Raw genomic sequence first — 70,457 nt, forward strand, 5'->3', positions numbered from 1 at the left:
GCAGCAATATGAAACTTTCATCGCATTTGGTAGAAAAAGTTATTTTTGGCACAGCAAATGGACTACTAGAAACAAGTCCATTCACCACCTTTCTCCTCTGAGGAGATGTCTAGAGGTACTAGAGGGAACTGTGCCCCAGTCAAAATTTGATACAGCAGTTTATGATGTTATAACCCAGTCCTCCCCCTCTGTGATCTCTGAATATAACACAAAGCATAAAATCTTATTTCCTCGCATTGCCTCCAATCATGAGAAACCAGTTTTTGATATCTTGTGCAGGCCTGTGGGAGTAGCAGCATCCATTTCACAGAAAGAAAAAGAAGTGACACTTTTCTGTTGAAAGAATAGAGAAGAGCAGAAAGATTCCCACACAGTATCTGCCTGTGCAAATCTTACCGTTGCTTGCATGTCATGCCATCAGCTCAGACATGTGGCTCATTGGGATTTCATACAGTAGCAAGATACTGATTTCCATAGCCCATGGATTAATTTCTTTCTGCTCTGCTGCCTCTGAAAGGTTTGCCATCGCTGCAGGGAGATCCCTACCTACCTTAGTCCACTCATTTTTATGGCACAGGCATGAAAGTAGTGAAAAATGAATCAAGTTACTCATGCTAACTGCAGCACCCAGCCTAGTCTCTCAGCAGCCTCTATTTCCTCCTGCCCTTCCCCATTGTGACTTGCTAGTGGGCTTGATTGAATTGATGCAAATTGCAGTACTTTACTAGCATTGTTATAACTTGATTTCCACACATTCCTCACATACAGACCTGTCACCACACCGATGTTCTGGATGCACAGAATAGAGATGTCCAGAATTGCACTGAGATTAAGAGGAGGTGCAACCCAGATGCCAGCAGTCAAACTGTCCACTGCTGTCTCTAGCTTCAGGGATCTTTCAACAAGCTGGATCTATGACTTTTCAGCTCACATGCCCATGGTAATAAATCTTTGATAACACAGATCATAGAAAGAGAAGCTGAGACAGAGATAGTAGAAGTCATCTAGTCCCTAAGACTGCTTTTCATTTTCCTGTAACACTTTAGTCTAACAGCTCCTAGCCTGCTCTCTGCTAGCAACACCAGCACCCCTCTCCTAACCATAGCTCATAGTTGCTCAACAAGCACCTCCTCCCTCCAGAATGCCAAAGGAGCACAAAACTCCCTCTGATCCCTTTTATACACCCCCATCTCTGCAGGTAAGCCCTGGCCACAGCTGAGCCCAGCCAGGACCAGTCTCCACAGCACACCTGCAAAACTGGTTTAACCCTATGCCTGCCAGCACACAGCATTGGGCTGGCACCTCTTACACTACTTCCCTGACATTGGAGTTTGTGAAATTCCACAAGAAGAATGAGAATGCTGCCGTTTGTTTAACAGCACACAGTTAAACCTCCACTGTTTCTTGTATTTCAGGTTTGTCTTTATCAGTATATTACAGCTTTCCTAATCACATGGATTCCATTTTTCAAAAATACTAATACTAAAATGCTAAGCAGCATCTCTCCATGCTGTGTGGTCACCATCGACTGCTGCCCCATGTTGCATGAAAATCCCAGCCACAAAAAAGTCACACCTGCACAAGCAGTCCCCAGAAACCAAGTGTGTAAGATACATAACACCTGGTTCCCTAGGCTCCTATGGCATTATCAGCCCTAGGGCAAACTGGATATCAGAAGTAAAAAAGATACCTGTGTTTCTAAACAATGAGGTAGTGAAAATATTAACAATGAGAAAAATACAGGTAACATGAAGAGAGTTCAGAAATTGAGACAGATGCTTGAAAGAGGCTCTTGTCCTAAATCCCATCTCAGCTAACAGAAAACTGTAAAGATCGGTAAAACATAATCTTTTATATTTATTTGTGCCTATTTTATACATGGGTGAGAGGATGCGTGTATGTGTTTTCAAGCATCTGTAAATATTACACGTGTCTAGACATACTCAGCCTACATGTGGAGAACTTGCACAGTTTACGGAGACAAGCGTTTGAAAACAAGGCATAGCTTAACTGCTGTTGCGCTTGCTTCCTGAACTCAGGTCCCTTGTGCATGCTTGCTATGACATGTCTTTAATGACCTCCTGATCTGCACTCTTTTCCCTCATGTGGTTCTTGTGCCACTGGGAAGGATGACCATCCCTCAGCAAGGACCTCCTCAGCCACCTCAATGGACCCCCCTCACAAAGCATATAGTCAGTTCAGCCAACTGCAGTGATTAAAATTACTTGTGTTGTAGCCACGCAAAACAACACAAAGACTGTGACCTGATAGTGAGCTGCTTTGCTGCCTTGAAAGGACTAGCAACTCTGCTCCAAAAATGCCACTGGTGGTGGGTGTCAATGGGTGCTGTCACCCCAAACTCACCTGTGTCCATAACAGCCACCTGTGAGGAGTCCCCAGCCCTCCCTGCCCTGCACCACTACATCAGTGTCCCACCTGCAGCCGCTACCTGCTTCAAGGGTCCCAAAAATGAAAATTTATGTTTTTCATTAAGAAGAAAAAGAAATTATAAGGGCTCCAACTGTCCACACTCTGTGTAAGAAATATTTAGGAAAATGAGACCCTCTCCAGATTCTGGCATATTCATTTCAGTGTGACACTTCAGGCATGATTTAACTTCCCTCTCCCACAACTTCTCTAGAAAATCTCTGCTCCAGTTGTATGAGTCATTTCTAAAGACCTGCTTCTGCTATGATGCCCACATAGAATATTTATGGTGGTTATTCCCCTTCTTACATTTGTCCTTAATTTGCAAGCATATGCGAGCATAAACCAATGCTCCTGAACTGTGTGAAGGGATTCCCTTGCTCAGTCAGATCCACCACAAGCAAATAATGAATGCAAAAAGCTGACAGAATGCACAATCCATTAGCTGTGTGCACAGCACCTCACAGACCAATATCTTAAATTTGTCATTAATTCTTTGATTAAGCACATAACTGAATGAGGCAGAAGTAAAGCAGAAACAGCAAAGCCATGCTACTTGGCTGCACAGCCTCTGCCAATTGCACTGGAGGAAGTAAACTGGGCATTGCACTTTGTATAACAGTTTGTGGATGAGCATGATTCGAAAACCTACTCTGGTCATAAAGATTTCACATAAGCATAATTACTGACATATTAACCTGTAATTGATAAATCATCTCTCATTTATTTCCTCCTTCCTTTACCTAAGAAGGCATCTGCCTTGACGTGGAAAGGACAGGTCTTAGGAAGTGACTGAGATGAATAGTTCCCTTCTTTCAAATGTTTGCAGTATTTTTGGTGTGATTCATGAGACATTCAGAGGTCTACATCTGAGCTTGTTACTGAGACGTCCTTTGCAGTCAACAAGAGAAAACCAGGCACTTCCAGGACACAGTCTGCCTCATCCTGAAGTAAACGTCTAAAATGGGTCAGAAGAATCACATCCCAGGGCCCTTGCTGGGTCTGAAAGACCTGACGTGAGGTAGTTACAGCACTCCAGCCATCTCCTCTGTAGGCATCTGCAGCTCTGGGAGCTTAATCTCACTGGGGTCTACTGATTTGCAAATGCTGATGAGTTTCTTTCCCCATTTTTCCCTAGATCACAGCATGTGCACTGCAGCAGAATCAAACACAGGGAAAAGCGTTTTAGGAGCCAGCCACATCCTCTGATTCAGACAGGGTAGCCTGATTTTTATCTTTCTTTCCCCACAGATGTGAACACTTACACAGCAGGTACCACCATGGCACTGCTTGCACTCAGTCGCAGGTCAGAGTCTCCAGTGCCACTTGCTGGAGTAATCCAGCCAGCAATTACTGTCTTCGCAGGACCCAGGCACTATCGTGATCCACCCAAACCGCACTGAGGCTTGGTCTCAGGGTAACTCTGAGAAGGGGTAAGCATATCTTCAGTCCAACCAACCACTGAAGAATTCACCACAGACCTTCGGCTGCCTCTCTCACACTGATGGGTACAAGTGCAACTTCCCAGCAGCCATTTTGAACATCTTTCCAATAAGTATCTCTGTGGGCTTGCCAAGCCTTCGCAATCATCAGTCACAGAATCACAGAATCACTATGGTTAGAAAAGACCTGTAAGATCATCAAGTCCAACCATCAACCAACAAGCACCACCATGCCCACTAAACCATGTCCCACAATGCCTCGTCCACACGTTCCTTGAACACCTCCAGGGATGGTGACTCCACCACCTCCCTGGGCAGCCTCTTCCAGTGTGTCACCACTCTCTCAGTAAAAAAACTTTTCCTAATATCCAGTCTGAACTTCCCCTGGCACAACTTGAAGCCATTTCCTCTTGTCCTGTCACTCATCACTTGGGAGAAAAGGCCAACACCCACCTCTCTGCAACCCCCTTTCAGGTAGTTGTAGAGAGCGATGAGGTCTCCCCTCAGCCTCCTCTTCTCCAGGCTAAACAACCCCAGCTCCCTCAGCCGCTCCTCATCAGACTTGTGCTCCAGACCCCTCACCAGCTTTGTCGCCCTTCTCTGGACACGCTCCAGCACCTCAATGTCTTTCTTGTAGTGAGGGGCCCAAAACTGAACACAGTACTCGAGGTGCGGCCTCACCAGCGCCGAGTACAGGGGCACGATCACCTCCCTACTTCTGCTGGCCACACTATTTCTGATACAGGCCAGGATGCTATTGGCCTTCTTGGCCACCTGGGCACACTGCTGGCTCATCTTCAGCCAGCTGTCGACCAACACCCCCAGGTCCTTTTCTGCGGGGGAGCTTTCCAGCCACTCGTCCCCAAGCCTGTAGCATTGCATGGGGTTGTTGTGGCCAAAGTGCAGGACCCGGCACTTGGCCTTGTTGAACTACATACAATTGGCCTCGGCCCATCGATCCAGCCTGTCCAGATCCCTCTGCAGAGCCTTCCGACCCTCCAGCAGATCAACACTCCCACCCAATTTGGTGTCATCTGCAAACTTGCTGAGGGTGCACTCGATCCCCTCATCCAGATCATCAATAAAGATATTAAACAAGACCAGTCCCAAAACTGAGCCCTGGGGGACTCCGCTTGTGACTGGCCGCCAACTGGATTTCGCTCCATTCACCACAACTCTCTGGGCTCAGCTGCCCAGCCAGTTTTTTACCCAGCGAAGAGTGCACCTGTCTAAGCCATGAGTCGCCAGCTTCTCCAGGAGAATACTGTGGGAGACAGTGTTGAAGGCTTTACTAAAGTCCAGGTAGACAACGTCAACAGCCTTTCCCTCATCCACTAGGCGGGTCACCTGGTCATAGAAGGAGATCAGGTTGGTCAAGCAGGACCTGCCCTTCATGAACCCACACTGGCTGGGCCTGATCCCTTGGTTGTCCTGCCCATGCCCTATGAGTGCCCTCAGGATGAACCTCTCCATAATCTTCCCCGGCACAGAGGTCAGGCTGACAGGCCTGTAGTTCCCCAGATCCTCCTTCCGGCCCTTCTTGTAGATGGGCCTCATATTGGCAAGCCTCCAGTCGTCCAGGACCTCCCCCATTAACCAGGACTGCTGATAAATGATGGAGAGCGGCTTGACAAGCTCCTCCGCCAGCTCCCTCAGCACCCTCGGGCAGATGCCATCAGGCCCCATAGACTTGTGAGAATCCAGATGGCATAGCAGGTCATTAACTGCTTCCTCCTGGATCACAGGGAGTTTATTTTGCTCTCCATCCTTGTCTTCCAGCTCAGGGAGTTGACTACCCTGAGGATACCTGGTGTGGCTGTTAAAGATGGAGGCAAAGAAGGCATTAAGTACCTCAGCCTTTTCCTCATCCTTCGTGACAATGTTCCCCGCTGCATCCAGTAAAGGATGGAGATTTTCCTTGGCTCTCTTTTTGTTGTTAATGTATTTATAGAAGCACTTTTGTTATCCCTTACAACTGTGGCCAGATTGAGCTCTAGCTAGGCTTTCGCCTTTCTAATTTCCTCTCTGCATGTCCTAACGAGGTCCTTGTACTCTTCTTCCGTTGCCTGCCCCTTCTTCCAAAGGTGATAAATTCTCCTTTTTTCCCTAAGTCTCAGCAAAAGCTTCTTGTTCAGCCAGGCCGGTCATCTTCCCCACCAGCTCTTCTTACGGCACATGGGGACTGCCTGCTCCTGCACCTTCAAGATTTCCTTCTTGAAGAAGGCCCAGCCTTCCTGGACCTCTTTTCCCTTCAGGACCGTCTCCCAAGGGACCCTCTCAACCAGTGTCCTGAACAGGCCAAAGTCTGCCCTCTGGAAGTCCATTGTAGTAGTATTGCTGACCCCCCTCCTTACTTGGCCAAGAATTGAGAATTCTATCATTTCATGGTTGCCAAGCCCAAGATGGCCTCCGACCTCCACTTCTCCTACCAGACCCTCTCTGTTTGTAAACAGCAGGTCAAGCAGGGCACCTCCCCTGGTAGGCTCGCTTACCAGCTGTGTCAGGAAGTTATCTTCCACACACTCCAGGAACCACCGGGACTGTTTCCTCTCTGCTGTGTTATACGTCCAGCAGACATCTGGTAAGTTGAAGTCCCCCACAAGAACAAGGGCTTGCGACTGTGAGACTTCTGCCAGTTGTTTGAGGAATGCTTCATCGGCTTCTTCATCCTGGTTGGGTGGTCTATAACAGACCCCCAGCAGGATATCCACCTTGTTAGCCTTCCCCCTCATCCTTACCCATAAGCATTCAACCTTGTCATCACAATTGTTGAGGTCTATACAATCAAAACACTCCTTAACGTACAGAGCCACCCCACCGCCTCTCCTTCCTTGTCTATGCCTCCTGAAGAGTTTATAGCCCTCCATCGCAGCACTCCAGTCATGCGAGTCGTCCCACCATGTTTCTGTGATGGCGACTATGTCATAGCTGTCCTGCTGCACAACAGCCTCCAGCTCCTCCTGTTTGCTGCCCATGCTGCGTGCATTGGAGTAGACACATTTGAGCTGGGCTATCGATTTTGCCCCCAACACTGGCACGCCAGCCCTAGGCTCATTTCTAGGGAGCCTGGTTTCATCCCCTTCCCCCTTCAAATCTAGTTTAAAGCCCTCTCAATGAGGCTCACCAACTCATGAGCGAGGATCCTTTTCCCCCTTGACGATAATTGAACACCGTCTGCAGCAAGCAGGCCCGGTGCTGTGTAGACTGCCCCATGGTCAAAAAATGCAAAATTCCTCTGATGGCACCAGCCTCTGAGCCATGCGTTGACCAGGTTCACTTTCCTGTTCCTTTCAGCATTCCTCCCTGCCACTGAAGGGATTGAGGAAAACACCACCTGTGCTCCCGATCCCTCAACCAGTCTCCCCAGCGCTCTGAAGTCCCTCTTGATCCCTTTCAGGCTTCTTTGCTCAACCTCGTCGCTGCCAACCTGCAAAATCAACAGCGGATAGTAATCAGCAGGCTGTACCAGACCAGGGAGTTTCCTAGTAACCTCTCTCACCCGGGCCCCAGGGAGGCAGCAGACTTCCCTGCGGGTTGGGTCTGGTCAGCATATTGGGCCCTCTGTTCCCCTCAGGAGGGAATCACCTACGACAATTACCCTCGTCTTAGTAGAGGTGGTTGTGATGCATGGAGCAGTCTCGCCCTAGGCAACCCTGTGGATGGACTTTCATCCATATCCTTGTTATCCTGGCCCTCAGGTTCCAGACCCCCATATCTGTTGTGTAGGGGCAGCTGGGAAGGTGAGGGAGACCAGGAGGGGATTCATCTGCTGCCCCGAGCAGGGACCAGTTTCCATTCCCGTTCGCCTCTTAGGTCCCCTCCTTCTGCCTGGCAGCAGGAGGGTAAGGGATCCTCTGCTTCTCGTGAAGCCTCAATCCTCTGCCTTTCCCTCAGGGACGGTAGGGAATGGCTCCACCAGTCTATCTCCCTCTCGCACTCCCTGATACTCCTCAGCCTCTCCACTTCCTCTTTCAGCTCTGCCACCAGGCTGAGCAGATCGTTCACCTGGTCGCACCGCACACAGGCGTTGTCTCTCCCTGCCTCCGGCACGAGCAACAGGCTCAGGCACTCCTGGCAGCCAGAGACCCGGGCAGATGCATGCCTGGGCGGGAGCTCCGTCTGGGTCGCCACATTCCTTCTGGTGATGGCGTTCAGCTGAGTGGACACCATAGGTGGGCCTCTTCTAGGAGAGTGATGACCACTGGTCAAGAGAGCCTCTAGAGCCAGGCGGGGAGGACTGCGCCCTGCCCACACGCCTTCCTTGCATGCCCTGCCTGCGCGAACTGACACGCGAACTGACGCGCCACGCCCTTCTGACGCGCCACACCCTGTTTGCCCGCCCTATTCGCCACGCTCTGGTCGCTCGCGCTCCCCGGGGGCTGCTCTTGTACGCGAGGGTGTTGGGCCTCCGCCGCTCTAGTCCCTGCCCACGCTGAGTCAGAGCTGCCCCTCGTCAGGAGCTCGCGCTGCCGCCTCGGGGGGCGGGGGGGTGAGTCATAACGGTTATCATTTCACTTCATGGTATAGAAATGAAATACCACCTTTTTACAAAGCCAAGAAAATGTTATTGAATTTTTCTTTTAAAGCCAAGCTGTTGGCCTGATTGACTGGCATGTTTATCAACTTGCTCCCTACCCGCACCTTGTAAGGGGCCTGCAATAAACAGTTTGCGTTAAATCCAAGGAGGAATCTGCCAGCAACACTTCAAGAATAAAATGGCGTGACACATAAGGATACGCAGCTATATATAAGGCTGCTATTCTTTTAACATGTTCTTCTGTTTTTCAGGGAAAAAGATTGTTCTTGATGGCTGTTAATAAGAACTGATCGAAGTAGCTGCACCACCCCTGCACACATCCAGGCAAAGACAGCATCTAGGTCTGCGGAGTGTGGGAAACGTGCCTTTCTGAAATCAAAGAAATACACAGCTCTGAAATTACTGTCAGTCACCCAATTCATTTACTTCTAACTCTCAATCTCCCCCACTGTTTACTTGCATTTTTGCTGCACTTCTTTCTAAATTGCTGGGAAAAATGTTCATATACCATAGGAGATGACCAGTCACGGTCATCTATCTAATAATTTGTTTAGTTTTTGTGGGTGTTTTCTAAATAATCAAAAAAGTATTTGGGCTCAAGTTTCTGCCAAGTTTTATCCCAATGTGACTCAATTCAAGCAACCCAGAAAGCCCTTCATCAGCAAATGAAGAGCTGTCAATCATGAGGTACTATGCATAGTTGAGTACAGTTTGTAAAAAATATGCTGCTTATTTTTTTTTTAAACATGCTGAAGTGGTATGGGGGCCTTGTGTTGGCTCTTAACAGATGACGTTTACCCTCTGGATTATTGAAAATCCATATCCCATAGAAGACAGCAAGTCTAAGATCCCACTATGTCCTTTGCAACAGAACCACTGAGAAGCAGCAGTGGGCAAATCCAAAAATAGGTCATTCAGCTTCTCCCCATCAGGTCACTGCAGAGTATGATGTCAGTTTAATTTCTTCATTTAGTTCCTTCTGCTTCCCATAACACTGCTTTCAAATCACAACAGTATATGGGAGTAGGATATGCCAGCTGGCTTTGTAATTTTTGTACACACAAAACTCCTGCCTTCAAATGAGGTTAACCTTCAAGGAAAATTAAGATACACACAGCACACAGTGTAGTGGAGGAGAAGCCACCAGCATACAGCAGCTAGGAAATGGATAAATACAAGGTGTGCTTCACTCTGGTATGTCATAGATTTGTATTAAAGTTTTCACTATGACAAAAGATTGTTTAAGAAAAAAATGTATGGAGAGGCATGTAGGTAAGCTTTTACCAGGGAAGGAGGGTCATACAGAAATGGATTGCCTCCTGCCACTGCTAATGAATAAAAATGTGTCTTAAAACACTGAAATCCCAGTGTATTTGAAACATCAGCAGTGTTTCAGGAGCATGATGCCATATTCTCTGTGTACCTGTCCTGATGAGGCTGACCTTCCTTTTCTTACTCAGAATTATACTTTTAATCTGATAATAATTTTCTGCTTAGTAAATACATCCTATCTAATTTTTGTTAAGAAACAGACAATAGCAAAACAGATCCTCATTACCAAGCAGAATGATTGCACACTTACTTACATGGTTTCTCTACTACCTTCCAGTTATTTCTCCCAGGGCAAATCTAGGCCAAGCTCGTACAAACTTACCCTGTTGAACAGGGAAGAACACATTGATTCTTTATTGCCATCTAGTGACCAAAGCTATTTCCACTGTCACACCAAACTGGATTACAAATCTGGGGAATTTTGAAACCAACCAGAGAAAGGAAGCTTGCTTCTCACCCTTAACTTTGTGCTACCCTTTCCATATCCCTCAAACCTGAGATTTGCAGCAAGGGTAGGCCACTGATGTTTATATACAGTTCTTTGTCTGTGCAAATGGACAGGTCCTTTACCCTCCCTCTAGAGCTCGGCGATTTAGAAGGAGGCCTTTCTGCAAAAATGAATAGCCTTGTTTTGTCCCCAGGGAGCTCACAGAGCTTGGGGACAGGGGTCGCCTTGCTGAATAGGGTCAGCACAGCACCTCCAGGACCAGGGTAACATCCGATGTAGCTGTAACAGCCATTTTCTCACCCTGGGAGAAGGAAGGAGTCAGATTGTTTTCGGGTGTTTTCAAGATCCTTCAGAGAGGTATTTTCATTCGGCTCCTATGTTCCGGGGGCTCACAAGTGGCTCTCTTCTTGCTGAGACAAACTCCCAGCAGCTAGCTCTCATATCGGCAGACAGGGCACCAAAGCATGCCACAGGAAGACTGCAGGAGTGCTCCAGTCCTTGGACACTTGGCTTGCTGGTCTCCTTATCCAGGTGCTGTTGTCTTTAACCCAGCTGGGAGCCTGAAGTTACTGATTACTGAATGGTAACAGTGCCAAAGCCTGAGTAGCCACGGAGCGACAGCGTAACCACGGAGTGCTGCTGTGCGGCCTGGCAGCAGGAGGTCCTCGCTGGCGAGGCAGCCCCCGGTTCTCCTCTCGCCTGCGGGGCCCAGGTCTCCGGCCACGACGCCGTTTGGCTCTCGCCAGTACCACCAACAGCCACACGAGGACACTGCAGCACAGATTGCCGAAATAAGCACCGCTGTGGTTTTTAGCGGCGAGGAAATGCCACTTCTTCAATAAGCTAGGCCTTCCCACCACCCCCCCTTCCCAAAAGAAGGGTCGTAAGGATAAAGCTGGCCTCGTGCTCTAATGCAAGTTTCGTGACACTTTTCAGACACAGCCACTTTGGTTCCTGTCTCGCAGTACAAGATGTGACCCCATGGCTGTCCTGTGCTGTCAGGCTAACCCATGACGGAGGGATGCGTTAGTCTGCAGCTGACTTGTCATAACAGGGCTGGTGCAAGCACCAGCCCCTTCCCTGCCCGCCTCTGCCCATTTGTTGTCCTGTCTGGCAAATTGGGCTGTTTCTAGGTGCAAAGCATCTTCCTTTGCGTTTGGGCAGCAAAGCTTTCAAAGTTCCTTTTTAAAAGGGATGAAAAGGGTTTCCTGTCTTTCTCTGTATAAACATTTAGATTGTGGAGCATAAGCTGCCTGCCCAGTTTGTCTCCAAACTTGTTTTACTCATTTACTGTGACTCTTTTCAGACCATGTTATGTTTACCAGCCCTCTTCAAACAGATTTCAAAGAACAATAGAGTTCCTGGGAGGCCTGATAAGTCCGGCTTTGCTGGAACCTGTACAGACCCCAAAATACACAACAGAGTGAGATCGCTTATGCTTGTGTGGAGATCCATCCAGTCCATTGCTCTGATGTGTATCAAAGAATAATAAGAATACTAAACTATGTGAAAGTCTAATCAGTGCAGACTGAAAGAGGATAAATTTATTCATAGAGTGATACAGCTTTAAGGGACATGCTTTCACAGCCCTTTCCTCTGCCCCCAAATACAGAAAATTCTGTTTCATAGCACCATGTTCAATGTTAGACCTGCTTACCAGAAATTCAGAACAATTTTTTAAAAGCTTAAAATAAACCACAGTGAGAGCGCTGTCTTAGATTGTATTTGAAAATCCCTTCTTAAACGTGGTCAGAGTACTCCTGCAGGCTTTCAAATGCAATTCACTAGACACTGATCGGCAAAACATCTGGGACAGACAGGGAGTGAAGTTATGCACTCTTGGCCTTCCAGTAGCACAGTTTCAGATTCAGGTTAATGAGGTCTGAATACATGTAGGAAAAGCTGTTGATTGTTACAAACAGTCTCTATGCTGCAAAGGTTAAGGGAGCCTCAGAAGTCACTAACGCTCATCAGGCCTTATGACCAGCCACGGTCCCACTCACAACACTGGCACTAGCCCAGTGGTTACAAGGCTGGAAGTATCTACTCTTGGAACGTCCATTGGTGCATTCCAGCTCAGTCCTGCCCATATAGATATGCCTAAGATATGCATAAATGAGCCTGGGCCCTTGCTGAATCGCTGAGAGAGTTTATGAACTCAGCCTGCCTTCGCATCCCATGTGTGTTTGTGCATAAATGATGCAGGTATCAACAGGTTTGGAGCTGAGAAGTAAGATGTTACTCAAATTATAAGTCAGCATATGCACATTAGTTCCAGCCATCAGCTTGTAAGATTGAGCACTGCTAAAGGTGGATGAGAGGAAAATGGCACCTTGTAGTAAAACTGTTCTGTTAACGTTTTAGTGTTTACTGATGTAAGATGCCAAGCAGCAAAGGCTGTTTCACAAATGTTCACAGACATTAGCATAAAGCATCCACTCACTCTTCATGTTTAACTTTTCCACCATTGGGCTCCAACAGTTTCCATTTGTATATCAGAAGATGAACACCCTCAGTTATCCTTTGGATGTGTCTGCAATCTCCCCAAGACAAAGATGTTTTTGCTAGCCCTAGGTTCCGTGAAGTGAAGGAGAGCAGGATTTAATGTTTTTTAATTTCACTGGGCCATACCCTGAAAAACACTAAGGTCTCAGCTCTCAGTGAGGGCAAGGGGGATTGGTGACACTCAACATGACAAGGAATTCTGAATTCCTTATTTCCTTCTCTCCCCCAGAACAAACATTTTTAAATAAGCTGCTCTCCCTGCTGAAGCAAGTGGGAAAAGTACATTCCTAAGGCACACTTACATAGAAATATTTGCAATGACAACAGCTGCTGAGCCCCCATCACTTCTACAGTTTTCTGGTGAAACCTTTTAAATGCCTCTCTTCATAAGGAATAAAAATCTGAGTCACTCTTTGTTCTTGATCCAGAGTAGCAAGTCACTTTTTTTTGTCGACAAAGCTATTGCATTTTCAGTGCCTTTTGCTAAAGCTGAGCTGAAGCTTCAATCTGAAGATGTGCTTCTATTTCCAGATTTAATCATGAGTGCTGTAGAGAGAGTCTTCTGTAAAACAAACAAAGTCCAGTTATGAGTGTTTTTAAAGTTTCAGTTTTACAGCCTTCCTATGTCATCACTCAGTTGAATAATATAAAAAAACCACAATGCAAGTCAAATAATCCATGTAATTACCATGTACTTACTTTTATTTCAAGACTAGAGTCCTGTAATTCAAAACTAGACAAACGCCCTATTTCTCACTTTGGTGCTTTCTCTCTTTAATTTACCAGGAAAGGAAAATTTTGCAGGGAGAAGCAATACCTCATTTACTGAACCAAGCAGAAAAAGGACAGATCGAGAACAACTGCTTTCGGTTTCACTTAATTAATTGGACTGAGAGGAAACGATACTGCTTAGGAACTGAAAGGCAGAGGGGGATACTAGCAAAGAGAGAAGTGTTAAGATTCACAGCTTGTCTGGGGCAGGGTGAGCAAAGAGACTTACTGCCTATGGATCAGTGCAAGCGCAACTGGAGGTATTGTCTGGCATAATTATATCAATGCTTCTACTGAATATGCAATTTTTACTGTAGAGAAAAAATAGTTTTACTTCTTGTCTTCTGAAACTATTCTTTATGTCTCCATTCAGTGTTGGAGCAAACAGACCTGGGACAGAACATCTGTTCTGTGAAATCTTCTGTGCTTATCTCTGCTTACAGTAGGGAAGGTACTGCACTGTTTATAGTAGCATAATTTGAGAGGCACAATACGTGTTAGTCTGAGTTGGGAGACTGAAAACATACTGGCTCTGAAGCAATGCTTGCTTAATGCAACCTCATGGGAACCCACTCTGTGTTGGAATCTAAAGAGCTTTGTGATATTCTGAGTATTAGCTTTTCTAGATGCACTTCCTCTGCAAAATACTCCATTGTTCCTATTAACCCCATGTAGAATAATCCTGAATGATGAATTCTATTCTAAATTTCTGAAATCCTGCAGTACCTTTTTCTCCATAACTTGATTTTTGTTTCATCCTAGCATTCTTCAAAGATGTCAAACGTAGACATTTGATCTAGAAAAATAAGTAACAGTCATATCAGAGGAGAATTTAACATTATATTCAACAAGCAATCATATTCAGTAGGAAGGCAACTGGGCCCCTTTGTTGGGATGGAAAATTATCTAGAGCTCCATCTCTGATCCAGCTGAGATATAATCATACTATTTGCTTAGCAGGAACAGTAACAGCCTTCAGCAAATAAGAACAGTTGCTGAAGACTTCTCAGGATTAATGGCTTGAGTCATGGTTATTATTTTCCTAAAACTCAAGCAGACTATAGGCAATGGATCTTGTTTGTACAGATGTTAGCATGAATAGTCAATGGAATTAACAAATTCCATGTTTTACACAGAGAGTGTACCTATGGCCAGCATTTCAAGAAGCTATGGAATCCAGAAATGGGCACTGGGACCCCAGGCAGTATGGAGATAAGTAGTGACTCTGTAGGTATGGCCCTTTGCATGTAGGAGGCCGACACCAATGTGTCACACTTCTCACCTCATGTTTCCAAAGGGTTGGAAGTGGCAGAAGAATGTTGCAATGGGCACAGGTCTCCAACATGTCAAAAGACTGGGTGTCTTCAAGAGCTTGAAGTGATGTGGAAAGTCTGCCTCTTGTGGGAGAGGGAAAGCCAATCTTTTTGTTCTTTGGGGGTTTAAGCAAGGTTTTGGACGTCAATGGCTGGTCCCTTTCTTTCCCTTTGGGACGGACATCTTTCCATGCCGTTGCATTCTCGGAGCAGGAAGAGGGAGCCAGGGAGGAAGAAGACTGTGGTGGATCACTGCTGAGTTTTGAAGTTGATTGGCCAGCAAGAACTTTTGTCAGCTTATGGGCTGCACTGCATTTATTCTGTTAAAAGAGAGCATGCATAATGAGGTGAAGATTGGCATTACACCCAACCGTGTGGTATATTGTGATTTGCGACAGATGTGAGACATTGGGAGGGACAGTGGACACCACCTCACAGTGATGCCTCAGCTGACTACATTGTATCATGAAACTATAGTTTGAAGAGCCAAGACAAGCTGCCCTTCTTACCTAATATATAGCTTTTCAGAGAAATAACCTGGCTGGAAATTAAGCACAGACCATTCTCTTGTTCAGTTTCAAATCTGCTTACCAGATGTTGGGAGTACTGGTCATCTGAGAATGACTTATTGCACTTCCGACAAAGATTGCCACCAGTACCTTCAGAAGAAAAAAAAAATGGAGAGAAACACAGTGCTGACACTAGTCATCTACACAGGCTGCTCACATCCACTTATGGTCACTGGTTCTAGAGAAACACAGAATTCTGATTCCACTGGCCAAGAAGGAATTAGTCCTGTGACTACATTTTGCTTTTGGCACCACTCAAAAACAATCCACCATACCTTCTCGCAGACTTCAGGATATTTGAAATTCCACTCCTGCCCCATGATTTGTGGGTCAAGATGCTTCACTCCTACCCTGGCCTAGCTAATTCTGTTGCTAGGGGTTTTGTTCTCTATAGCTTGTTTTGCCAACCACTGCACCTACTGATGCCTGTTCTTTTCTGGAATCATTGACAGGATTCATGAATTTTTTGTCTGGACATACTCTGTCCAATACCTTAGGCCTAATAAAGCTGCTCTCAACTTCAAGAAATCAAGGCATACATCACTGGCTTTATATACGATGTAGGAGCAAATTCTAAATTATATTTTCTCCTGTGCGACAAATAGAAAGAGGAAGAAGTTCCACTTGTTTTCTGACAGAAGGAATTTCACTTCCAGGATATAAGGGAGGCATAAAAGAACATGGCCAATGAGCTACCAGTCAGTGGAACCACTCTGGCTTTACAATAACTAGCATAATAGAAAGCAACACTTAGCCCTTTCACTGTGGTTGGTTAAATAACAATCCCCTCCAGCCTGGATTACTGAGGATTGTAGAGAAGGCAGGAGAATTTTCATTGAGATTTAACAGAGCTGATCCAGTCCACAACAATGAGGAATTTTGCTTACCAGTGGGGCGAATAAATGTTGCATTAGTGGATGCTTCACTGGTTTGAAAGATCACATCCTTATGATAGGACAGACCACTGTTCTGACAAATATCTTTGTGTTTGTTCTGGTCTTTGTACATGATGTATTTTTTACACTCCCAACACTGCTCTGTTCGGCTGGCACAGGTGTTCAGGTGTTCCTGCAGCTTGTTGAAGGGCATTTCAAGCTCACAGATCTTGCATTTCATTGCTCGTTTGTGGCATTCCTTGGTCTGCACATGAATAGAGGAAATTATTGCAAATCAATACTAAAAGAGGGCATTGGGCGAGAGCAATGAGTGACTGTTTAAGAATGCTCTCCTTAAGGCGTATCTACACAACCAAATGCTGGTTTAGCTGTATTAGGGGTTCACCTATCTAGGCTATCTTTGATTTAGGATGATTTAGGCAATATAAGGCAAAATGGGAATCAAGAGCAGATAGATGTTCTGGGTCAGGACGGGTTAGCAACAGAGCACAAGCCCTCCTGGAAAATTCCAATACTTCAGCTACCACCACCCGGGGAAGCCTGCTGTGTCTTCACTGCTTTGGTTCCTTGAAATGGTTAGACTACAGCTAGCATGGACAGGCTGCTCTCACTTCCCAGCCTCTGCCAGTTCTTTTATGTATCTCATCCTTAGCTGTTTCCTTGACTCTTGCTTTGTATAACCACTCCTTTGGAAAAGCAGGTAATATGAGTGTGGGGGCAGGACGGAAACGTCTTTGAGAAGACAACATCAGCTTGAAGTGCCAAGGATGAGAAAGTAATAGATTATCTCCTGGAACAGACTGTCCCATCACAACTGGATGGGTAACCACCATGGGATATACTTATTTACAAGGGGGAAAAGGTATGCCAAAACACTACAACTGTTGAGAGGTTTAAGTTTCTTCATGGTCCAGGACAGGAGTGTGGTGGTGCATTCCTTTCCCCTCTCTCCTGGGCCACTCTACGATCTCAGAAATTCCAGCTAGGCCCTGACCTTTGTAGAACGAGTTAGGTGGTTAAGCGTCTGTTGACCGGTCCAGGAACTCCTACATGGTTAAGGCAGGGATTTACATGTTTTTGCTGTTGAACCCATTACTGTGACTCTTGGAGGCTGGTCAAAGGGGTCAGCCTCGAAGGTAAAAAGTCCTGCGCTCCATACTTACCTCATGATGCTCCAACTGGTATTGCTGCATGCTTTGGTGACAAAGATTACATCTGACCTGCAAGCAAAACATACAGCAGTTCATTGGAAGCATAGGAGGATGGTTAATGCTTTCATATATCAATACAACTTCAAGCTGCTGAGATGATCTTCCTGTCATTTTCATCCTAACCATTGATGATTCTGCCTGAAGGTGTCATTCTGTGCGAGGATCCAGTTCGCAAAGGTGCCCATGTGAAATGCAAAGTGTGATGTGAAATAAAGAGTGTGTATTCAAAATTTTGACTGAGGTTTAACTTAAAAGTATAGGCCTGATATTCAGATAGTCTAAATTATAATAGCCCCGCTGAAAATGTAGGAGGTGTGCTAGTTTTCTTTAGGTTTGCTACGAGAGCTACTCATGCGTTCTGTTAAGTAACTGAAATCAATGGAATTGCTAACACAATAAAACTAGTAAGACAGAATAAAAAGTCATGCCTGTGTATTCATGCTTCAACATAGTACCTCTCGCTACAGGGTTCTTAATGCTCTACTAAAAATACAATTGCCTCACTATATGAAGAGCTAATAAATTTACTCTGCCAGTTCAGTTTTGTTAAAAAAGTGCATTGATGTCATAGCTTTGTACAAGCAAGGTTTATTTCAGATCAGGTATTGTCTGTCTTCCTCTAATCAAATCATTTAACTTGAATGGTCTGGATAATTCACAAGCGCTAGGAGTATGTATCCATACCTGATCTGTAATTTGTATTGCTGAGGAAACTGAGATGCCACAGTGGAAGCTTTATTCTCTTAAGCTGAGTGCGCAATAAGATCAAAAGGTGCTGTAACCAGGCCTGAAGAGTCATATCAGACCCTTACAGATTTTCTGGTCAAATATTACAGAAGTTCAAATCTAGTTAATACAGAGCACAATACCATGAACATACTACTTCAGGGCTGGCAGAGCTTTTTGCTATTTGCAAGAAAACCCTGAAGAACGTGTAGCATTCCTCACCTGCTTGTGTGCTTCTGTTTGATGGTCTTTCATATCCTTTTGGGCAACTGTTTCGTCACATTCTGGACAGAGAGTGAGAAACCGCAAGCAGTGGGCCTCATGGAGGGAGAAATTGACAGCAGACACATCTCGTTTACTACCGAGCACATAAATGGGAAAGAGAGAAGAGTAAATGAACTGGTGTGGTGGGCTGACCCTGGCCAGCAGCCGAGCACCCACACAGTTGCTCACTCACCATGACTCCACCACACACACAGTAGGACAGGGGGGGAAGTAGGAAGAATGGAAGTGAGAAAATTTGCAGGTTGAGATAAAGACAGTTTAAAACTTGAAGGAAAGAGGGGAGGGGGGAACAGTGAAGCAAATGACATTACTCACCACCTCTCATAGGCATACCTATGCCCAACCAGTCTTTGAACAATAGCCACCTTGGAAGCAAAAAAAACCTGTCCCAACCCTGTTCTTCTTCCTCTAACGCAGTTTTTATTCCTGAGCATGAGGTTATACAGTATGGAATATCTCTTTGGTCAGTTTGGGTCAGCTGTCCCAGCTGTGTCCCCTCCCAAACTCTTGCCCACCCCAGCTTACTCACTGCAGGGGGTAGAGTGGGAAAAAGAGAAAACCTTGACATTGTGCAAGCACTGTTCAGCAAGAGCCAAAGCCCTGGTGTTTTAGCTACAAATACAAAACACAGCACCGTAGGGGCTGCTATGAAGAAAATTAACTCCATCCCAGCCAGCCCCAGTACAACTGGTTACAATTCAACTAGTTTGTCCCTAAAAACAAGAAATAGCTATTTGTTTTTCCGATTCATCTTAACAAGACATTTAGAGACTGGATTCTGTTACTCATTCTGTTCTGCCATATTACCAGGAATACTTCTGAAAAGGACAGGGCAGCTGCTGGAGGCTCGTGGTATATTTGTCCAACAATTGTTTCAGGAAAAGCTCCAGCTGTTGTTTACATTCTTTACAGATGTGGGAAGAAAAGAAGGGACCTCTCCTGGGTGTCATCTAAGGCATCACAAAATTCACAGCTCTTTGGCTCCCAGCAGACCAATTTAAGGTAGCCCAACCAAGCAGCTGCTCTGTTCAGATGAAGGCCACCTCTGAGCTGAGATACACAGATATCACCATGCTCAGTGGGTTCAGGAAGAGCCACTTAAGTTTATCTGGGAAATCACTTATTTTAATAATTGATGTATTCACAACATTAGTGACAAGAATTGAGATACAGTTCAACAGGGCTCCTGACCTCCTGAAGACACTTCCAGGTGCAAACCTTAAGCAGGGTAAAACTTCCATTGCTCCCCTTCAAACAGCTTTGGGATGACTGACATGCACACCAGCTGATTGTCTGACTTCCTCTGCCAGCAGGGCCTGGGATGCTGATCCCATGGGACCCATCTTAGGATGTCTGCCTCACTGCCCTCACTTCAGGCTCAGAGACATTAGTGCGTCAGGCAACACGAGGTGAGGTGTATGCCTGTCATTTCAAAGCCTTTACTGCAGTGGGCCCAGGACCCTGCAGCAGGAGGTACTGATTCCTGACACAAGAAAGTGATGGTTCTTAGGACATGGCAGCTGGAGGTAAGCCCATGCAACCTTTCTGGCCTTCAAGAGTAGGAAGACTGCCTGAAAGGACAGGTACTTTTCCAGCTCTGCTATTTCAAGGAGATGTGTGAGGCAGAATACCTGATGCCGTTTGGGCTTTCTGCACTAGTCTTTGTTCCAAATTCTGACATCATGTCTGGGCCACAGAACTAGTCTGCCCGACATATTTGCTGGTCACTCAATGTGGAGGGAATGTCCAGGATGAGGCCACATAAATTACAAACAGCCCAGCCCCAAGACAGAGCAGCCACAGCAAAAAAGCCCTGGGGCAGTGAACTCTTCTAATTTTCTTAGCGAAGTTAAGATGCCTCAAGGAAACCTGCTTTAGAGATGAGGAGAAACTTCTCATGATCATGATGGGTAAGCAATGGAATGGATTTCCTGTGGGAATGCGTCATCTCTGTCACCAGAGTTTTTAAGAATTGGTTAGAGGCATCTATCAGAAATTTTAGGCAAAGTAGGTCTGCAAAGGAGTCTGATCAGTGTGCAGCAACTGCTTTATTCAAAGCATCCCCTACAACCTTTTAGAACATAATGCACAGGCTGTCTTTGTGCAAGGCTAAGCATTGGTTTTCCTTTGTGACCAGATAAAATTGAGGCTAAGCTCATGTTTAACCTTTCTAAGTTTGACTCTTTTTTTTTGATTGCAGTGCTTCACAGTCTTTGTATAATTTGCCCAATGGCCTAGCTACTAGTTGAGACACACCAAGCTATGCTATCCTCATGGCCCCTTTCAGCCTTCTGTTCTATGAGAGATGGCCAATTACCCTGAAAAAAATGAGTATTTTATCACTTAACTGCAAATATAGCAACAGAAAGAAACATCAGCCATGGGGGGAAACTGAGGCAGCTGCTGGGTTTAGCATGGCCCATGCACTGACTCCTCTGCCAGATACTGTAAAATTATCCACAGTGATACTATGTAAAAAGAGAACATGCAGCATGGGAGAGGGCAATGGAAGAAACCTCTCCACAGCAAAGTAACAAGAAAGCAGCAACCCGGAAATGTGAAAATGCATGCAAAATATTTTTTTTTACTACTCAATGGCTCCTGCTGTGTGGTTCTTCCTCCTCTCCCCTTGTTACAGGAGACATAGATAACATCAAAAAAAATCCTAGAAAACTCTTGAAATTCACACACTTTGTAGGGGTGGAGAGGGAGAAAGATCTCTTACCAGTTTTTGCAGAACCTGCTCTCTTCTGTCATTATTTTTCCTTTTATTCTGCTGGATATCCTTTCTTCTAAGAGCAGAGAGGGAAAAAAAATGAAACTGAAAGCCTCTTTGCAGTAACTCCACCCCAAACAGCTGCTTAGCCAAAAATTCTTTAAAGGAGAAACAGCAGTGTTGCCAGACAAGTATTAGTTTTTAGTGCAAGTTCCACATACAGATTAGTTCGCTAGTCCTTAGAGGAACTATGGGGTGTCAGTTTCCTTCTTTCCCAAATAAGTTTACTTTACAGCAGCTGGTTTATGCAGCAGGCAGGACTGCCGCGCAGAGCTGCCTGAAGCAGTCATGGGCAGAGGTGTTCCTCTGCCCCACTGCAGCTGAGCTGGCTGACCTGACCAGCCTCTACCCACCAACACCCGGGCATGTCCACTCTCTCATGCCCACTGCAGATGCCCAAGGAGCCAAGTGAGCCCACGGGTCCCTGAGGAGGGAGGCAGCAGGCTGTGGCAGGCCGTCAGCCCATGCCTCAGGGACGTGAGAGGTAGCAGGACACTGTCTTCATCACTGCTTCCCCAAAAGGGTCACAGGGAGCCCTCTGGCCACCATCTGCCCCCCACACCTGGAGTGGTAACGGCTGTGGGGAGCCCTCAGGCCCCATCACCTCTTCCTGCCCAGCACCTGTGCTGTGAGTTGTGCAGGTGTAGCACCAGCACCTATCCACAGAGGAACCTGCAAGGAGCATGGCAACCCTACCTGTGTACTCACCTTTCATGGTATTTTACTGATAACCATAACATTGCAGTCTAACAGGTCACAGTCTGGGCAGGAGCCAGCAGAGAGGGAGAGGAAGCACCTTGAAACAAACCCTCGAGCACTCCGGTCCAAACCCAGGAGGGCTGCCTGCGGGCAGCAGGCTCTGCTGGCAGCTGCCCTGCACCTCACCATGGCTGGTGCCCCCTCAGCCACAGCCCTTGCCTGGCTGATGTCACCACAGCCAATGTTCTCGACCAGGCCACAGGGCTGGCTTGCAGTGAGCAGGGAGGGCAGGGGCACGCTGCAGCCCCCTCCACCTCTGGAGTGGTGGTCACAGTAGTATCCAGACTCAAAAACCCACATTGGCCTCCCTGGGGCAATGCTGTCCCACTCAGACAAAACCAGCTAGCTAGTGGAGAGGAAATATTTGCCCACCATCACCATGGGGGAGAAACGCAGCATTTCTCCTCCAGCCTCACCTCACCAAGCCCCACAGCGTGGCTGCTCAGCCTTGCCCCAGCAGACTCCCAGGCCCCACTCTTTCCCCAGTGACCCTCGGACCACTTCAGGGTATCTAAGTATGTGCAAGGTGAAATCTCCAGCCTGCATTAACCAGCTTTGCCTTTCTCCCTGGTGATACTCTGTTATGGTTGGGACTGACCAACAGCAGTAGAGGCCCCAGGTGCAGCAGCAGGTCCTGCCTGTCGCTGGACCTCAGCTGGGGGTCATACAGCTCTACATTTTTACACAGGGAACTTCAGAAGAAATATGTCAGAGAGAAAAAGGAACAGAACACATTTTCATTTCAATGCCAATACCAGTATCTTCAAGATTTTCTGATGGAAGGCCTAGTATTTCTTGTACCTGCTACTACAACTGATCCCTTACAGCACTATGACACAAGCGGCTCTTCTCTGATGTAAGACCCTGCCTGGTGTGGAACAATGAGATACAGGAGGTGCAGAAAATATGAACTGACCTTCTTAGTCTGTAAAATGGGGACAATAATATTAATTCTTCTACTTTGCAGAGGTATTGGGAAGAATCATTCACTAGTATTTGTGTAACGTATTGTAATGCTGTACACAACAGATGTCCCAGATGTTACTCAGAAATTGTTGGGGTTCATTTCGCATCCAAACAAGCCCCTTCTGTCCCCCATTTTTCTCTGGGTAAAATAAAAGAAGAAGAAGAAAAAGGAAGCCCAACAAGCCATTATTTTAGACCTGGGAATAATGAGTGCTTATCTGGATTTTGTAACACAAATTATGTAATGAAGCAGAGAAAAGGCTTTTGAACAAATATGTTAATGAGATGGCAGCTAAGGGAGAGGTTGCAGAGTTGGCAATTCCGAATCAAATTTTTTAATGTGATTTTCTTTTGGTGTTTTTTTTTTCTTTTGTAGTCATCAGCCTGCATAGCATTTGAATGTGCTTTAGGGCTTCATGCAAACTATACGGGAAATAGCAATTCTAGGTCAAGAAAGCCTGATCAGCAACACACACTGACTAAAACCCCACTGACTCAAAATTCATAATGAGGGCTTTTATGTAGAAAGTTGTTGGGCACAGGGATTGTACTGAAAGGACTGTTCGTTCAGAGTCTCAAAAGCTTTTCTTGGAAAAATATCAGATGCTCCACTGGGAACTTAGTTGAAAGATACTCCTAAAGCAACACAGTGGACTGGCAGTGGATGGAAAGTACTGATTGGAGGGAAAACGGAAAGTAATGAAACACTGATTTTCTCTGAATGCTGGTAATAACTCCATTTAAATTCTGTGTAAACCTTCCAGTGCATAACATTACTGTACAAGACCTCTTCCAGGCATCTTTTTAAGTCAAGCATCACATAGAGGTAAGTTCCAAGATGGTTGTTTTTTTAAATGTGATTTTCAAAAACCTGGGTAGAAGACACTTTTTCTGCTAAGTCCTAGAATGTCTCTGGGTCAGTTGTTTTCATTTTTGTTTCTCAGTATCAAGTATGATAGGTCTTACAGTTCTTGTTTAATATAATTTTGTTAAAACTTTTGTACCTCTGGGTGTTGCATGGAGCCTGCAACATGAAAGCACTTTAAAAAGAATGTGAGGAGAGTTTTTGTCTTGAGAGGGAATAGCAGTTATCTAGGTCAAATGGACTGCTTTAAAACAGGCAAACTGTACTTGTGTGCTTGGACAGCATTTGAATTAGAGGCAGAAAATATGTATATCTGTAATTAAATGAATCAAATCCTACCTGTAAAGCCTCCTTGCCACAGAGCATTCCTATCCAACAATAACAGGAGTAACTGGGATGATTGGCTTGTAGTGAATAAGACGTATCAGAAAAGCAGCTTCTTGGGAATGACCTGAATATATACTAAAATCTTTATTTTCCAATTTTTCCACCTGGATTGATGACCCTGGAATTCCTACGTTCCAAGAGGACTTGATTTCTAGTCCCTTTCTACTAATCCAAACAATGCAGGTCAGCCTTTGTTAACTAGTCTGCAGCAGTGTCCCACTTCTGAGTGGAACTCTTTACAGTGGCTTACATCATTGAATCTGGTATCTGAAGTACAAAAGGGAACATTGCAAGACTTGGTGTGTGGTTTGACAACTCTGTCAAGCTCATCTATGAAACTGCTGTCTTGAAAGGTGCGGCTGTTCCTGTCCCAGCTGTTACTGTTCCCAGCAATAAGTGGCCCAGTCTCTTGAGCTGGCTCTATGCTTGCTGAACACTTCATTGAACCTATTCAGCTCACTAACTCAGCAGAAAAATGTTCTGCTCTCTTTGTCAAGTTAAACTCCAATAAGCCCCAGAGCCACCAGCTGAGAAACGGCAAGAAAGTCAGGGCAGGTCAGTGGCAGTGAGCCATGAGGTGGGTTTGGCTCTGTTACTGCATCATAGGTTCTTGATATGCTTTAAAATGTCTGTGTTTATTAGGGTAGCACAGCAGCAAATATGAGCAATGGTGTCTAGTAACCAGGGAAAGGGATTCAGGTACAAGAGACTTGCTTCAGCTCCTGATTCCGCTTCATGTCACCACCCATGTCTAAGTCTCTTTGTAACACAAAGATTTCAGTTCCATTGTAAACTGATTTGAAACTTACTACCAAGAAGAACAAGAGCAGCACGTTATTCAACATTAGGGTATCAAAATTTAGCCCAAAGGCTACTACAATCTCCCGCTTCTAAATGGTGTCTGCAACCAAAAGCTAGTTTTACCTACAGTCTTTAAAGCAGTAGTTAAAGACCATGAAACCACATATCTCACATACATATTTGTAAATACTGCTCTGGTCTCTGCTATGTTCAGAGCAGTACTGACTGGAAGAAAGGATTCTTGAAGGCCTGCAGTTAGTGCTCAATTAACATGAGCTGAATTTCAGGCTGTGGGAGGTTTTTGTTTGAATGCTCTCTTTGAATGATCTAAAACTCCTCCTGCTGGAGGTTTTGCAAGCATGATGGGCTCTCTGCAGCTTCCTTTTGCCTGGCTGTCAGACTAGTTCTGTAAAGCAAGCAGCCAAAGCTTTGTCCACCTTCTCCTTGGCACAGTGAAGGGGAAGCTCATGGGCAAATTATGTGAAAGAGCTGCCATTCCTGTAGCACTCTCACATCCACCCAGTGCCAAATGTATCTGAGTTGTAAGCATAGATTGAGGGAGACAGAGAACAGCTGGAAGATGTGCCAAATCGAACATGCTCTGTGCTTCTCTCTGTTGGTGCATGCTGATCCCTTAGAGAGCAGTGCCCAGCCTTGGTCAGCATTGTAAACTGCTGTTCCCCCATTTCATCCAATCATGCTCTCCCCTTCCTGCATCTTGACTATGCATTGCACAGCTTTTCCACCTCCGTATCTGAATGCCGGCATCTTCTGTCTTGTCCTCACTCAGTATTCTTCCTGCCCATGTTGCTGTTTGTGATGATATGTGAATATGTGGTTCTAACATCTGGATTCAGTCAGCTTCTTGGCCTCCTGGTTCTTACAGTAGAGCATGAACTGACACATGTAAACCTCCAATGGTTTATAAAATAGTGATGGAGTTATCTTAAATACGATGTGTGCAGTGGCAGGATGGCTTGAGCAAGGGGGTAACAAGGTCAGAATTTACCTTTCAAGATTACAGGTTCCATTCAGCGCAGGACTTCGCCTTTGCTGCTCTGCAACAGCCACCTGCTTTGCTTGGTTTTAGCTGAATTCCTAGCAGACTTCCACAGTTGGCACTAATTTGATTTCTTCTCAGCAGAGTCAGCACAGACATTTTTCATGAACAAATATTTCACATGCACTCCAACAAAACCTGCTCTCCTCCTGAAGAAAACCTCTACAGAAGGAGCTTGGTTTTGCAAAAAAAAAGTAAAGAAATAAAAGTTGCTCATTTCCATGATGATGCTTAAGATTTTCCCCAGCTTTTGCTTTAGTCAAAGTGCTGGGAATGCCTTTAAATTTAGGTTTCTAAACTCAGTTTATCAGTGCTGGTCTTGATTCATGAAAAGATTACAGTTGCTTAGTTTGGGACCTGGATCTGAGATAAAAACATGCTCAGATAAAGAAGATTGAGACACAGTTTCATTCAAATCTGGACTCAATGTTGTTCCTAGAGCTTCCTCTCTCATTCAACTGGTATTGACCAGGCAGCTCAACCGGAAGAAGTGGGAAGTGGGTATTTATCTCTAAGGGTCAGGTACTTGCTGATCTTCATTGACACCTCCCTGTTTTCCTCCTTTGTTCCTTCCTTTCTGCTCTATAAACTCTTGGGATGCCTGCACCATCTTATCCCTGTCCCAAGTCAGCTGTTCCTAAGAACCCTAGGGAATACTGTGTTTCTCACATCCCTCCCCTTCTCCTCCCAAAGGACAGTCACTATATGCAGCAAAAGAGGGTACTCCACTATCTTTCAATCTGATTTCCTATTATTCAGATGCTTGTTCTTTTCTGTGATTCCTTTTCTGGTTTTGTTCCATATCATAGAATGTACTTTGCATGGCACACTGAAGGCAAATTTGCAGTAACTCCGCACAATAAGGAAATATTGATTCTCTTCTCTGTATTCGACAAAAGAGGACATTGAGGCATGGACTGGCTAACAGAATTGCCCACAGGAGTCCCTGATCTCATTCCCAGGTACAGCAAGCAAGTATCCTTTCACAGAATTAGTCCATTTAAAGGTATCAACACATGTTCATGGCCTTCTCTTTATTTTCTCTTTTCTGCACTGCATCTCATTTAAACAAGAAGACAGCAAATCATATTTGCATTGGTCTATCAAAGTGAACCTTAGTACAACGCCTTTAGAGTTAACTCTTTGCATTTTCTTATTTAAGTGCTTGCAGTCCTTTTTCTTTGTTGACTAGGGACCATTTTTTCATTGGAGACTGGCCACAGGAATGCAAGTTTTGGCCGATTCCCCACTTTCTGCTAGGCTTTGCGCTGGTGTTAAGTTTCCTCTGTGTTGGTAAGTTACCCAGAGGGACTGCTGCTAAAGGTTTGAAGATTTGGAATCTGTACAGATCCGGTTGGCTACTATTTTCCTTAGTGGACATTCACTGCTTTTACAAACAGAACAGTAACATTGGAGTGTCTTGTTTTGAACTTCTGTCACTCAAGTTCCTCTGGTCAGCAGAGGACAAATAGTGCAAGCTGTAGTCAGAGCTCCCTCATTACTTGCTGTGGAATCTGAAATTCTTTATTTCTGTGAGTAACTGCTTGGTAAGACTGTACTGAGAGACTGCAGGATCAAGTGGTCAAGATATGATTTATGCTGCTTTCAATTTCAGGTGGCTGTTGACATCCCAGAAGCAGAACATAAAATATCAACAGATTATTTGTCTTCAGGCTAGTTTCCAGTCCCTCCAGTTGTTCCTTTCTGCCATCTTGATAGTGTTTGCTACCCTTTCAGCAGTGCCATCACTTCTCATTCTGATTCTGTGGCTACACTGTAGACCTGAAATGAACAACATTTAAAATAACCTTTCAAGTTAACCTTTCTAGGTTATTTTTAACCCAGATTGCAGATACACAGTCCCTCACAAAATAAGCAGTGAAACACAGCCATGCATGCCTGCACAGACCTTTGTTTTGGCGAGACCACCACTGTGTTTTTAACTCTCCATCTCCCTAAAGGAGCTCAGTCCTTCCTTACCACTGTGTAAATGAGTGAAAGATGATCCTCCCTTGGTATCATCAGCACCTCCTGAGAGTCCAGCACCTGAGAGAAGCTGTGTGTCAGCTCTTTGGTCCCTGCATCTAATATGCATTATGAGAATCTGTGCTCGATGGCAACCTTCTGTAGGCACTATGAGCAGAGAGATTTTTCTTAAAACATTCTCACAACTGGTGTGATGGCTTGATACGCAGCCATTAAGCAGCTTTCCATGTTCATGGAGGGTCTGCAGAAGCACAGGCACAGAGGTGGACGTAAGGAATAGGGAAACGAGAAACGCCCCACATTACGTCCCGGCACCCATATGACAGAGCAGGCCAGCGGATTATGACTTGGTCAGGATGAGGCTGAGGAAATCTCCCAGGTGTCGGACAGGGGCTGCGGGCACCGTGTCCTCCGCGGCTGCTGCCGGCCGCCGTGGGGAGGGAGGGACGTCGCACGGCCGGGCGCGGGACAGGGGCGCGGGGCTGGCGCCAGACCTGTGGCTCTCCTGCGGCTCGCTCGCTCCTGATCCGTGTCTGCACCGCTACGCGGCGGCCCGGCCCCCGCCAGGGCGGGAGCGAGCCCAGTGTCTCGTCAGGGCGGCAGCGGACGGCCCCCGTCAGGGCGCGGGCGGGCCCGGTGTCCCGTCAGGGCGCGGGCGGGTCGTGTCGCCCCCCGCCATGTCCCTCCCGCCGCGGCCCCGCCGCCCCGTACTTAAGGCGGCAGCGGCGGGCGCTGCTCCTGCTCGCGCCCTGACCGTGTATCCCCACAGAAGATGGCCCCGACGTGCTTGCGGCCCCTGCTGAGGTACCGGTCCTTCGCCATCCTCTTCCTCACGCCGCTGCTGCTGCTGCCGCTGCCCGTCGCTGTGCCGACGCGGGTAAGTGCAAGCGGGGCCCACGCGGGAATAGAGTCCGGCCCCTGCTACCCCCCAGGAGCCCACCCCTCTGCCCCCCAGGTCTGGGCCCTGCTGCCCAAGAGCCCCAGTCCCAGCCAGCCACACAGGGCACTGTCGAGGCTTGCTGGGCACCCAGCCCGCTTGCCCGCCTCGTGCAGGGCCATGCCCCAGACACCCTGTGCAGCACTGGCCGCCCGGCCCTCCCTCGCCACAGCATCCCCTTTGCCCCCTGAGCAAGCAGCGCCAGATCCCTGCCAAGGCGGTTCCGCTTCCCCACAGTGGACTGAGGCAGATCCTTCCTGCCACCTCGTCCCTGAAGCATTTCTGTGCAGCTCAATTAGCTACTCGGTCCCAGATCTCAGGAATGTGTGTTGCAGGTTTCACTCCCTGGTGAAACGGGTGCTAGGCAGCTGAACTTGCAGAGGGAGCTCTGTGCCAATCTCTATTCATCTTAAGGGTTGTGCCATTGCCAGGACCTGGGGCTCCCATGGACCCATCCCATCTTGTAAATCAGATGCAATTCTTTTTGGGCCAAAGATAAATATATGCATAATGGGCCTGCACATTTAGAATTGTGTCTTGCATTATCTAGTAATGATGGCAGTGGACTGAAAGACAGGACTTCTGGGTTCTCCAGCACACTCTGCTGCTGAGGCTCTGAGGTACTTTAAGGAGTGTTGTGGAGTGGCATTTTTCATCAGTGGTGCAGTTGGGAGCCGTGCATTGTGTGTTATGCAGGGATTGTAACAGGGTCTCACATGCAATATCCTCCAATTCACATCCATCTTACTCCAGTGACGGCAATGGCACAACGCCTTTGCTTTCAGTGAAGTTCTACCAGCATAAAATTGGAATAAACCAGTGAAGAGTTTGGTCTTCAATGCCTTGTAGCCTTCTTGGCAAAATGTGAAAGCTCAGTTTACACTATTTTAGCCTAATAGCGCTTTAGAGTCTGTTCTAATGCTAAAAACAGTCTTTCAGTCTTTCTTCCGAGTGACCTGTATTGCTCAGTGTATTTTAAAGTACAGGAAAATATCATGCATATTTATAAACAAAATTGCCAGCCATTCTGGTTTACCTGTCTAAGTAATATCAGCCCTGCCTTTCAGTTGAATGCTGGTGCTTTATAGAAAGAGGAATTCCTGACTGTTAGGCATTACTTTGGTCAATACTAGGAAAGATAATTTCCCTAAAAAAATAAGTATGTCTTCAGTTTTCCGGTATTTGTAGGAATATTGTGTCATCAGTCTAATCTGGGAAATTACAGTATTTCACAATGGGAGAGTAACATTTCCATCAGTGACTGCTTTTCCAGCTCTCAGAGAGAAGGCAGATCATTGTGTTTCCTGTCAACTGTACAGAGACATCAAAGAAACATTCTGTGACTGTTCCCTTAAATCAGAGGTAGATATAGGTATAGATACAGATACGTATTTAATTCCAGATCTTTGGTTGTTTGAATTGGCTGTGGTCGTCGGAGTTAATTTATAAGCATGGTTGTATTTTTGAACTTCATATAAATTATTTACTCTCCACTCTACAAAACACGTTTCTCTTCTGTATTGTGAATTTTAATCACTTAAGGTTGTCTCTCATACTGGCAACAGATTAACCACAGTCAGTTCTAGCACTTAGTTCTGTGGTACAGCATAAATTATATCATAAGCTCACCTCATATTTATTAAGGGAAGAGACTTAAATAGGATCCTTCTGATATCTTTTAATCTCTGAAGAAATATTTTTTTCCAAAACTTGTGCTGTAATTAATCTCCTGGAAACCTGAAGAAAAAAAATTACAAATTACTTACAAAGGCTGTTTTCTGGTTCTTAAGCTTCTCAACAAAATGAAGGAAAACACACCCCTATTTATAAATATCACCTTACGGCAATTTTTAAATGTCACTGTAACACCATTTATTTTTGCAATAAAGTCCCATTTGTTGTGTTAAAATAAAATCCTATAAACACATACTCTAAATATGAGCAAATTCTGAACTACAGAACACTGACTTAAGCTTTAAAACACTGTTTACTGTTGGCTAATGAATGCTTACTTCTCCTAACAATTTTGAAAGTACAAACCAAGGAAGGCTAGGTTACAGAAATGCCTGATTAACAATATAAAAAGACATGTTGCAACATTTCTAGTCTAGGGAATCCCCGTAGTAGTTAAGCACAGTATGATTTGGAAAAGTAATTAAATACCTCTAATGTGCTTAGTCACAAAAAAAAAAAAAAGGTAAAAGAGTTTTACTTTAAGAGTTACTTTAAAAAGTTAAGGACTTTTAAATTATTCAGTGATATAGTTTCTGGGCTCAGGTGTGTTACTGGACACACCTCGAACACTTGTGAATTTCAGACAAGCTAATCATCTACACTGGGAAATTTGGCCATCCATTTAAAAATAATTAACTCAAAATAGAAATGCCAAAATCTACAAATACTATTAAAAATTCTTGGCTCCTAGATGTGAAATCTGCTTACCTCAGCTGCCAAGAGGTAGTTGCACAGTGCAAACTGTGTACTTACCTAGTTGTGGAAGATTTCTTTTTCTCACACCCTACATTTTGTGTGGGTGTATTACAACAAACACTGTGGTCAAAAAGATCTTTTTATGCAACTGACTTCAGAACAAGGTTTAAAAGTACAAGTTTAAATCCTCATGTCTCTGCTACCTATTTCAGCATAAGTTGTTAAACTACAGGCAATGGAGTGTTTGGGCCCCTTATAAAAGCTACCAATGTGTTTCTTATCTTTAAGAATAGTTTTCTATGCTTAAATGTGTCTTCTGTTATGTTGCAGGAGGCCAAATGTGCATATATCATCATCATCATGGCTGTGTACTGGTGCACTGAAGTGATCCCACTGGCTGTTACCTCCCTCATGCCTGTGGTATTTTTCCCTCTGCTTGGAGTTCAAAGCTCTAAATCAGTAAGGAACTTGCTCAATCCGGATCTGATACAGGGATATCCAATGCTCTGATCCCCCACCAATATTTAGCAAACAAGTCCGATAGGAAAGCACTCCAGTTCTGTGGTGCTGGTTTTGAACACATTGAGCAGTGTTCAGGGTTCCTGTATGGGAAGATGCTGAACTAAATACACATTTGCCCAAGGTGTTAAGAGTGTGGAGCTTGGAGTTGTAGAGGGGAAGGTCCATTTCTGGGCATGGATCCTGCTGAAGAGCATCCCAGTAGTGCCAGCAGCTTGTGTGTTCATAAACCATCCCATGAGAATGCAGTGCTGACATATCCTCTGGGAAATTTCAAAATGCACGGGACAAACTTCTTCTGACAGGGTAGACAACATGACGCCAACAAGTACACTGTGTCCCCTCCAAAGCTCATTCTGTCTGTTTGTGCTAGTGCTTTAGTCCCAGGGAGAAAGGCTGTACTTAGGTACTGTAGCCCAGGTTCACTACTGGCCAACAAGCTGGTAAGGGCAGGTGTGGTTGCCAAAGGTGCTGAAAAATCAGTTTTGGAGCTCAGCATTTCTAGTACCTACACAATACCTTGAGCCCTGAACAATGTTTTAGGAAACTGCTGCCATTTTGTACTTTATTAACTCCTCATGATCCAAAAAGAAGGTTCGTGATGCACAAAGAGCCCCTGCATTAGACAGTTCAGCACTTAAACAGGGGATTAAGGGTTCAGGAAACTAGAAGCAGCTCTGAGGCTGCAACTGCCCCTTCTGCCAATGTTGGGGTGGGGCCTGGTGCAGTAAATGGCTTTGAGAGGATGGGAGGCAACATGTACTAGTGAAGCTAGCAAAAGGCAACATTTGGGCCCCTGACCTACCTTCTCTGTCTTTCAGGTGTGCTTGCAGTACCTAAATGACACAAACATGCTCTTCGTTGGAGGGCTGATTGTTGCAATTTCTGTTGAACAGTGGAATCTTCACAAAAGGATTGCGCTGAGGGTCCTGCTCATTCTTGGGGTGAAGCCTGCACTGTAAGAGTATTACATTACTTCGTCCTTGCCTCTGTCAATTTAGCAGAGGCCTAGGGATGGTGTTTAACAGTCAGCAGAGAAGGGAACCTTCAAGAACCTCTTTAGCTGCACTTGTACAGAGTTTCCAGAGGTGAAGTCTGGCAGCAGGAAGAGTTTATTTGCCCTTTAGCCAAAACCAGCATCTGGCTAAATTCTAGATGCTTGCCATTGGGGACAAAGTGATGACAGACTTAATCATGCACAGACTATGAGCTAAATGGCTTTCTGGGATTCCTTCAGTGAAGGCAGCAGAGCTGTCCTAGAAGGGAATCTGGCCCTGTTTTGTATTACTGGACACTTACACACATCCCTGTCTGGGCTCTACTCTCTAAATTACACTGACTACAAAGCCTAGCAGTGTCTGTTTTCTTTCCTTTCTCCTCTGCCTGTTTCTCTCTTTTCAGCCTCATGCTGGGATTTATGATAGTCACTGCCTTCCTGTCCATGTGGATTAGTAACACAGCCACCACTGCTATGATGGTTCCCATTGTCCAGGCTGTCCTGGATCAAATGGACAACACAGAGTATGATGTGACCATGATGGAACAAGCAACCGGACAAACAAATACAGTGATTGAGCTGGAGGAAAAGAATGCATCAGATCCCACTTCAGTGCATGGTAAGGGCCTACTCAGCAGTGAGTTGATTCTACTGAACGCGCTACGCACAGAGCTCCCTGAGCTAGAAGGAGTTCTCTGTACCTTTTCCAAGGAAAGAGGATGGTAACCTGGCTGAAAATCCCTAAATGCATGACATCTAGGTTTTACAAAATAGCTTCTGATTTTGGTGGCTGCCATTTTGTTATGCTTAATGCTAGATCCCATGCAGATTGTTATTTTCTTTCCTTCAAGTTGGGATCATTCTCCCATAGTTTCCCTAGACTTAACTGCCTGCTCAGGGAAGTGAAAAGCATATCCTGTGGGAAATATCATCCAACCCCCCCCAGCATCCCACTTTCTAAATCTTGTGATTATCAGTGGGGATTCAGCTTCTAAGCCATGTAGGAATGTCTGAAAAATTTTGTGCAAACGCAACCTATTTTCGTTCTGGGGTAATAAATATCTCTGTATTGACCAGATTGTATGTGGAGGTGAGGAGAAGAAAGAAGAATACTTTAAAACCTACATGGAAAAGAGGAGCTGGTGTCATTTGACTCACAGTAGACAAACTACTCTTTGGAACACTTTAAAGTGTGCTCTTGCCCTAATGCTTGACTCCACAAGGTCCTTCTGTCAATGCTGTGGTTCTGCAGTAGGTTTCACTTGATTTGAACCATGTGCACAAACTGAACCCCTCTGATTTCACTGCTCTGCTGTGCTGTTACGGAGGGCTATATTATTAGATACCATTAAAGATCAGATCTGTGGTGCCTTTCTCTTTCAGAGGAGGAAGGATTGTCTTGGGGATTTTCATGGAGACATGATTTCACTGAATTAGCAAGTTGATCTGCCACAATTCTGTGTGTGACTGTGTGCAAGAAAGAGTGCAAATGTTGGTAGTGCCTGCTGTGTCCCACATTTCAAGCCTTCTGCCTGGGACACATCATGCCCATTTTCTGGCTTACGTGTCCATGGAAGACATAGTGTTGAAGAAGGGTGTTTATATGTGCCAGGCATTGCTCTGTTACGAGATTGACTCGTAACTGCCGTATTTGTTTGGACCGTGGAGGCATAGTTTAGATACAACCATGATCTCTGCTTTTTGGTTGCTTCATTTCTTACCTCACTTGTGAAGGGAGAATGCACTATGATTGTGCAGAGCTCAGACACCCTGTTTATGTAAGATGTGCAAGCCCACAAGAATGCCACTTGGTCACAGAGTGCTCTGTAAGGTTGCTCATTTCTAGCTTCCAAACAGTTGTATTAAAGATAAGTTTGCATATTTGCAAATGCTCTTTTAAATGTTGATTCTTGACTCCCAAAACCAGACTTCTGCTCTAAGACCAGTGATAATAATTTTGCTGGTTTTCTGTCCACTTAGAAGGATCTGCTTGGCTTTGCTGGCTAATTTATTTTAACATGTAGTGACGGTAATAAATGTGTGCAAAAAATACCCTTTGGTATTGTTGAGTTGGTTGTAATTGCCATAAATTCATTGTCCTGCTCTGTTAGCCCAGTCAAACTTCCAAGATTAGACTGTTAGAGAACAATGAACACAGCGGCAAAATGTCATGGTTGATGTAAACTGACCTAACATATTGATCTTAACAGTTATGCCAGGCAAGAATTTGATTTTGGGTGGGGTTTTTTCTGCCCATATTCACAGCTGTTAAAGCTAGTTGGGTTCTTACTGTGGTATTGGAATGGTTCCAGTGAGTACAATATCTGGCTGGTGGTAAGCCTCTCTGTGAAACAAGAAATTACTGCGGAGGAACTGTGGCACTGATATGGACAACAGCATCCTTGGATCATGTAGACCGAGATTGTCAACCTCGCTCTTCAGCTCCTCATGAACATGAGTCCAAGGTATTTAGGGACATATCTGTGGTTTTTTGAATTAAAATAAAAGGCGTACACAAACTGGAAGCACTGAGCCTGCAGACCCTGTCCTGAACTCTCTGCCTCCCTAATTTTACCTGAGTCAAATTGTGTTCTTTGTGTCTAGTCATAGGCAATGGACAAGTCCCTGATGACCCCGGATCTTCTGAGGAAAAGAAAATGAGGAAGCATATATGTAAGGGAATGACACTTTGTGTATGCTATGCTGCCAGCATTGGAGGAACTGCAACACTCACTGGAACAGGACCAAACATGGTATTGAAAGGCCAGATGAATCAGTAAGTCGTTCTTGCTGTTTCTTATACTATCTTACTGTTTCTGTGACCAACTGACTAGTCTTAGATGACAGTTCCAGTTGCAAACTATAAGCAATAACCAGTTGATGAACTGAGAGTGAGGAACATGTATGAAGTGATGGGCCTCATTTTTCTGCTTCAGCCTTTTTTAGGCAGCTATGTGCTGGTTTTATAGGTCTCCTGAGAAACTTAGAAATACTTGCTGGTAATCAGCAGGCAACTGGTTGATCATGAGATACTGGTTCTTCTGCCTCCTCTTTTCAACTGAAATGCAGCACATCAGCACATCAGCAGAGGAACTGCAGTGAAGAGCATCACAATGTATGATTAACTCTTCTCATAAGCACACCGAAGAGAGCTAAATATAGCTTAGCCTCTCCTATAATATTATTCCTCCCTGCTGTGGCTGTGGAAACTGTACAGATGCTGTTGTAAAGGAAAGGAGTTATCCACAAAATACTCTCTTTGCTAAACTGAGTTTGGGAATTGATTTAAATGCAACCTAATCTACAGTGGAAATTTTGCAGACTCCACAACAGTCCCTCAACATTGCTTCCTTCTGTTGGGAGTACTTCAGCCTCAGCTGCCACGTTACCCATTGGTTTTAACACCTAGCTGGAAATTTGCTATTGATATTTTTCCTCCAGTAATTACTGGTGGACACAGGGAAGAACACAAATTGCTGTTCTTAAAACACTGGCTTCATTCTTTTAAGCCAGCTAGCAACTTTGTCTTCTATTGAAGTGAGCAGAAGTGCAGCTATTAATTTCAGGAAAGACAATTCTTGCTCTCTTATCAGAATGAACGGGGAGGAAGAAAGAATGTCCTGTCTTGGGATAAATGAGCAGGCATGTTGGAAGTGAAAAGTACCTAGAATGCGTGGGAGATTTTTCAGCAGCACTTGTCTTACTGAGACCTAAAATATCAACATGAACTCCTATATGCATTCAGACAAAATACAGAGAAAACCAAGGATCATTTAGGTTCTGCTCTGAAATCCAGGCTGCCTTCCTATTGACTTCAGTTAGGCTATGGATGTTGCCTATGATTACTTGTAATGGTTGTCCTAGATTTACATGTATAATTGTCACTAGCACATATTAAAGGGAGAGTAGATTACTAAATGTTTTGACATTCATACAGAAAGTATTTTTCTTTTCAGGTTATACCCCAACAATAATGATATTGTGAATTTTGCTTCCTGGTTTGGGTTTGCATTCCCAAACATGATTCTGATGTTGGTACTAGCTTGGCTTTGGCTACAGTGCTCCTTCATGGGACTCAAGTGAGTATTTAACTACACGATAGTGTGTAAATCCCTCAGGTAATGCAGATCAGCTTACTGAGAAATCTGGATAAAACAAATGATCTGACAAGTTATTAATTTTGTAGCAGAGAGCAGTTCCATTTCACAGAAACTTTTGAGGTCTGGAAACCTTTTGTGTTCATGGGAGTTGCACTAAGGCAAAAGCATTATACATTCCTAATGTTCAGAGAGAATTGCCTTTTTATTTTTCAATTTCACATCTGAGAATTTCAACCCTAGGAGAGCTAGCATATCTGTTTTGCTACCCTTGATTCAAAACTGAGTTTTTCATCCCAGGTTGCTCCAAATTGGACAGAGACTTACATCCATTCGTGGACCCCATTCTTCTGTGAGAACTGTCATGTCCCCATGAAATACTTTGTTGTCATTTCTTTGTTCCTGGCCTCTGCTGTAGTCTGTGTCTGTCCCCAGTAGTGACAGCTTCAGAGTGGCAAGCATGTTAAATCCTTCTAGTAAGATAATACTTACAGTATTTTCTTCTCCCTTTTTCTTAAAGCTTTAAAAAAAGCTGGGGCTGTGGAACAGAGAGAACTGCTAAAGAAAAAGCTGCATACAACGTGCTGAAGGCAGAAATGAAGAAATTAGGCCCTATCTCCTATGCTGAATTCAATGTCCTCCTAATGTTTGTTTTGCTAGTTCTCTTGTGGTTTTCCAGACACCCAGGCTTTGTAAAAGGCTGGGCCACCAGGCTCTTCCCAGAAGGAGAAAAGTAAGTTTTTAGGGGTTTTTCATCCTGTACCCTCTTGGTTGTGAATCAGATTCCCTTGCTCTTACATTCCATTTTGAGTGTGGGGTCATTCATTCCACTTTATCTGAATTCACATTTCTGGGCTTGATCGTATCACTTGTGCGTGAGGTCACCGGTTGATCTACTGTTTGACAGTTTGTATTGCAATGAGGGCTGGAGACTGGGACATGAAGCAAGCTGAACCTCCTAAAGGAAGAGAAAATTCTGTAATGCTGGTCTGTCACACTGATGTACACATTAGTATTTTGTTTGTATGAGCGCCAACCAGTTGCAGTGTCATTGGAATACTTGGTAATATCACCTCTAAACAATAGCTTATAACTCACTGGGAAATTGATTTGGTGCTTTGAATGGCTTCTGCGCAGAGTGTCTGTGGCGTGTTAAGCACATAAAATGCACGACAGGACTATCATTCAGGCCATTGCTTTACACATCTTTCTTTGAGATACAACTGTTGAATCTTGGCTTCACCACAGAGAAGGAACCCTGCACCCAGGAGCTGTTCTCATCTGTGACTCTGGTTATTAATGTGTATTGTGGCTAGTTTCTTTTATTACTGTTTTTTATGTTGTGGCAGGTCTGAGAGACCTCAGTCATGAACTAATGACCCATTTTGCTAATGTATAAGCTCCAAACAGGATGACGAACAGCAGTGATTGCAATGCTGGAAGGCAGCCATCTTCTAGGAGAAAGATGTCTATTTTCTAAGCTATATTCTCTTTTCTTCTTTAGGTATATCACTGATTCTGCTCCTGCTGTGTTTATTGCCCTGCTACTGTTCATCCTTCCTGCTAATAAACCCAAATTCATAGGCTGGAATCCAAGCATGTCTGACCCTAAACAGACTGAAGAAGGTATTTAAAAGAGGAATTGTAACATTTTGAACCAGTTAGCCAGTTCCAGCTAGCATGGCAGAAACATATACTGGATTTGCATGCAGTTCTTCAGGGTAACTCACCTCCCTCACTTCTTGGACAGGGCTGGGGCACAATCCCTGCTCATGTGTATTTTGCTTACCCTGTGCAGGTTTCTCAGTAATATGCATCTGCCTGTTGGGTCTTTCCCTAGTATCTTATAGAACAGGAGACAAAATGTCTTCACTCTCCTAAAACATGTTCTGCTTTTCATTTCTCACTTCAGATATAAAAAAGCCATTTTTATCAGCCCCGCTGCTAGACTGGAATGTGGTTCAGAGGAAGATGCCCTGGAGCATTGTGCTGCTGCTGGGAGGAGGTTTTGCTTTGGCTGATGCAAGCGCAGTATGTCCTGACATCTGTTTTTCTCTGACTCAAAGGCGAACTTCCCTGGTTTGTTATCTAGTTCTGTGTTACTGGGCATGCACCCAAAGCCAAACCCAGTAGAGATGTTCAGATCTGGAGGAAGATCCAAATTAGCAAAAACTGGGAAGAGAGGTGAATGTTTGTGCCTCTTTTTCAGGAATTTGTGTGCTCTGACCAAGTTTCTTCAATTTGTCTTACCTCTTGGAGGCTGCAGAGTAGTTTGGGATCTTCACTTGCTGGTCGGACCAGAAAAGCAGCCTTTCTTATTTCTGTTATCATCCCGATCCCAGCCATGGCTAGAAAAATAGAAGTATAGATAACACTTGTAAGATTTTTCAGAACCATTTGAGATTTGTTTAAAGGATATATGTCTTCAGATTTAAATGAAACCCCTATTGAAGTGGTCAGGAAGAAAATCATTGTGGGTAGATATCTTCCACAATTGTATTGTGGTTTCTTGAAATTCTTGTCAGTGGCTGTTGCCAGGCCATATGCTGCATTTCATGCCCATGGTTTGATCCTGTGTTCATAGATTCACAGAAAAGGCAGCTGATACCCCAAAACAGGAAAGAATCTTGAGGTGAACCATATTGTTTCCTTCATCACTGCTAAGATGCATCTAAATCAAAGCAAGTCTTAGCTATCAACAGTGCCATGCTTTGGGGAAATTCATATTTGGTTCTAAGTTTTGTGGCTAGCTAGTTTTAAACCATGGGGAAAATTAAAGCTCTAGGGCCTTACATTCATCTACATGCATCATACATATACTATTAAAGCTCCAGAGCATTAGAAGCCATCAAGACAAAGGTTTTGTAAGCTGTTTGAGTCAATCGCTGCATATGTTCATATAATAGAGCATTCACACAGCATCAGTATCTTCAGAAACCTTAGAAAAACATGCCAGGAAACTTCTGAGTGATATGTTAAGTATTTGCAATAGTCTCAGCAATAATTGTTTCTGTTTAGCAAAAAAACATAATTTTGCAATCAAAGTGTGAGCATGTATTTGGGTTCCAGAAAAATCAGGAAAGCGGGACTCAGTATTATGTCTAGTTGGTAAGGAATTTCTTTCAGTGTTTGTGACAGATCATTGTACTTTCCCGGATGGTGTCTACATAATTCAGGAGTCACTTATTTGGTAGGAATGTTACACATGAGTTCCCTGTCCATGAGCTAGGGGTTCTAAGCCTCACTGAAAACCACCTTTTTTTCTTATCAGAACTCTGGGCTCTCAGCTTGGCTGGGTCATCAAATGACTCCACTAGGATCTATCCCACCATGGGCCATTGCAACAGTACTTTCACTTATTATAGCTGTCTTCACTGAATGCACCAGTAATGTCGCCACAGCCACTCTCTTCCTACCTGTCTTTTCATCCATGGTAAGATTATTTCCATGCTGTTATCCTATCAACTGGGAGATCAGAGTTAAACTGACAGCCTTTAGTAGCAAAGCAATATCGTATTTATCGTCTTGAATGTTGCTCCAATGTTAATCTGAAAGCCAGTAATGAAACAGTCCATCTGACAGTATACCATAATGGACAGTGATTTTAGCTGGTGTTCACTGCTATGTTTATAGCATCATATGTAGATAGAAAGTGGGAATGCAAACTTTCTCCAACCTGCCCTACCTATATGCCTGAACCCTGAGAACCAACTTCTTCAGGGAAAAAGCTAATTCAGGATGCCTATCCCATGGCACCCTCACTGAAAAGGAAGACAGTTCAAGCTTTCTGTAAGGTGTGTCCCTTGGCCCTGGAGAAAGTGAAGTGAAAGTCACTTTTTTAATACAGATCAACAAACACCAGTTACTTCTGGTCATTTTGTATTTGAACCACCAGGTCAGAACTGGAAAAACACACACACACAAAAAAAAAACCCTCAAAACAAAACAAAATCCAGAACTTTCTATTAATCCCTTTGAATGGTTCCTTCATCTTCATGGTTTTATGCTAGAATACAGAAGGTGGTAGGCCTGATTATTAGAAACGTGTCATTTTCCACAGGAAGCCAGAACAATTTGAAAACTTACGGAGGAAAACCTGGTAAGTTTTGCTGCCTTTTCTGAGCAGAATTGAAATTGTAGCATAAAGGAAAAAATAGGTTACTGTGTTCTTTAATTTGGAAAGTACAACTGCTTTATTCTAGACCATTTCATCGAAGTAAAATTATCCCAATCAAGGTGCTGAGCTATTAGTGACTTAAATTGGCACTTAAGTTCTGAGTTCCACAGAGTTTATGTAATGTCTAATTGTTATTCCACATGCCTAGTAATTATAATCCCATCCCTGTGTTACTCTGGCAGAAGTGTGGTCCGAGGTCAAAGAAAAGACCATTGGATAAATTTGACCAGAACTCCAAATTATACCATAGAGTAAAACAAACAACAAGAAAGAATCAAACACTGTTTTTAAGTATTGTGCAACAGGAAACGAGAGCAAAGTTATCTTTAAGCACATGTGCATTTCAGAATAAAATCCTTGTAAATTACTCCGGTGATACAATACCAGGAAACAAGACGAGCCTGCGCATCTCAGTGGTCTGGGAAAGGTTCTTTATGCTTTTCTTTTGGAACACCTCCAGTGTGATATTCTCTCCATTTCATTGCAGGCTGCATCTGTCAAGATCCATCCTTTGTATGTTATGCTGCCTGGTACTCTCAGTGCTTCCTTTGCCTTCATGTTACCTGTTGCAACACCACCAAATGCGATAGTGTTTTCCTATGGCCACATCCGTGTTTTGGATATGGTAAGATGATAATTGCCTGGTCTCTTATCTGAAGCTCTCCCTTGCCTTTATCCTGAAATATGGTGAGAGTTTAATTTTCTTAGCCGAGTATTTCCAAAGTACCAGGAAGCTCTTATGGGCTGTAACTACCACCCTGTGCCCCTCTCTTATGCGGTGCTAATATGGCAATAAAGATTTGCATCTTTGAACTAGGAGTACCTTTCTCACAGGCTTTGACAGACATACATCCCAGCCCAACTGAGATTAAAAACTGACAAGTCATAAGTCTTTTAAACACTGAAGGGTTAAAATGTAGTCAGTGCTGTCCAGTCTTCTGGGGCTTTGGCGAGTGTAGCTGAAGTCTTGTTTCCACTGGAGCTGAAAGCAGAAGGTAACAATCAGTTACCCTAGGCTCTGGTCCTCTGATTGCCTGCCAGACCACACAGTGCCAGATTCTGTGCCGAACACCCAAACATTATCGGTTTTCTAACTGGAGACTTGAAGGGGGCAGAAGCTGTTCTTTAACTAATAAGAGCAACTTGTTGTACATGCCTTAAAGCTCCTAGAGTAGTTATATAGCAGAGTGTTCAAAGGCTTTGCACAGGGTGTTCCCTGGTATTTCGACCTAAGCCAAGAACATAGGGCAGTGGATACAATGGCTATTTCTGTGATTTATTTGACCACGTGTCTTTCTTGTGTACGTACAAATAGGCCTTGCTGCAATTTGCTGTGCTGGTGTTTGGTTATTGTTGTTGGTTTGGACTTCTGTCCTCCCAGGTTAGATCTGGAATAGTGATGAACATCATTGGAGTCTTCTGTGTCACACTGGCCATCAACACATGGGGAAGACCTATGTTTCAGCTGGACACATTCCCAACCTGGGCAAACAGCACAACTAACCAGTGAGCAGTGAAGAATTCATGTGTTAAATGAGGAAGGGACCCTTAATACTACTTCCTATTGCCCGAAGCCCTGTAGAGTCTCATCACCACTTCAGATCGAGTGTCAGGTATTTGCTACCTTCCAGGAGTCACACATCAGTTCAGGCATGAACCAACTCAAATTTGTTCTGGTTGTGCTGAAGCCAAAAGTGCTGTTTAATTACACAACCCTGAGGATCATGTGTCTGGATCATATGTATGATCAAGTGATCTATTGTACCTCCAATCAAGGTCGAGATTTAGAATTTATCGAACTTTAAATAAAGAGAGGGCAGGCTGTTGTATCAAATGGTTTGAACTATCATATCACTGGTATGTACTTGTAATTTGTTAGCATTGAACACTGCACTCAGGCAGGAGCTGAAAATTTATTAACTGTTACTTATATCCACAAGTCAGCAGCTGTACTGTTGTCACTTGTCTCGTGAAAGTAGGTGTATGGTATGTTACGTTACGTTACGTTACGTTACGTTACGTTACGTTACGTTACTTTTTAGTCGGGCCCTAGCCATGTGGTGGAATCCTTCCAAGTCAACATCCAACACATTTTCCATTGCCTTGTTTTCACTCCTAAATCTCATTGCATTTAGACACCCTTACTGAGGGTTGAGATAACATAGTTCCATGCTGGTCATGATTCAGCTGATGTCTTGGGCAATGATGAATTAAGGCTGGCTTTGTGTTTCTTGCACTGTGGCACTGGCAGAGCCAGGAGCCTTTCCCTCTCTCAGCCACAGGATGTGGTTTCACATGCCAACCAGTGTTTTGTTAGTGCCAGCCTGGAAATGACCGGTGGCCTAGAGGACTTCACACCTATTGTGAAAGTTCCTGGATTAGCCCCTGATGTGCCTTATTAATTAACTCTGGAATTTTGGAGTGGAGACAAGGCATGAGAAAGGCTCTAACTGAAGGCCTTGTAAAAATGTAGGGGCCCAGATACTAGGGCCTGTGCTGGCTGTCAGCAATGGGAGTTGTCTTGTGTACTTTGGAATTCAGGTCCTTTGAGAAAAGTGTTTTGCAGCACCTGTTTATATCACTTCTGAAGCAGAAGGAGTCTACAGAAAGATTGATGTTGGACTAGGTGTACTTTATCAGTGGGACATGGATGCTTTTCATTCAGCCCTGGAGATGAAGCTGGGTGGGAGGTAAGGCAGTGTGTTACAGTGGAGAGATCTGTGGGCATGACCTGAGTTCTGCTCCCAGGCTTGCTGTGCAGCCTCACGCAAGTCAGTTCACCTCTTTTTGCCTCAGTTGCCCCTCCTGAAGAAGATGTCATGGTACCTATCTACCTCACAAGGTGTTGTGAGGACATAAGGGTCAAATTCTGCGTCCATGGTGATTCCCCACCTCATGATAAGGAGTGCAAGGTTGAAGTTATAGAATCATAGAATTCTAGCCAGAGAATTCTGGCCAGAAGAACTGTCCCCTAGGATTGTAGTGTGTGTAGGATATTTAATAGTTTTGTTATTAACGTGAATGTTCTTTATAGAACTGGAAAAATAGTCACATTTTTCTATTTAAAAGTAAGGAAAGTATTTATCCACAAAATGACCAGGTGCTTTTCTGAGCAGAAAACTACTTCAAGAATTATTTGGTTTTCGTGCCTTTATCTTCTGTGCTCTTTCAAGGTGCTGGGCACCATAAACTCTCCATTGATTGTTGTTCCGAGGTGCTTCCAACAGCACCCTGTCTGCCCAGCTGGCTGCAGGTGGTGCAGCCTCATACCTCTTCCATGGAATGGTGGAGTGTGTGGATAAACACTGTTCCACTTGCAGAGTCTATCTAAGGAAGAGGCCAGTTCTAGTGCCAAGAAGCAGCTTAGTCACAGACGTTTGTCACCACGTGAAGCTTATCACAGTATTTGTTTGAAGAAATTGAAACCAGGAACAGTTAAGCACCTTCTGTGCTTTGGCAGTCACCACTTAATGCTGATTTGCATCTGTAGGTATCTAAATGCATTTGAGAAAGGGACTTTTTCTGCCTTCTGATGGACTTCACAGTATAAGGACAGTTCACCACTGCCAGGTACTTCATGGTGCTTGCTCTTCACTATTGCAAGTAACATACAGGGGAGCTTGCATGGGGGGGGGGGGTAACACTGAGCTTGCCTGTCTCAACTCATGCAGATCAAAAGTCCTCTAAAACCGGTTTCAGCTAAAAGCCGTAGGACAGATACTTCCCTGTCCCATTTGCAGAAAGGAATGTCCTGAAAAAGTGCCCTCATCTCAACTAGGGAAGAGCTTCCCTCTGTTGCTGTGCAAGTAGAAAACAAATGTTATTTCTATCAATGGTCACACAGGGTGATTTATTGACAGGAGTGCTGGGGCAGGGGGAACATACATATGGGGTAATAAAGAATGCTGGTTTTATTATAACTGTGGTGTATTTGATGTGTCACCTCTCTGTCCTGTTAATAGCAAGTGTTTCTTTCTGAAACACTTTTATGACATCCTGTGATTGATTTGTATTTAATTTAAATGGGTGAGTTGCAGAATTAGAGCCTGGCAAATAAAAAATTACTAGAACTGTCTCCTCTCTGGCGTGGATTGTTTCCTGTATAACACAGTGGACCACTTGTTTCTACATTAGCTTCCACTGTAGCACAGTATTGCTCCAGTAAGATCCAGGAGGGTACACACCATAGAGAATCAGTGCAAAGCAGAGATTTGGATACTGCTTTAAGTACTTTCAGACCTACATATCAACGGTTCCTCCTCTTTCTTCAGCTAAGTGATAAGTCAAGTTGCCATCCTTGAAAATGCTCAAGTTGGACCAAATCAGATGGCATACCCACAACTAGTTTTTAAGAATTAAGCTTGTACAAACTCTCCAGTGTAACAGGCACAAACAGGCTTTTCTTCAGCATCAGGCATGCATGTCATCCTGTTCCAGTGCTCTAAGTAAATGTATCTGTTATTTACAATGGGTAATGCAAGGACAATTGTGTTGTTGCTGGAGCTAGGTTACATCCCCTTCCAGCATTGCAGGGTAAGTATCATGATAGATACTTGTCTTGCATGGCACTTATTTTTCTTCTCATCAAAGGGGGTTTGTTTCATGTGCAAAAGTTGTGATGGTCCTAAGGTAGTGGCATAAAGGAATCCCTTCTACCCCCACTTCAAAACATGCACTGCTAGAGCCAACAGAGAACACAGGAGGATCTTCAGTGTGGACTTCAGTCAGGACAGGTTACTCAGCCACATTGAACTAGCAAACAGTTCCTGTTTCATCATATGTGGGCAGAGTGTGATTCCTAGTGGTTAATGGGTATGTCAGCTGTCCAGCTGGCATAACAGCAGGCAGTGCTGCCTGTAAGGAGCTAAATTAATGCTTTCCTATTTTCTATTCACTCTTTATAGAATGTCTTTGACTTTTCCTTTCTTCTCTCAGAATACCAAGTTGCTAATACTGTTTCTGCAAATGTTGACAGTCTCAAACCTGCAGAATCATGATATGGGCTGCTGTTATACAGTGTTTGTTCCTGCTAGTTCATGTGTCTGTGTGCAGACTTATTCCCACAAAGTACTGGCTGTTTAGGAATAGTTACATATGTATGCATGAGTTCATGAATGAACCAAACTACAGGAAAACATACAACAGCAGGACAAAGGTATTTCCTGCCTGTGTGTTGAACATCTAGATCTGTGGAACAGAGAAGAAAAACATTTCAGTGGATCTAGAAGTCATCAAGCTGAAAAAAGCACCCAGACAGAAAAAGACTCAAGCTTAATGTGGATGCAAAAGTCATCCCCTTTTCTCTTAAGTACGAGTATGTTCTTTGGCCTACTGTAAAGATCAGTCTGAGTCCTAAGTTTGAAGTAGGGCTATGTTATGTAGGTCACCTCTTTGGTTGGTGTCATTCACTGAATTCACAGTAGCAGGTGGTTCATTCCGGCTGAGTTCTGATCTCACTTAAACTCAGTCTTTGGTTTATTCAGACTTTGTTTTCCAGCTCAGGTGTGTTACCACTTGAAAGAGCAATAACCTGGTTGTAGCCAAAAAAACATCTGCTGACAATGTGTTGGAACTGGGCAGTTGGTGAAAATCAGCCCAGAAAAAAAAAAAAGATCACTGAATCAGTCCTAGCCAAAATCCAGCAGTGATTCCTTAGCACAAAAGCACCTCTTCCTTTTTAATAATGACATATCACATACATTTTTACATACTTAAATCTTTTTTTTTTCCTAAATGTCTGTGCTAAATATGGAAACAAGTGGGTAGTAATGAATCCTGAACACTTGGATCAAGCGACAGATAGTTTTCACAATATTTTCCCAGTGCGGGTGAATAAACATGTGACTTGACAGTGCTCAGTCTGGTTGTGTCACTGTGAGGTCTCCAACACGTTTGTGCATTGCAACACAATCACTGCAGCCCATTACTGTACACTTGCTAGGCTTGGCATTTGTCTGCATGATTTAATGGCAGGATGCTGGTTTTCCTCTGTCCAGAAGAACCATCCCAGCAGCTCTTCTGCTGCTGCTTCTTTTGTGAAGAATCTGTGATATAAAGACTCTGCCATGCACTACAGACTGCGTCTGCTTTCCAAGATATGACTGAAGATGGTCCTGTCTTTGAGCAGAGCACTTGAATCTCCCTGGGCCTGATGATCTTACACAGTTCTCAGCTCCACAGAAGTATTTGCAGAATACCACAACTTGATAGTGCCAATTGCTACAGGAGAATATTAATGACAAAACCAGCACAATGAATAATAATGTTGTTATCCAAAGCCTAAAAATAGTTTCTTAGGAAACCTAGTCTCATAGCACAGTTTCATTTAAATAACCATGATAGAAAAGGGGAGAAATCTGTCAAAAATTGGTATTGTAAAGGAGGAGGTTAGTTTTACCATTTTATTCCTTACTAAGATTCATTCTTTACTAAGATTTTGATTCTAACATTTCCTGTAACTACATAACAGTTACATAACAGTAACTCTGTTGCTGTCAAGTTAGAGTTATTGGGGATAGATTTTATACCACCTCTGGTCTTGCTGTATATCCTGCCAAGACTTTTCACCTGCAAAACTGGCAAGAGGCTTTTTCATGGACATTCATCTGAACAGCCATTAAAATCCAGCTTCTGCTATCAATAGAACACTCAAGGAAGAAAAAAGAAAGTTCCTAGAAGTTGATGAGCATTTTTGAAGACTTATATCTCGATAGTGGTTACCTAAAGATTGCTGAAAGATTTTCTGTACTCAGCATTTTACACCACTGTCTTGTAGATAATAAATGATAACATGAAATGACCCTTTATTGAACTCTGGTGATACAGTTTGTTTCACAGAAGGCATGCTTTGTGAGAGTTTCTTTTTGTTTGTTTGTGCCCATAACTGTTTTGTTTTAATGGTCAACCATCCCCTTTATTTTTCAGACTGAGGTCTATTGAACTAGGAGCTCTTCACTAGGGTTGCACTGACTCCACCCAGCTGACAATCATTGTGATTGGGCTATTAAGGCCAACTGCTTTTCTAACACCAGTAAGTTCTGTGTGTGTTAGGCTTTGCTTATGCATTTATATGTATATATTATATATGTATTATACACATATATATAAAGTGTGAGGAAGTTGTTCTGAGTGTTTCATGTGAGTCTAGATTGCTTAAGAGTAAGTGTATAAATTAGCCTGGGAAACTGTGTGAAAAGACTTGTGAAAGTATATATATTAAAGGGAGGCAGTGTGAGAGTAAAGCAAGAAGCCAGAAACTGATTTATTAAGGCTTTTTTTGACTGTATTCGAACTTTAAGCAAGTTGCTTAACTTTTCTGTTTCAGTCTGAAATGTTGTATTTCATGCTTATCAACCTGTAAGACTAGTTAGAAATATGTCCTGCTAATTCATGCATGAAGACAAAGATTAAATGATTTGCCTAACTAATGAATAAACTATGTTGCTGAAGTCTGTGAGTTCAATCAAATTGCATGAAATTTGCTGTGACTCTTGAAGTTCTATCTCTTTGAGTCATGTAGGAATCCCGACTTTTCTTGGAAGCAATAAGTAAGCCTAAAGCTGTTACAGCATGGAAGGAAAGTCTTTGAGTATCAACTCTAAAGCCTCAAAAAACAGAAGATAAGTAATAGGAACTCACCCTTTCAGTTTTGAGTTACTGAGTTTTAAATGCAGACTTGCAATTTTGAGGGCTTGGCTTGTGATTTTGTGCAGCAATTTGCAGTGCGAAGCAATGCTGAGTCCATGCTGATAGAATGCGGTATTTCTTGTCTATTGTCTATTTTTCCCTGCTTTTCCCCTTGTTGTTAAATCCCTATGCCATTTATTATACTTGCACATGAATATAAGCCTAAAAAGTAAACTATATTTATCAACAGACAGTTGCTTTATCTTTTTGTAGTAGATTTCTCTCAAATGCTTTGTTATTTAATCTGTGGTTTAGCATCCCAGTGTAGTCACTGTGAACTCAATATGCTGAAAATAATATATATTTATTTATCCTATGCTTTTGCACGGCTAGTTAATACATGTAGCTTTTAATGGTGAAGGAGAACCTGCTTCTTCCAGAGGGAAATTCTAAGGAATTTCTGCGTTCTACATGGAAGAGAGGTAAGTGCAGCCCTCACCATTTGGAGCCACAGAGTAAAAGGTAGGCCTACCATGCTGCTTTGAGGTGATTAGGGACTGCTTAACAAGATGTTTGGTAGCTCTTTAAAAATAGAGCTGACTATACTGAAACTATTTTTTGTCCGTTTAGTTTTTTCTGGAGCACTAAGTCAATAGTTGCCCATTCATTATGGTGTAAATATGGACTGTAGATTCTGGTCATAAGAAAAGAGGTGTTGTCCTTCCCTTGTTTACTTCAGTACTTTAATTACCCACGTGAAATTACTCGCTAGCCTTATTTGGCACACAGCTCTTCAATGAGTTTTCATAAATTGTTCCAGGTCAGAATGTGAGCCTCATTACAATGTTCATAAAATATTATTTTTATAGACAAACCATACTCTTGAAAGAACTGAATGTTTCAGATACTAAAACTAGTTCGTTGTAGTGCCATTTGTGAACTATTCTTTGTGAACAATAACATGGGTTGGGTCTTAGCACATATTTTAGCCAGCCAGTTGAAGATCAGATTTTCCACCAGAAACAAAGTTAACAAAATCTTTCAATTAAAGAATGATTATTTCTGGAGCAAGTATCTATTTTACTTCAATATTTTGTCTTGGCTATAAAGTAAAAATCAGAAACCCAGGATTTTTTTGTGCATGTCACTAAGAATAGTTATCCTTCAACTGGGGAAAACAGAATTTCCTCTGAAAAAGCGGGGGGGAGGAGGGCAGGACACAGGACACTTTAGCTCCTCTTTGAATAATAAAAGCTGGGGAAAAAACAACATAAACTTTTCTGGGAGCATCCTACAGACACACACAATCGTCTTACGATGCTTCATTTCAGAGCTCACTTTTGACTGTTTTCATTCATATCTGTCTACAGATGTAAGTCAGATCAGTACAGAGCAAAGCTGAATATGTCACCCTAGAATACTGAAAATACACAAGTTAAAATCAACCCTCTGCAGGCTCATATTGGGGAATAACTTCACCCTTGTTTGAAGAGTGGTCAAATAAATAAACCTTGCATTTGTTGGCAGGTGATCTTGGCCCAGCTCTTTGGGGTTATTTTTCATTTTGGGATGACTTAAATTGATGATGACCAACATTCTGGGAGTTAATTAGGCACAGGTGTCCTTCTTTACTGATTACCCACAGGGAAGCAGGGATAACTCTTCCACTCAGGAAATCTAGCAGCTGAGGAATCACCATGATCTTGAGGTGAATCCTAGGGGGAGGTTCAAGCTAGGTCTCCAGATAATCCAATGCATTTGGTAAATAAATGCTGCTGAGGAGCAGCCCATCTCCTCAATGCTTGAGCATTTAGCTATTCAGGTTTAGGAGCAGGAGGGTATGGGGCTGCATCTCCCCTCCTACACCGTTTTAAGATATAAAGCAAAATGATCATTGTTTTTTTTTCCCCTTTGTGGAATTTGAGCTGTAAGTCCTCTTTGTGGTGAAAGGGCTGTTGAAGATCATTTACAAAGGACACACAGTTTTTTTGGAGATGGAGGTGGGCCCACAGATACCTGAGGTGACACCCTGAACAGCTGTAAAAGAAAAAAAAAAGTTTTATGTGCTGGTCTCTATCAGATGACTAAGTCAAGGTGTCAAAAGTCACATACAATGGTCTGTGTCACCATGGCCAGTAGTAATACTAGGTCATCTGAGTGCAATCAACTGATTCTTTGAGTATTTTTAAGGTTCTTCCAGTCTCCCATGCCTTGCAGCTGGAGGACTAGGAATGCAGACAAGGGTCTCTCAGAGCCTGGATTTGACTTTGGCAGAAGCTAAAATACTTATAATTTGATGTATTAGATTCACTGGACTGGAATTCTGTGGCAAATCAGCACTTCTGACTTGGTCTCTAGACAAGTATATTCCACAGCCAGTTTTTGAGGTCTCTACCAGTGCAAAATCAAGGAATTTGCCTCATGGTGAGGTTAACAGGGACTTCTCTCAGCACAGGCTGTGTTTATGTGGAGGTATAGTCCAGGCTTGGTCCCTTGACAGAGAGGAATCCAGAGACATCAATAACAAGGCACCATCCACCCATGATTAAAGCTACGTCCCTCTCTGGTCCCTACAGCAGGCCAGTGGAAACACAGCTTTTGCAGTTACACTGCCAGTGTATATGTCCAAATATTTCCAGAACCTACTGGCTGATTCCAGTCCAGTTTCCCGGATGGGAGTCTTGGTGTAACATGTATATGGTTAGAAGAAAGAGACCTGGTTACGCCCTAACAATGGGAAAAGTTGCAGAGAAACTCCAGAAGAGTATTTTGATGATGCAGAAATCATCACTAGAAATTTTGCTTATAGGAAATCTGCTTCTTTAGTTCTAGTGCTCCCAGAATGACACTTCAAACAAAAGAAGATGCACAGATGGTACTGGTGCAAAGCACCTAGGAAAAACACTGTGAAGACACTGGGTGGCTAGGGAGACATTCCTAGAAAAGCGGGAGCTATAATACAGCATGCTGCGGTATCTTGGAAGGAAGTATGTTTACCCTTGTGTGGGGACAAGGACAAGGAAAAAAAGTAAGCAATACCCTGCAAGATCACCAAGATACTCAGCTGGGTGTAAAGTCAAGAGGTACTTCTCCAGTGAAATAAACAGTGCCCCACGAGTAGGTGTCTAGTAATACCCATCACAGGATGTTTGTTATGGAGATCATTGCTGCTTATAGTCAAATAATGCTTACGCTAAGAGCCTCTTTTCTTTTTTTGTCTTGCTAGCTTTAATGCTCACACTGCATCAACATAGCGTCTTCCAGTAACAACGTGGTAATTGTTCACCTGCTTAGAGATTGAAAAGAGCCAAATGATGAATCCATTACGTGGATTCAAGAGGGTGACTTTGGATCCCAGCTGAGCACTTAGTCAACATGTATCCCTTTTCCATTTCTTTTTTAAAATTACCTCAGCCTCCTGCTGAAAAAGGATGAAGCTAATTGATTAAAATTATATATGTTGAGAATTATTGGGCTGAATTTTCTTCCCAACACCACAGATCTTCATGTCTGCAACAGCATTGAAACCAGTGGAGATACTCTTCTTTCCAGCTAGCATATGCATGTCTTTCTGTTTGGAAGGATCTTGGTGAAGGGAAAGTGTATTAGGTGATCATCCCAGGATGCTCATCTTGCACTAAACCTTTCAGCTTTTCCCTCTTGAATTTCCAAAGCAAATCTTATAGTTGGGTTGATGATTGCCCAAAAGCCCAGTTAAGGAAATGGAAAGTATAGTATTGTTCTTAATATGCTCATGAGAAAGCAAAAATAACCTAGGATCAGATCCTGAGACTTTTTTTTTCCTCTTTTCTTTTTGCAATGGTTAAACTGGAGGACTGAAACATCAGGCACCTCAGAAATTATAATTATAGTGAGAGTTATAGTTTGACATTTTTCTTAGTTGTAGTGTTCTATATAAAACTGTACATTAAAAAAAACTTGGGCTTTTTGTTTGTTGGGGTTTTTTTTGTTTGGGGGTGGATGGGTTTTTTTAACACATAAAGTGGCCTAGGAAAAGGAATAGATTGGAAAAACAACAGGCTGTTTTCACTGAGCTAGGAAAAACAGCTAACGAACAGAGATATTATTAATTGTAAGATATGAGCAAGGAACCAAGAGAGCTTGAAGAAACCACCCCAGAGAAACTGTGTTTTTATGGCAAATAATCTTAAAATACTTTCATTAAAATTTTAACTTTGCAATACAGAAAAAAATTGAATGTAATGCAAGTAACATGTCAAGATGTGCTTTATACTGTTGTGTAATTATTCATAAGCTCTAGGTTACTTCATATTACTGAAGTTTACGTGTTAGACATAATTCAAGCATACTCTACTGTAGGCTTGGCATTCAAAGGTTATGGGTCTTGCCTACAAGAGGTATATTTAGATTTGCTCGCTAGGGAATTCAGCACTTCTCTTTGCCTGAATGCTGTATAATCTTGACTATAAGCACTGACAGGCTGGCTAGCATGCAGCTAAAGAGAAGGTTTATATTCTTGCCAAATAGTTATGTAGGCATCTGTGAAAGTGTAACTATTTGTGCACCACCTTTGCAATGACCAAGAATTAAAGTTATTTTCAACATGAGTAGGTGAGGTTGTGGGTGAGTGTACAGAATATGGAGAGTTTTACTTGCCAGTAGGAAGGAATCTCACTAATCATATTTTCATTATTGGAGACCATGCATTTCCAGCTCTCTCTTCTTTAACTATAAAAGTAACTGCAGTGCTATTTCTCGTATAGTTAGATGATCCTGTGCAAGAATAGGAGAATGTGATTTTCTTTTTCTTTTTTTTTTTTTTCCTGATTCTCTTAAGTCAGGCAGTTGAGATGGCGATACTTCAGCTGCTCATCCAGTTTATACCTGGGGAAAGCTAGTCTTGAGTCTGAAGCAGTATCGTACATCAGTATGTATTTTCATGCTCTGTTACCACTAGCATTAAAGCAGCACCTACAAGCCCAACATTTTGAAGTATGGCTCTCCACATATTTAGTATTACTTGGGTTTGAGAACTCTAATTTGCCAAGGCCCCAGGTAAGTCTAAAGCTCCTTCAGATCTGAGCTTGCAGCTCAGGTTCCAGCAATTTAGCTCATTCAGCATTTTAGGCATGAGCAAGTTGAATGCTCTTGCTTGTCTACCACCAGCTTTCTTTCTCTAGACCATTATACCAGCCCCCCTTTCAAAAATTCTGGAAAGACTTGAGGTTTTGACCTCATTTGCTACAGAAGAATTCAGTCTCTGAGCTGTCAGAGAAGCTCTGTGCAATAGCCCACTGCTCATTTCTGTTGTTCATGTTTGGAAATAACAAAAAAAAAAAAAAAAAAAAAAAGGTGCAGCATTAACATTTGTGCCAGTTACAAAATCTATAAAAAACCTGTACCTGCTAGTCTGGTGTAGGCAAATCCAAACAAAATAAACCTAGACATCCAAAACTTACATTTACTCACAGTACCTCTGTGTGTGGCTCATCCGGCTCTTGAGCTTCTAGGCTATAGTGGAGGAAAAGGTCGCATTCTCAAGCCTCCATTCTCAGCTGCAGTGCCAGGAAACTTCCCTATTTTTTTTAAATAAAAAAATACATTCTCTTGTAAGGAATATGTTGCCATGCCAGTTGGCAGAGCTGTTGGTCTATGCTTGTGATTATTAAGAAAAATGCCCTCACCTGTAGTCTATGTGAGCATACCTAATAGATTCAGCACCAAATTAACTGTTTCTTACTTGCTGAACAGTCAAAACAAATTGTAAAATAAAGGGGATACATTTTTCATTAATTCCAAATTCATGCCAATTATTTCCTTAGTTTTATACGTAATTCTTCCTGCTGTTTTCCCTAATGAAATGGCACAGAAAGCAGATCAAACTACATCGTTATTGGACTATTATTGGAAAATTAAATAACTGTAATGTTAATCCAAAATATAATGGAAAATAAGTTCAACTATTCACATTTGCAACCATTATAAAATAGATAACATTCCGTTTCTTGTTCTGCAAGCTTGCTTACAGATCTCAGACTTGGGAAGTTCTACATTCCTTCATTACTAGCAAATGAGTTTGTTTCTGGCCTGTTTGGCATTCAACAGGATAAGAGTTCCTTCAGATCATGCCCCATATATCCTGGCTCACTGCAGAATTCTTTCCTTAGAGCACCTTAAAAAGGGCTTCAAATGGCAAGCAATACCTTTGTGAAGACTTTCCTTGTAGACCATTGTTCTCAGTTTGAATGCATATTGCTCCTGTCAAATGGCTGACATCAAATTCATCTGCCTTCCAGATGTCCTAAGAATAGAAGTGATGTATTTTTAACCAACTTATTAAAGAAAAACATAAAATGCTTTCTGACACTTGACATTTAATCTTGAATTTATCTTTGCTTTCTAATGGTTGTCTGAAGCTATAGAAGTACCATGTACATAAGTACACAGTCCAGCATCTGCAATAAGCCAGTTTTTTAAGTCTTTTTACACCATTTCACCAAATTTACAGCTCAGTTGAATGGTGTTTAAGAGTCTTCAGATGAAAATTGTTCTAACATGACTGTCATAGACTGGCTTTTGAAATGCGCATTACCTGCCAGTTTCTTGACCTCAAAAAAATAGAACTCAGTGAACAGTTAAGCCTTTAATTAAATATGTTCTGACAATTGTTTCAGTCACTGATAACTATGATCTTGTTTCTAATGAATTACAATTATGACATTGGAGTAAAAAAATTGCAGACTTTGTACTGGCTTGTTATAAATATAACATAATGCATACTCTGTTCTCTGTTATTTAACCATATTTGAAGGAGGATACTCTCCAGTCTGCAGAATTCTGTTTTGCATTCTATGGGTAAAATCCTTTAAGATGTCATTATCCATGTCAATACAAGTTTGCACTCTATTCTAAAGCAGATGGGTAAATGTATGAACAAAAGAGGATGTTTTGGGTTCTAAGCATTGGGTATAAAATACTTACTGTTCCACTTGACCAGTTTTCAATGAAGTCTTGCTGAATCTTCTTTTCTTTCTGATGCAAATGTACTATACTATGGTGTCATAGATAAACCCTTTGCAATATCTCACTTCCTTAGTGTCCATCTTCAAGATCTAATAGCACTTCACACAAGACTTTATTTTCTCCTGTGTCTAATGGAGTCTTGGTGCCTTCACGTCCCAGAAATGGCTCCATTTAATGGCTGTGTCTCTATGCCAGTTCTAACGATCTTATATTGTACTTGTCACCATAAAGCATTATTGCCAGTGCAGTACTAATCAACATGACTAAAAATGCCAGAACCTAGCCCATAGCTTCTAAGATTCTCTGAAGCCCATGACTGTAAAATTTAAGCTTGAATAAGTGGAAGGCATATCCAGCTAAAAATTGTATTTTTGTCAGTTACAAGTATCCAGTGTGGAAAACATTACAGGTGACTGGGACAGACAACTTTAATTAAACATAATGCTTTCCACCCTTAAGTCCTCAGAAGCAACTCTGAATTAAGTCACAGAGATGAACATGCGAGATACTTATCTACAGGAGGTACTTTGTTATCAATTTGAAATGGAACCTCCGAGTCCTCCAGAGAATCAAGAGCCTTTATAATATCTCAAATATTAAAGGAGAGACCTTTTTTTGGCAAGATGGAGGATACTTCATTTAATATTTTTAAAAGTCCAAATGTCTGTGTGGCAGTGGGAAAAAGAGGTTGAAATCCAGACATTGAGCTCAAACAATTGATGATCGTAGAAATGTTATTTCGTGGACCTGGCCTGTGGTTTTCCTAAGTATAGCATTTACAAAGACATGTCACAAACTTGATTTTATTGTCACTCAGCTAATATCTGTAATTACTACTGCAGCCATGTGTCACTTTTTTGAGTGTAGTTTTCAACTTTCAACAGCTTAATTTGCTTAAGGTAGAAAACATTATCACATCTATTTCTGTCTGTTAGATAATATAATTGTGTTTTATATATAAATCCACTATAATTTTAGCATACTCTGTCAAAATGTCTTATAAAAAAATAAGGTTCCAGAAACAGTTTTTAGATGGACAACAACAGCGATAGCAGTCTAGTCCCTATAAAAAGAGAAACTGAGGCAGTGATGTTGTCGTGGTTTCACACCAATATGGAAAATTCCAGGCTCATAGTCATATATGTTAACACTTATACCCTGAAAATTTGACTCAACTGATACTTAAAAGCAGAAAAAAACCCCAACTTTCTCTAGAGAATGTTCTTAGTTATTATACTATGATCCTGACTTTCAATTTTGTTCCTAGTTTTGATGGCCAAGAATTGAGATGTTTGACTTAACACTGGAAAACCTACATAGTAATTTATTGCCGTGACCAATCCTTTTTTAGGATTCTCTCCTCTGAAATGAGTCTTGGGAGAGAAATCACATTCCAGAATAGCAATGCAGACACATGGGATCTGTTTGATCTCTGCTTTTAGCCCAAAGTCTGTGTTTACTGGGGAGTGACTTGGTATGTTTTGAAATAGTAATGGTAGTATTCCACAACCACTAAAACCTTGTCTAAAAAAGCAACGCTATTTTATTAAGAAAAACTATGCATAAATCCTTTTTAGATGGTTTTTGTAACCCAATTCCCAGGGAAAAAAAAAATCATACTGCATAGGAAAAGATGGTATTATAGAAAATTGCTAACTAAGACGCTGAAAATAGTTCAACAAATGAAAATAGCAAATCACTTTAAAAAAAAAAAAAAGGAAAAAAATCAGTCAGGTTTCAGGTAAGTCTGTATATAACGTACTGTTGCACAAGCACTTAATAATACAATTGTCATAGCAGTGAACCTAAGCTAGCTTAACAGTGCTAAACCATTGGGCTTTTTGTTCCAGCCAAGTTCTGAAAATTTAGTGTGCAACACCAGGCAGAACTGCAGGTTCTGGAACAAATTTACAACCTCAGAAGCTGGGCTCCTCTCCAAGGTGCTGAGGCAACAGTGCAGTTCTGCGCTGCACTCTTGGAGCATTTGCTTATTAACTGGTTTCACTCTGATACAATTTTTTTTAATGAATGAAGAATTAACTGCAGACATTGACTGAAATCTATTTGACTCATTGTAAAGTTGCTACGAAAAATGAAACAAAGTCCAAGCTCAAATCTCCGTCCAATATGCAGAAAAAATCCAACCCCATAGTTTAGTATTTTAGGGTTGAGACTCTCCTTTCCATTTCCTTCTGCACTGGAACTGATCAACAATGGCTTGTCTAGTACGAAGTTAAAATGAATGTTCTGTAAATATAAACACAAATCATCCTCTTTTTATCCTTCCCAGCTCGAGCATTTATCTAGCTATCTGGGGAAACATGACTAGAACACTGACCCCAAAGCTACCTTCTAATGAAATTGGAACTGAATTGCCTATATGGTAAAAGCTCCCTTACATGACAGAACAAATCATTACTCCAACATTAATTTTCTTCAAAAGGTTGTTTACTCACATTGTACATGATTAAATCTGTGATGTTAGAGCATGAACAGTTCAGATCTGGAACATGAAGTCTTCTTGAGAAACCTGCAGGACTGATGACTCACTAATGGCAGCAATGATAAAAATATAAATGCAAAGATCCATGGCAAAAATGAGCACTTCAAGCCATGTCACTGCCTCCCAGAAGACCAACAACAGTGCCAGGTAAGTTGAATGAAAAATCAAGCTGTGAGATATTGATTGCGGCTTTAAGGCAGACTGCTCTCTAGGTAAAGACTCTGTCTAGAGACAAACCCTACTACACTGAGAGAGAGCTCTAACATGAGCTTAGCTAGAGTTTTAGACATTATAAAACCTCCACAGAAAGAAGCCACAGAAAAACAGATTTCGTAAGTTCGGCTGTTTGTGGATTTACTTTGCTTATTTTCATTTCTGTTGGCACATCCTAGCTCTAATAAAGTGATTTTTTTTTTTTAATCACTTATATTGAATTCTAACTTAAAATATTTTGTACAGTTAGAAAAGCAGTAAGCTCTTAAAATATATCATAAAGAGATCAAAATGTCAAATAGTCATTTCTGCTTGATTTTTAAGTACAGAGCAATTGTTTTATATCATAAGCACCAAATTGCTTACTGAAATGAGTAGTTCTTAAGGCTTTTCCTCCAACCAACTTTGTAATGTCTCGGTCCAAACTGATTCCACATTTGGAAAATGGGTGCAGAAGTCTTTTATAACAAGTCCATCATTTCTGGAAGATCAGTTATGTTTAATCTACTGATCTGCTCCAGAAATGCTGTTGCTATTGCTTTGGGGCAGTACAGAACTCTGAGAAATGCACTCTTAAATTGTCCTCCTTAGTCATCTACTGGAGGATAGGTCACATGGCTGGTTTATAACACTTGGATGACATTGACAAAATGCCAACCTTTCCAGCCATATTACTGTTAGAAGGAATATTGTTGTTTTGGTTAGGAAACAAGCCTGTTATCTTTATGCCTACACTGGACCCCACTGGAACTAGCATTGCATATGTGACTTTTTTTTCCAGATGGTGAAAGCTTGCAGATTTTTTGGAGACTGCTATGTAAAGGTGGTAAATAAAGTTTTCAGAGGCTCATTTGTTTTGCTTGCAAAGTTTTCAGAGTGAAGTGATTGATGTAAAACTGAACTTTGGTCATTTAAAAATACATTGGAGTTTGTACTTTGATTTCTGAGTACATCGGTTTTTGACTTCTGCCACTGTAAAGTTTGAAGTGAGCTGCAGCAGACCACAGGACAGCAGAGCAACTTGAAAAGGGAGGAATTTTTCCAGTACTATATACAGTCTGGGTTTTTATCTGGATATTGAAATCTCTGAATATTCTTTCCAACTACAGATATTATATGCCCTGCTACTTTAAAACCAACAGGAGGTATTCCCTTACCTACAGTAGTAAATGGATGATGCCTGTTATACTTGAAATCTGAACTTCTGTGTATCTTATCTACATGTTTCTGTGTAATATTGTTATGGGGAAAATACTCTCTCTGAGCAGTGTACATTTCCCTCAATGAAACTGATGGAACTAATTTTTTAGGAACCTGAAAATTTAAAATAATCAATTTGTCCAAGGGATGTTACATCAGTGTCTAAAAACGAATGCAGAATGAGGAAACCTGGCATCATGCGGTTGAGAATGATGAATGAAAATTTTCACGAGGAAGAACTCTCATCACCATGGGAAAACTGCGGTGCATGAGGAGAAGGCAGCACCGGATCGCCCGTTCCTGCTCTCCCCGCTCTCTGCTGACGGCGTACGTGGCCTTGGCGTCCGCTCCCCAGTGGCCTTCACCGCTGCTGCTAACGGACTACCACAAACGCAGGCGGCCGGGAGCGGGCTCCTCTCCCAGCACCCCGCGTGCCTCTGGCGGGCGGGCTCCGCCGTCCGCCCCTCGCCCGAGGCCCGCCGCGCTGCTCGCTGCCCCGCCTTCCCGCTGGCTCCGGGCGCAGAACCCGCCCCGCCGGCGGTAGCACCAGGCAAGGAGCCGCGGCCCGACCCGTTGCCGGGCAACCGCCGCCGCCTTCCCAGCGTGCCTCAGTGCTGCTTTCCGCCCGGCTTCCGTCCGCCAGCAGCGGCTGTCCCCGCCGCCATCTTGTGCCTGGGCGAGTCGCGCAGCCTGGCGGGCCGCCATGGAGACAGGTGAGGGCTGGCGGTTGCTGCTGCCTCCCGAGCGCTCGGAGTGCAAGGTCCGGTGGGACAGCGCGGCGAGGGGCGGGCAGGCCGAGCGCTTGCGGCACGGGGAGAGGCTGCCTGCCGTCCTGCCGCACAGGAGCCGGGGCCGGCGTGGCGCGGCCCTGGCAGGCGGCAGGTGCTGGGCGGGTTCCGAGCCCGCTTCCTCGGAGAAAGGGGCCTGGGGCAAGCTCTTGCTGCCCCGCACGCCCGCGGCCCCTCCCATTTCTGCCCTGGTCAAGCCGTCTTCGGCACCCCCTTTGCTCCGTTGCCGCCGTCCGTGGCGCTCCTGGAAGTACCCACGGCCTTTATCGTCCCAGAGGCCATGGGAGGGGAGGTGGCAAGAGGGCATCAGAGGGTGCATCTGTGGTTATAGAGCTAAATCCTGCTTTCCCAAAACTCTTAGATAGCTTTTGCTATAGATGACACCCCAACCCCATTTTTGGCATTCCCCCTTGATTCAGGAATCAGAGCTGCAAATCTGGGAGCACGAGGTCTTCAGTCAATTCCAGTCTGTCCTTCATCTTTATTCCTGTGGAAAGCATTGGTTTTTCACAGTTCTCCACGAACCCTGGGCTAGTTGTTAAGCCTAGACAGCTTTTTAGAAAAAGGAAAGTGTGTTTAGAGGCAGCCTTTTCAGAGTGTTATATCCTGATGTTAAGGTCTGTTGATGGTCGCAGCTGGGAATTGAAAGTTGTCCTCACAGTCCTGTGAAGGGAGTAGTCTCTAGTGGTAACAGCAGACCTCTGAGAATTGACAGCCCCTCTTCCATCAATAAGGGTTTGCTGCATGTTCGTGGTAGTTAAGACTTGCGCATTCTCCTTATTGTTACCCGTGTTCTCAACTTGTATTCTCTGTTCAAGTTCTTGGTTTTTTTTAAGGATATAGCCATTTGTAGTATGGAAATGCTCTGAGGTATGAGATGGAGTCAGTAAGGAATTAGAGACTTGTCACTACAATATAACAACAAATATAATTTATCAAATTACTATCACTTAATTTTTATGTCATAAGTTTTATAAGTGTTACATAAATAATTATTCCTACTTTTAAGTATTTTATTTAGTCTGCGTTGATGCTACAAAAATTAAAAGAACTAAAGGCAGTGTGGGCTATTTTAAACAGATTTTAAAAATGACTGTTTAGTAGTTTGTGTAAAAAAAAAAAAATAGAATCATCATTTGTGTGGATTTTTTTCTTTTTCCTGTCAGAATCCCCTAGAGCTTATGTTCTCAATTAAATATTTAATAGTTTTCAAAATTAATACAAATATAGGTGATATGGTGAAAATAGGTGAGGAAAAATCTCTAATAACCATCCTGGATCAAATAAAATTGTTTACACCAATAGTGAATAGAGAAGATTTTTTTTTTTTAGAATACAGTGAGACTGAAAAAGAAAAAAAAATTGAAGATACTTTAATGGAGTGATTCTAAAAATAAGTCAGTCAGTTGATTCTTTATTCCTCTCTCTTGATATGGTAGCCCCTAGCTCATATAGTCATGGGCATAAATGTAGAAATGAAATTAATTTCTTATGACCACTGCTGAACAGGCAAAAACTGTCAGTACCCAGCTTTCATTTCATACTGGGTTCAAGTAGGCCTGTTCTCCCACATTTCATTTTTCAAGATGGGACTGTTTGGCAGAATTTCAGAATAGTTCATGTTCAAAGGAACCTTTGGAGATCATCTAGTCTAACCCCCTGCTCAAAGCAGGGTCAACTAGACTGGATTGCTCAGGACCTTGTCTAGTCAGGCCTTCAGTATCTCCAAGGATGGAGATTCCACAGCCAGTCTGGGCAACACATTCCTACAATCAATCACCTTCACAGTTTTAAAAAAAAAAAAAGGGAGGGGGGATAAAAGCAGTCCCCAAACAGCCCCCTGCCCTGCCAAAAAAAAAACCCAAACAAAAAATAAACCACAAACCCCTAAACTTGCATTTAAAAGGAATTTCCTGTATTTCAGTTTGTGCCTATTGCCTTTTGTCTTTTCTGGCCACCACTGAGAAGAGTTGGATTCTGTCTTCATTCTGTCACATCACATATTTATACACCGTGAGAACAAAAGGCTCAGGGGTGATCTTATCAAAGCTGAACAGTCCTAGTTCTCTCGGCTTCTCTTTGTATGTCAAACGCTCCAGTCCCTTAATTATCTTTGTGTCCCTTTACTGGACTTGCTCCCATATATCCGTATCTTTCTTGTCCTGGGGAGCCCATAATGGGATGCAGCACACCTGATGAGGTCCCACCAGTGCTGAGTAGAGGGGAAGGATCACCTCCCTTGACCTGCTGGCAATGCTTTTCCTAATGCAGCCCAGGATGTTGTTGAGCTGCTTTGCTGCAATGACTCATTGCAGGTCATATTCAACGTGTCCACCAGGAACCCGGGTCCTTTTTTGCAAAGCTGCTTTTCAGAAGGTTGGCCCCCAGCCTGTACTGTTGTATGGGTTTATTCCTCGCCAGGTGCAGGACTTTGCATTTCAATTTGTTAAACTAAATGAGGTTCCATTTGGCCCATTCTTCCAGCCTGTTGAGGTCCCTCTGAATGGCTGCAAAACCCTCCTGTGTTTCAGTCACTCCTCCCAGTTTTATGTAATCTACAAACTTGCTGCATGTGCACTTTGTCACATCATCTAGGTTATTAATAAAGATGTCGAAACAGCACTAGATCCTGTATCAGCCCCAATGGTATATCCCTAGTGATTGCTGTACTTTGTACTGTGAGAACATTGCAGTATTCTCACTAGTGTACTATATCAAGATATCTTTCTGCAAAAAAAAAAAAAAAAAAAAGCTGCCTTGCACTACTTTTAAAAAATACATACAACTAGGATTTCAGTGGGCTGTTCACAGTTCCCTATTCTTACCTTCTTAATATTCCCTGTACAAATATTCCAGGCTTCTTGCTCTTCCCTTTTCCTTCATTCTAAACAAAGTGTCAGTGGGCATTCCTCCATTCTTTGCACTTGCTTGGCTGTGTAAAAAAAAAAAAAAAAAACAACAAAAAAAAAAAACCACCAACCAACAACAAAAAACCCAATGTGTTTGTTAATGCAGGCCCAACACTGATTCATGTAATGAAGGCTTTGCTAAATGAATCCATATTTATTATGGGGAGTTACTGCTTTTTCTCCTGTTAAAACATGTTATCTCTATTTGTATGGCTCAAACTGAGAAAATTACTTTCAAATCTATTGTGTGGGTCCAATTCTTACTGTTTTTCTTGTGTATCAGATGATACAGGAAATCGACTTCGGTTCCAGCTGGAGTTAGAGTTTGTTCAATGTCTGGCAAATCCAAATTACCTCAACTGTGAGTACTTAAAAGTAAATATCAGGATCCTGAGGAATAAATATAGTTTAATGGTGTTTATTATTAGTGGTAATGTTAAACAGGGAGAGAGAGGGCTAAACAAAGAAAAGGGAATGGGCCTTTCACAGCATAAAGGTAGTCCGTAAATAATTTGTCTAGATTTCTAACAGGTGGGTTTTTTAAAATGCAAAACGTTTTATTGGTTGAAATGAAAAAAAAAAAGCATCTGTCTGGTGGAGAAAAAAGTAACAAGTTCAAGTCTGTAGTTAAAAAGTAATGTCAAGTTAACAGTATTCCTTTATCTGAAAACAGAATTTTACTAACGTTCATAATAGTTTCAGGTACTATAATGAATTCCCTTGAACTCCTTACCAATTTTGATGCTACAGTCAAAATTTCCTGTTTCAAAAAGCTGTTCTCTTCCTTGCTGTTGTATGAAAGATACATACCATAAGGAAGATGAGACTAGTTTATTATGCCTAGTATGTTGACATAAAATATATTTTTCCCTGTTTTTTTCATTTTTGAATTATCAAAATTTGATTGTAATGATAAAGTTTTGACTAAAGTGCTTCTTTGTATAGTTCTGTGAATACATATTCTTCAAGTTTGGCAGATTTTTTTCACGCATCCGTAACTGACAATTCCTTGTCATTTTATTTCAGTTCTTGCACAACGAGGCTACTTCAAAGACAAAGCTTTTGTAAATTATCTTAAATATTTACTTTATTGGAAAGAACCTGAATATGCAAAATACCTGAAGTAAGTGTTAAAATCACTTAGGTTTCTGCATTTTAATGATTTGATGCTTACCTTCTGTTTTGTACTGTACAGCAGCATGCCAGTGTTTGATTTCTGCCTGTAACCTTACCTTTGTCCTCCCCACTGTGTTTATACGCAACATAAATTTTCCTGTTTCCAACAGTCCAGCTGTAGCAAGAATAGACAAAATTATAAAACTTGTCTTTTGTGAGTTGTGAATGGAGTCTTCCTTTTGCAGCCTCTATCTGCACTTTACCATTTGTTTAAAATAAGACTATTGAACATTATGGTACAAAATTCCTTCAATTAGGCCCAGGAAGTAGATTTTAAGAGTGATTTTGCATTGTTGATGCTTCATGAAACAAAGGACGACTTTGCATTTTTGTGAGTGTGCAAAATCCTTCAAATTTTGGGAGAACAGTTCTTGGTTATGTTCTTTAAATGAGCTCTGGGAACAGATATTGTAGTTGTTATGCATTTGTTTTAGTAAAATCTAGCCATTAGAAAAGCTACTCTAAGCAAGCATGTATATCCATTTATAAACTGTTACAGGACTCCTTGTTTCCTAGCCTAATGCTGAAGTTTGTAAGTTACAGAGTGTGGAATATGCACAGTCTTAAGTGGTTCGATACTTGAGTAAAGCACTTACATGATAAAACTAAAATAATGAACTGCAGAATTATTGGAGACTCTAGTTTTAGTGTACCTTGTAAAAACTCAGATTAAAGTATGTTTCTTTTTAATCCAGGTATCCTCAATGTTTGCATATGTTAGAGCTGCTCCAATATGAACATTTCCGCAAAGAACTGGTAAATGCTCAGTGTGCTAAATTTATTGATGAGCAACAGATTCTTCACTGGCAGCACTATTCACGGAAAAGAATGCGCCTCCAGCAAGCACTTGCAGAGCAGCAGCAACAGAACAACACGTCTGTAAAATGAAAAACGCTTGGAAGAGTGATGATAAGGTGTACTTTGTGTCAGTTGAAGTATTTACAAGACAGGAATGAACCCTTTTGTAGGTTTCCCTCTGGATGTGTGTACACTTAATTTTTGATTTATCAAGTGACTGGGGTTTTTTTTTTCTTTCATCAACTTTTTTAAAGATACAAGACTGATAAACACCTACTTCTGCAATTTATTTTGTAGCATGGACAATTCTGTAAGACCATTACTTACTGTAGTTATTGATTCCTCTTGATTTTGAAAACAAAACATAGTTTTGAGGGCACTGACATTTAAGTATCTAACACAAAGTGTAGCTCAGAATCTGTTCTTAGGAGGCATTTTCCCTGGAGAGTAATGATGTGTCTCAAACTGTGGCTAAGAACTCCATCATGTACTACTTTTTACAACTGCACGATGAGCAAAGTTGAAGTGATGATACTGTACAAAATCTAAATTGTGGGGTTTTGCCTTGTCATTTCTGTTTACCTGGTAATCATCGTTGCTGGGGTCTTACAGGGTTTTCCTTACGGCATGTTTTAGAGATAGAAATCAAAGTGTGACAAGACAAGGACTGCAGGAGTGGGGCAGAGATAAGTAAAAATAAACTTTGCAGATGCTCAACGGAAGGAAATAGGCTGTAGCTGTATCTATTCCATTAAAGTCAGCTTACTTTAATCTTGGTTTTATGCCAGTGAAATAGTGGCTGCTCTCAGGCTTCTCTACACTGCAATTGTAAAGGTGTAAACGCTTGCAGTATTGGAGAAGCATTTGCCATTTATTCCTGTATAGTTTTTATTGTAAGAACAGGGATCTTGGCAGCTGTCAGGGATTTAATTTTCATATTTTAGATTGTATTTGTGCTGCATTCATGTTGTATTTCATATCCTTGTAGGAGCAGGTACTGCAACTGTTAACCCTTAACATGTGATCAGTGACACCAGGACTGTCAGCCTTCAGCTTATCATACTGAACAGATAAGCCATTAAACATCTCTGGTGCTGAAAATTTTCTCTTGACAGCTTCAGTAGCTATGTAAAGTCAGATTTAGGAAGAATAAGCAGGATTTTCTGTTTCTTCTAACCCCTGCCCCCCCTTACTCACTATTAAAGGTATAACTTAGCAGTTAAGTCTTAAGCTTCAGTAGCTGTAGGCTGCTCCTTCAGTTTATAACATGAGCTCAGTTCCTTTGACAAGAGACTGTTTGCAAACTCAAATTTATTTGAAGATGAAAAGAAAGATACAGCTTTTTGTTGCAGGATTTTAGTGGAAGGTTTGGACCTAGAATTTAATGACATTTATCTTGACTAGTCTGAAGTAATTAACCATGAAAGTTTCAAAAAAAGGTTAAGGACTCCTTGAAGGGACACTGCAAATAACTTGAGATTAACTTCTTCATAAATGATTGACTACTGGAGGATTTAGTCTTCCGTAAACAACATACGCACAAGCTCTGCTTTAAAACATTCTTCTTCAACCAGCTTCTGAGGCTGAAAGAAAAGTTAAGATGTTTTAGGGGCAATTCAAAAACCTGTTCTAGACTAGAGCCATTTGTGCATACTAACATTAGCCATACTCCAGCAATTGTTTCTCTGGGGAGGGTGGGGTGGAGCAAGCAAGGTAAGAATAACTGAGAACTGCCTGAGGGTTTTCTGGCCTTGGAAGAGGCGTTTCTAAGAAAGTAACTGCTGATTTAAATGATATGCACAAGTTAAAACTTGAGCTGTACCCTGTTTGAATTAAGAGTATACTGCACATAACCTTGTTTCACTCACATAATTCAGCATTTGGAAAGGAGCTGCAAGTCAGTAAGCTAACAATATGTTGCTAAGAATTTTCTCTACCCCTCAACCATAACATGCTAAGTGTACATATTTTCTTTACTGTATGCTTATTATAGACAACATTATACAGAAAGCGAAGTGGTTCTCTCTTGAGGAACTGTTTGAGCCAGGCAGAGTGCATGGGTGGGAGCAGAAGAGTTGTTCCTCATTGTCTGCTCTTTTTAAACAAGAGAGGGTATCAGGAAACATGCATGACTAACTCATTTACAGCCCTAAGCTCCTGCCAGTTTCCCATTTGAATGCCTGTAGATCCAGAACATACAATAAATCACTTACTGTTCCATATTTAAGTAGTGTAGGCACTCCTGTTAGTTTCAGATTCTTTCTGAATTCATTGTTGGGATCTTTCCAGCTGTTCAGGAAGAAAGGGTTAAGCACAGCTTGTAGATTTGCAGTTTGAAGTTAGCCTGTTCCTTCAAAAGTTCCTTCAAAAGTTCCTTCAAAAGTTCCTTCAAAAGTTCCTTCAAAAGTTCCTTCAAAAGGATGATTCAAAGGTCTTTGCCTCGCACCTCCCCAACCCACTTCTCAGAACAAGCATGCAGATAGTTCACATTAGGGACAGTGTAGACCTCAAACCTCAAAAAAATGCTTCATTCTTGCAGAAAAGGACAGTTCAGTCAGTTGTTCCAACAGGTTAGTTAACCTCCACTCCACGAATAGCAAAGTTATGTCAGTTGTTGATGTTAAAAGTTACTTACTAGGCTCTGTCTCCTACTAGGCAGTAGATGAATACAGACTCATCAGGCATGTTATGAAGTTCCTTCCTCACAACCGGTTCAGCTAGAGAGTAATTTTTAAAATCTATTAGTAGTTAATACTTCTACTGTGCTACAGAATCACATGGATCTACTTTGACCAGCACAGCTGCTAATTAATGTTTTGTCTGCTTCAGGTAGAGATCTGTGTTTTGTTTCATCTCTTATCCACAAGCTTTGCAGAATTTACATGCTCAATGTTGAAGGGACTGGTCTTTGAGTAAATGCCAATTTCTGCTTTAACAAGTCAGAAAAATAATCATTGTCTCCTGTCTGTATGAAAGCCTGTCAGAACAGCAGTAGGCAGTTGCCGTATGTACTCTGGCATGTATGATCTAGAAAGCTCAGTGCAATGTTTTCTGAGGAACTGCCTGCATATTCTACTGCCAGACACTGACTGGTAGGTCACTTCTGCCTCTTAACATATGAAGCAGAGGTGAATTAATGGGTCATATGATTCACATCTGATTGTTTGCTGGGCCTTTGTACCAGCCTCCTCTGAACAACATGTTACATTACATGCCATTCAGTGGAATGTGGCTAGCAAAACCGAGAGCAGCACGGACAGCTTGTTAGTGACGCAGCAGCTTTAGCCAGCTCCTAGTCACAGCCCACGCTGCCAGTTAGATTCACGAGATTGGTAACTGCAGCTAGAGCTTGAAACCTGAATCTCGCCCAGTCCACTCGCGATCCTCGATGATGGAGACTGGGTAGGGAGGCGGGGTGTTGTCAGGCCGCTCTGCACCAAGAGTTGCGAGTCGCTCGCCCGCTGCCGGGGGCCCTGCAAGGGCCGAGGGAGAAGGGCGCGCGCCGCCGCGCCGCCGGCCACGCCTGCGTCTGCACCCGCCGAGGCCCCCCACAGCGGGGAGCGGGGCGTCCCACCCGCCCCGGCGCGCCCCGCAGGCCTCACCCGTCACGCAGTCTGGGCACCAGCTCCTGCCCTCGGCATCCTTGTCGCCGCAGAAAAGCGCGAATATGGGCCGGCCGTGGTAGTGCTGTGCCGTCTGCACGAACTCGGGGTACCCGCGGACCTGCTTCTCCTCCCAGCCCATGGCGCAACTTGGGGGGAGGGGGAGGAGGAGGAGGAGGAGGAGGAGGAGGGGGAAGGGGCGGGAAGGGGCGGGAAGGGAAGGGGCGGGCTCCGCCCCTGACCCGCGTCGGGCACCGTAGTTCCGCGCCGCTCCAGCCGCCTCGCGGCTTCCCGGTGGCCTCTGCGGCGGCGGTTGCCAGGAGCGGGTTTGAACAGCGTCCTGGTAGGTCCCGGCCGGGGCCCGGGCCCGGGCCCCCCGCCCTTCCTTCCTCAGAGGCAGCGGGCGGAGCGGCCCGCTGGTGCCGGTCTCGCCCGCCCTCGCGGGATGCCGTGAGGGTGAGGCGGGGAGCAGGCTGCCGGCGGGCCGCGGGGGCGGATAGCGGGAGCGGCCGCCGCGGGCCGTCGCCGACAGGGCTGGGGCGCGAGGTGGGTCGGCCGCTGGGCTCTGACTTGCGGACGGCTGGAGGGAGGTCGCACCGCAGGGGAGTCCCCCTCGCGAGGGGTGCGTCGTGACCAAAACCTGCAGGCAGGCACGGCTGATCAGGCGTCCGGACTCCGAGTTGTGTGGGACCAGAAGAGAGGTAGGTGCAGCTGGGCTGAGGAGCAGAGACAGTCTGTGAATCAGTCGCGGTAGGAAGTTTTAACAGCGTTGTGCGTTGGATCCTGCTCATTTCTTAGTTCTCAAAGGCAGATGAAGGAGACATAAGTTTCTGGCTGTCTCCACACATTGCTTTTATTTTAAATCCTTCTCTGTGAAGAAGTTTAGGTATGAGCATGCCCTTAATCTCTTTTCCTTTGACGCTGACATTTTTTGTACAAACCCAGCTGCCTTGAGCACTGCCTTAGGCTATGTTGCTAGTCTGTTTTCTTATCGTTGCAGTATACTGTTTCCCTTTTAGGTAAGTAATAGCTGTAAAAGTTCTGCAGTGGTCTTCTTATCGTTCACAGTGTGAGCCTTGTAGTCTGTAATGGTGCTCCACAGCTCTCCGTGAGGGTGTGTAAAGGAAGGCTATAAATTGTAAACTTTGTCTTAAGCGGTGGGACTGTAGTCTCCATTTTGTGTACCACCTGTATGAGTACACATGATATGTTTTCCATTTCTACATGCCTCCTCAGGTTGGTTCTCTAGCTGTTATTTACATCAGACCTGGGATTGCTTTTGAGAGGCAGAAATAATGTAAGATTCTTCTTATGTTCATAGTTGTAACTGTAAGCAAAGGACAAGTAACTGGATTTTCAGCATCAAGCCAATGTGATGGGGCCAAGCAAGCCAACTATGTCTGGTGCTACATTTGCAT

At 43.1% G+C, this 70,457-nt stretch overlaps 5 protein-coding genes across 6 annotated transcripts in view; 3 read left to right on the top strand and 2 right to left on the bottom strand.

Moving 5' to 3' along the window:
- Window positions 1-11,781: 11,781 nt before the first annotated feature.
- On the bottom strand, window positions 11,782-21,219 carry XAF1 (XIAP associated factor 1). The gene is made up of 8 exons (XM_009819208.2): window positions 21,188-21,219; window positions 18,400-18,535; window positions 17,404-17,460; window positions 16,232-16,484; window positions 15,367-15,434; window positions 14,745-15,095; window positions 14,189-14,258; window positions 11,782-13,253 (listed from the first exon to the last, which is right to left on the bottom strand). The coding sequence occupies exons 1-8, from the start codon at window positions 21,217-21,219 to the stop codon at window positions 13,225-13,227; spliced, it is 996 nt and encodes a 331-aa protein (XP_009817510.2). The 3' UTR covers window positions 11,782-13,224.
- A 6,082-nt stretch (window positions 21,220-27,301) lies between these two features.
- SLC13A5 (solute carrier family 13 member 5) lies at window positions 27,302-42,729 on the top strand. The gene is given in 14 exon segments (XM_059829529.1): window positions 27,302-27,369; window positions 28,038-28,134; window positions 28,832-28,939; window positions 31,760-31,888; window positions 32,770-32,906; window positions 33,350-33,564; window positions 35,550-35,721; window positions 36,902-37,024; window positions 37,563-37,775; window positions 38,547-38,668; window positions 38,955-39,073; window positions 40,314-40,475; window positions 41,707-41,844; window positions 42,601-42,729. Coding segments are annotated over 14 exon segments (1,932 nt in total).
- A 15,734-nt stretch (window positions 42,730-58,463) lies between these two features.
- Window positions 58,464-66,694, top strand: MED31 (mediator complex subunit 31). 2 transcript variants are annotated; one of them, XM_059829253.1, is made up of 4 exons: window positions 58,464-58,500; window positions 63,747-63,824; window positions 64,490-64,586; window positions 65,335-66,692. In XM_059829253.1, the coding sequence occupies exons 1-4, from the start codon at window positions 58,464-58,466 to the stop codon at window positions 65,525-65,527; spliced, it is 405 nt and encodes a 134-aa protein (XP_059685236.1). In that variant the 3' UTR covers window positions 65,528-66,692. The 2 variants fall into 2 exon arrangements, with proteins under 2 accessions (XP_059685236.1, XP_059685237.1); XM_059829254.1 differs by lacking the exon at window positions 58,464-58,500 and adding an exon at window positions 60,421-60,479 and having other exon boundaries at window positions 65,335-66,694.
- A 37-nt stretch (window positions 66,695-66,731) lies between these two features.
- On the bottom strand, window positions 66,732-69,224 carry TXNDC17 (thioredoxin domain containing 17). The gene is made up of 4 exons (XM_059829255.1): window positions 69,040-69,224; window positions 68,073-68,154; window positions 67,651-67,726; window positions 66,732-67,020 (listed from the first exon to the last, which is right to left on the bottom strand). The coding sequence occupies exons 1-4, from the start codon at window positions 69,179-69,181 to the stop codon at window positions 66,952-66,954; spliced, it is 369 nt and encodes a 122-aa protein (XP_059685238.1). The 5' UTR covers window positions 69,182-69,224; the 3' UTR covers window positions 66,732-66,951.
- Window positions 69,225-70,391: 1,167 nt separating this feature from the next.
- KIAA0753 (KIAA0753 ortholog) overlaps window positions 70,392-70,457 on the top strand; it is a 20,023-nt gene continuing 19,957 nt past the window's right edge. The window contains exon 1 of the mRNA XM_059829195.1: window positions 70,392-70,457. This exon is cut by the window's right edge and continues 47 nt beyond it. Coding sequence (XP_059685178.1) covers window positions 70,415-70,457 — 43 coding nt within the window. The 5' untranslated portion in view covers window positions 70,392-70,414.

Source organism: Gavia stellata, chromosome 25 (assembly GCF_030936135.1).
Source record: "Gavia stellata isolate bGavSte3 chromosome 25, bGavSte3.hap2, whole genome shotgun sequence".
NCBI classification, from domain to species: Eukaryota; Metazoa; Chordata; class Aves; order Gaviiformes; family Gaviidae; genus Gavia; species Gavia stellata.

Excerpts from the sequence above, each read along its gene's own strand:
- TXNDC17 (XM_059829255.1), bottom strand. The coding sequence starts at position 69,181 with ATGGGCTGGGAGGAGAAGCAGGTCCGCGGGTACCCCGAGTTCGTGCAG. Across the intron at positions 68,155-69,039 it reads GTGCCCAGACTGCGTGACGG|CTGAACCGGTTGTGAGGAAG; the intron begins GTGAGGCCTGCG and ends ATTACTCTCTAG. Across the intron at positions 67,021-67,650 it reads CACTACTTAAATATGGAACA|CCTCAGAAGCTGGTTGAAGA; the intron begins GTAAGTGATTTA and ends CTTTTCTTTCAG.
- XAF1 (XM_009819208.2), bottom strand. The coding sequence starts at position 21,219 with ATGACAGAAGAGAGCAGGTTCTGCAAAAACTG. Across the intron at positions 17,461-18,399 it reads AAACAGAAGCACACAAGCAG|GTCAGATGTAATCTTTGTCA; the intron begins GTGAGGAATGCT and ends TTTTGCTTGCAG. Across the intron at positions 16,485-17,403 it reads ACCAGTTGGAGCATCATGAG|ACCAAGGAATGCCACAAACG; the intron begins GTAAGTATGGAG and ends ATTCATGTGCAG.
- MED31 (XM_059829253.1), top strand. The coding sequence starts at position 58,464 with ATGTCACTGCCTCCCAGAAGACCAACAACAGTGCCAG. Across the intron at positions 58,501-63,746 it reads AAGACCAACAACAGTGCCAG|ATGATACAGGAAATCGACTT; the intron begins GTAAGTTGAATG and ends CTTGTGTATCAG. Across the intron at positions 64,587-65,334 it reads GAATATGCAAAATACCTGAA|GTATCCTCAATGTTTGCATA; the intron begins GTAAGTGTTAAA and ends TTTTTAATCCAG.